This window comes from Eriocheir sinensis, chromosome 51 (genome assembly GCF_024679095.1).
Source record: "Eriocheir sinensis breed Jianghai 21 chromosome 51, ASM2467909v1, whole genome shotgun sequence".
Taxonomy (NCBI): domain Eukaryota; kingdom Metazoa; phylum Arthropoda; class Malacostraca; order Decapoda; family Varunidae; genus Eriocheir; species Eriocheir sinensis.
Window position 1 is genome coordinate 3,928,994 of NC_066559.1, and position 71,306 is coordinate 4,000,299.

Below are 71,306 nucleotides of genomic sequence, written 5' to 3' on the forward strand. Positions count from 1 at the left end.
AGACCACCACACCTCCCCTTCCTCCCTACCGATCAGCATGGCGCCTCCCCGTGCCACGCTGCGTCCCTCCACGGGTTGGTGAGCGCAGCATCCCCCGCCACGGCTCATTAACAGCATCTCGCCGCTGTGGTTAGCTTGACTGGCCTCTCCCGGCGAAGGCAACGGAGAAAACAATAATCACATGGCCGCCGCACACGCCCCGCGCCCGCCACGCAGCAGATGGTAACACTGATTGGCGCCAAGTGGGGTACGGAAAGCGCGCGAATGATTACAATAACCTGTCGATCTACACAATAACGACCTAATAATCATAGAAATGTGAGTCAAAAGCAGGATTACTTTTAATTACATCGTTTACAAGTAACTCCACACTATGAAGACTGCTGTGAAGCTTGTACGGACCAGAAGGTAAAACGCCAAATGAATGTCGGAAAGCGAGGGAGACGAGAGTTATTATAATTCCTTAACAAAACAGCTTAATCATAGGAGATAAAAAAAAAATAATTAGAACATGTCCAAGCAATGCCACACTCTACATACATGAAGTTATGATACATGATGACAAAATTAATAGGGAATGAGTAGGCTATTTCTCGGAGTGCGTGAATAGAGCATATCTAAGTAACAATCTATCTCCATCCATTTATCTATCTCTATCAATCTATTTATTCAATTACATTCGTCTCTCTCTCTCTCTCTCTCTCTCTCTCTCACACACACACACACACACGAGAGAGAGAGAGGGAGAGAGGCCTGCGTACCGGTAGCTTTAGTAATTTGAAGTTCCCGAGGCAATGGTGTTGGTCCCTGGTTTGGGCTGCGGGACGGCGCACAGAGAGGATGTCTTGTTACCGCTTTACCAGGGCTGCGTATCGTTGTCGAGGGCTTATGCCAGACTTTTTAAACGTCGAATTAGTTGCTCTTTCTTAACAGTAATATGGCTGATTTGGCACAGAATTCCATTTGTGTATGTATGGAGTAGTACTATGCATCTCACGTGTGGGGGGGCTACACACACACAGCCCTCTTGGACAGTGTAGAGTCTTTGAAGCTATTGGAATTATCAACTTTCTTCCTGTTGCGCCATGTTGCATATCTTTCTATATTATATCAATACTTTCATGGTGATTGCTCTTCTAAAGTTGCTAATTGCATGCCTCCCCCCTCCCGCGGCCCCACTGCACATGACTTTCCACTGTATCTCATCCCTGTACTGTCCAAATCCTTTATGCAAGAGTGAACCAGCATCTTCATTCTTTCATCCCTTTCACTGGTATACTCTGGAACAGTCTTCTTTCGTCTTTATATCCTCCTGCCTATACGAGATAGAGGAGGTTATCAAGACACCGATATCCACCCGAAATTGACCTCTCTTGGCTACTCCTCTATACTTCCTTTTATAGAAGCAATGATTAGCGGATTGCCTTGTTCTCATTTATTTATGCCCTAGAGCTGCTTCCTTTGCTGTAAGAAAGCAAAAACACGCCTTGAAAAATGGACCAAGACTAAACAACCGCATGCTTGTTGATGAAGACTAATGTGACGTTTAAAAAATCAGGCGATATCTTGGTGTGTCAGGAGGCTTTAACACTCACTACCTGAGACGCGATTAGGGAGGAAGGGAGGAAGAAAGGAAGGGAGGAAGGAAGGGAGGGAGGAAGGAAGGGAGGATGGAGGGAGGAAGGAAGGGGGAGCAAAGAGGTATACGGTCTTTGGTTATGCATCACACCTCACCACCAATATTTATTCCTTTTTCTTTTTGCTTTACAGTTGTCTCTCGTGCATGGAACACCCTGGCACGCACACACACCTGCACACGAGCGGTTACACACACACACACACACACACACACACAGACACACACACAAACGTTATCATTGTCATAAATATGTTGCTGCCGATCTGTATAAATACATTAACAACAACAACAACAACAACAACAATAACAACAACAACAACAACAGCTACTACTACTACTACTACTACTACTACTACTACTACTACTACTACTACTACTACTACTACTACTACTACTACTACTACGACTACTACTACTGTTGCTACTACTACTATCACCACCACCACCACGACCACCACCACCACCAACAACAACAACAAGAACAACAACACTCCAAAAATTCACTATAACTACCCAAACAATAATACAACCGCAGCAGACGCTTATACAAAACCCTTGAACAACGCGGGCTAACTTGAGGTGGCAGGCATAACTACGACAGAATGACTTGCCGAATACCTGGCTGGGGGGAAGGGGGTGGGGCTGGCGTATACCTGGGGGGGGGCTGTTACTTGAGCCAGTTCTCGCTCACCTGGCCGACCGTAGCAAAGGCCGCAGGTAGCCCCAGGTGATCCGTGGTTGCAAGTTGAGAGAGAGAGAGAGAGAGAGAGAGAGAGAGAGAGAGAGAGAGAGAGAGAGAGAGAGAGAGAGAGAGAGAGAGAGAGACAGACAAACAGAGACAGACAGGCAGGTAGAGTTGAGGGGGTGCAAAATGACAGAAAACAAACAGAAAGACATTGGAAAACAGACAAACAGCCAGAGACAATCAGGAGGGAAATAATTATGTGTATATCTAAAAATTGTGATGTTTTTTTTTTTTATCTACCTATACACTTTCCTGCCTGTACACACACACACACACACACACACACACACACACTGCCAACACATTACATAACGTTAACGCACATTACTATAAGCCGTACTACGCATCTCTCACATACGTTGCCCACTACTGCCGCTCATCACTGTACGTATCTGTGTGTGTGTGTGTGTGTGTGTGTGTGTGTGTCGCAACTGTTCACACCCATCTCACAAGAGTTTCACGGCACGATGCTAATTTTCTCCCTAAATAAAACAACAACAACAACAATACAACAAAGCATTTTTTTTATTACCTTGCGTGGTGGTGGCGGTGGTGGTGGTGGTGGTGATGGTGGTGGTAGTGGTGATACCCTCCTCACTGCGGGTTACCTGGTGTTCATTAGTCACCTGGCTAACTCCACCTTGCAGTAATTAATCTCACTCACAAGGAAGTTTTTTTTTTCTATCCTGTTTTTTCTATCTTTTTTTTCTATCTGAAACACAACACTTAATTTGAACACTGACGCGACGACGAGAGAGAACGGTGAGGGTAAAGAACACACACACACACACACACACACACACACACACACACACACACACACACACACATACACACGCACGCAATCATCGCAAATTTCAACAACACCACAATCCATCAACGCACATAATAACCCTCCATAAATATCCTTTAGAAGACTGGAGACGGCAGCGAAGTGGACAGACAGACAGACCACGTTTCCGTCTCTCCGTCTGTGTGCTACCCTTCAGGAGTAGACGGAGACACACTTCGCTTCCCTCCTTCCGTCTGTCACCCTCCCGTCTCCACCAATATCACCAATTTGCTAGAGAGAGAGAGAGCCTCCATCCGTCCCTCTATATTCCAACTGGGTGGAGGAGGACGAGGGAGATGGAGTGATAATCAGACTGTACTTCTACCTGTCAGTCTGTCTGTCTGTCATCCGCAAGTCTACACCGGCGCCACGGAGCACGCGGTAAACAGAGCGAAGTCACAACTCGTCCCCCCGACCGTGTAGTCCGACTTGTTGTGAGGGGAAAGGGAAGGGATAGGCAATTTGAGACAGACAACTCTTAACTCAGTTCGGATGGGATGAAGAGCTTTAGACAGGCCACACTTTCTTCTGTCCTCCTGTCTATATGATACCTCTCCTCACGTCTTCGGTAGCAGCTAAGCCAAGAGGGAGAAAGAGAGAGAGAGAAGCCACTCGTCCGTTCGCTCGTGGTGGAGATGGTGGAAGGAGGAGGTCGGTAAGGAGTCAGTGGAGGAGGAAGGAAGGAGGGAAGGAGGGGAGGGAGGTAACGAGCAACAACAGCTGTATACTACTACAACAACGTCCCGTGTATGTATGTAACGTACACAAGAGTCCGATGCGGTACTTAGCTCCCCGCCAACCCGCCATGCAGCCGCCCAGGTACCGCCAAGTCCAGGATTACAGGTGAGAGGCACTCGCGCACACCTGACGGGGACGCAGAGGGAGGCGCACCTTCGTCTCACCTCACTTAACATCACCCCCCGAGGAAGGACACGCCCAGGTGAGGTGTTGGCGGCCCACAGGTGTTGCAGAGCGGTGGTGAAAGGTGAGCAGAGTGAAAAAAAAAAACAGCGAGCGGCAACGGCAACAGCAGCAGGTAAAAGTGGCGGAGGCGGTGACCTTGTGCGACTGCCGAGGAGCTTCCGGCCGCGGGAGGCACTCTGCGGGGACTCCCTTGGACGGGGCGGGGCGGGGCGGGCGGGGTGGGGCAGGAGTAAGGGGGGCAGGGTGTTGATATTGTTGACTATTGTAAGCAGAGGTCAGGAAACATATGTACGATTAACTATCTGTTTTTATGTATGTTTCTTTTTATCTATATATCTAACTATCTGTCTATCTGTTAATTCATCTTTATATTTATCTATCTTGGGGCAGGGCAAAACAACAGAGGGTAAAAAAGTTGTAAAAGTACTAGATATTGCAAGCTATGGTCAATAAACATATGTCTGTGTCTTTTTATGTATCTCTACCTAGTACTTACCTACCTACCTACCTACCTACCTACTTACCTGTCTATCTATCTATCTATCTATCCATCTATCTATATTTATCTGTCTGTCTGTCTCTATCTATATCAATCTTTTTATCTATCTATCTATCTAGCTATTTATCTCTATCTATCTGTCTGTTTGTCATAATACGTCATATGATGTATATTGTCTTACTCTAGGGAGAATATTAGAAAAAAAAAGAGGTTAGTGTGAGGGTGAAGGTTGTGAAAGTTATTGTAAATTTAAATAAGGTAATAAAATTTGTTTTTGTTTGTATTTATCAACTCCACCGGGACACAGAGTCTCACATAGTCATGATGAAGATGAAGGACATGGGAGTTCCTGCTAATAAAATACACGCATATAAAAGAAAATCTACCCATTGCCTTTATTCACAATCATCCATTTCATCGGAGCACAAAATCTTACATCGTCATTTTAAAAGATACAAGAAGGACATGCGAGTTTTCGAGTGTATAGATTAAGTAAATATACTATGTTCACATTATCGTGGCGCATAAACTCCTCCCCTTCCCTCATTCGGTGCATATGATTGGCCAGTCTACCAGCAAGCCACGCCCCCTCCCAAGCTCTCAGACTTCATGTGATTGGTCGATGCTGGGAAAGGTTAATTCTTATTGGTGGTCACTGGGGTGCCAAGTTGAGGTGAGTTGATTATACTTGTACTCATTTGTGCCCTATTGCCCCTAAGAATGAAAAAAAAAGATCCCACACACGCGAAGATAAAACACAGTAAGTCAAAAGGCTCACTATCTACTGTACCGCCAATGAAACGCGGCACATTGATGTCTCCCTCCCACTCACTCCTTTCATGTAATATTTCTGGGCGGGGTTTTTTTCGCGGGGTGGTTTTAATTTCCATCAAACATTGAAAAGAAATAACATTAGCACTATTCCTTTAATTATTCAACACATCGAACACAGTTTTCCTTTTCTTCTCCGTCCTTATGAATAAATATTATGCCACATTGCTTTTTTTTTTTTTGGTATGAAACAACATAATTTTCAAACCTAAGGAAATATATGAGAAAATGAATAACATAAGAAGTATTCTGACAAGATAAACCTTTACTATTCTCTTCAAAATAAAATACTCATCTCTCATAATACCTTTTTTAGCTTCTTTTTTTTTCGTAAAGAATCTTGGTTCTATATACCGTTTTCTTTTAGTGACCCTGCTGGCCATCCTTCCCATCAATCCCTTCATCTAAATCTGCGTCCCTCCTTTCCTCGTTATTCCTTCCCCTTCTTCTTTCCTCTCAACCTTTCTCCTTCCTTCTCCCGCCAAGAACGAAGGGTTTAGTCTACCTTGCATTCTCGAAGACTGTGAAGGGAAGAAAGGATGAAACTAAACTAGAGTGAAGGAGGAGGTGGAGGGAAAAGAAGGGAAGGAACTGGAGGAAGTGAAGAAGGAGGTGGGAGGAACTGTTAGTGGGGAAGGAAGAGGGAAGAGGGGAGAAGAAACTGATGGAAGTGACAGAGGAGGTGGGAAAACTGATGACGGTGGAGGAAGAGGGGAGAAGAGGAGGAACTGGACGGATGGAAGTGGGATAAGTGCATGGGAGAAAACTTATGATGGTGAAGGAAGAGGGAGGATGAGAAAGAAGTGGACTGATGGAGGTGAAGGTGGTAGGTACATGGGAGGAACTGAGCAGAAGGAAGAACGTGTGTGGATGGTGGGAGTGGAGGAGATTGAAGTGGCAGGAGGTCAGTAAGGGTGGAGTGGGATCAGAGTGGGGGGAGGGGGAGTCCTTGGGTGCGCCTCGCCCTGCTCTCGTCGGGGCTGAGACACACCCGCCAGAGCAGCATCGTCACCACCACGCCCGTCGTGAGGAGCGTCGCCCCCGTCAGCCACTCCTCCACCGTCCAGGGTGTCTCCGCGCCCTTACGACCCATCACGGCGTTCAGCGTGTGCTTGACGGCGGTGGCGAAGCTGTGGAAGTCTTGGCCCTCCTCCTCTGAGTGCTCAGAGTTGTGGATGGCGTAGAAGATGAGGGTGAAGAGGAGGAGGAGCGGCACCACCAGGGGCAGGCTGCGCTTGAGGCCGCCGCGGAGGGCCCTCATGGCTGTGTGGATGGTTTCGTTGTGATGCTGCGGGAACAGGGCGAAGACGGTCAGGTACAGCATCACCTCCGCGTCCAGCAGCGTCCGGCACGTGTCCTCCAGCTTCAGGATGCGGGCCAGAGTGATGCGCCGCACGCTGGTCTTGTACTCTGGGTCCCACTCCAAGCCAGGCCCCGCCACTTGCTCATCTTCCTCGTCCCCTTCATCTCCGGACACGGAATCATGGCGGAGTAATCGCGTGCTGTGTCCCTTGTTGTAATCCTCAGGGTCAAACCTCATGCCAAAGGATAAGTAGTACCTGCTGATTTCTCTGTGGGCCTCCCACCTGGTGGTGAAGTGGAGGTAGAGGACGCCGGCGTGCAGGGCGAGGATGGCCCCGTGCACCGCCGTGGCCAACGTGAGGCAGCTCGCCGCCGCCTCCCCCGGGTTGGTGCGCAGCAAGTCGAGCGACACGTCGGTCTCCAGCCACGTAACAATGAGATGGGCAGCGAAGAACATCGCCAGCAGGGCGCTTGACAGTCGGTTAGGGCGCAGGTCCACGGCTGCCAGGGCGTGTGAGGCCCACCACTTTGCGGGGGAGCCTCCATCCTCACGGCCAGAGTGCCTCGTGTTCTCAAAGATGACGGTGATGGCGGTTGGCGTGGCGGTGCCTGGCTGGGGCGCCAGGAGGGTGAGCAGCAGGGCCACGGTGCGGCCGTCCACCCAGGCGTGCTGCTGCAAGTCATCCAGCATTCCGAGGGCCTCCTTCAGCACCTCGTTAGGGACGGTGCCTTGCCTGGGGGTGCGGGGCGTGCTGGACGCGTCGTGGGTGGCGGTACGGCCCTGCAGGTCTCCCAAGTAGACATTGTACCCCTCGGGAGGGTAGGAGCAGTGCCGGCCCCTGACCCAGCCCACCTGCCGCACGGGGTAGTAGCGCCAGGCTGAGGGCACCTGGCTGGAGTCGGGGGCTGCGCGGGGCTGCTTGGCGAGGCGGGCGGTGTTACAGCTCGGGAAAAAGCTATGCGTCTGTCCCTCGCTGAGCCGGAACTGCCGCAGCGACGCGACGCCCTTGAAGGTGCCGTTGTGGGTGATGTTCTGTGTGAGCAGCGCGGAGGACACCACCCGGCGCGTCACGGCCCACAGCTGCCCAGTGTCGAGGCCGTCGGGGTGGGGCGGCACCAGGGCCAGGTAGTGGTTGGCCACGCCACTTTTGAGGTGGGCCAGCGTCTGGGTGTCCTTCTGGAACATCATGGCCACCAGCAGCAGCATGAGGCCGAGAAGGCTGGGAAGGTGCATCAGCTTTGCCCCCTGCAGGCCCGGCTGGATGCCGTACCGGCCCGGCATCAGTTTCACGACCTGGGTCGGCAGGCGGCCCACCACGGCAGCCACGACACCCCACAACACCATGGCTGGGGGGGGAGGAGGACGGTGAAGGACGCCACTAACAACGGAAGGGGAAGGATCAGAGAAGAGGTATACACACTACAGTTGAAGAAGGGGGGGGGGAGGGGGGGAGGACTATTACCAAACTTATCGCCACGTTAGAAGGTTTTTATCAGTGGATGGCACACCTTATAAATGCACAGAGGGAAGTGGGGAGCTCGAGAACAGGGACCAGAAGCAAACTCATGGAAAAGAGAAGGCATGGAGAGTGATGGAAGACAACACACATGAAGAGATGGGGAGCAATGCAGAACACAAATGCATCCAAAACTAACAGCAACAGAAAACGCCTTTAATACTTTTCTTTCTTTATGTATAAAGAATCCAATATATTTTTTTCTTATTTAACCCAGATTACTTACATGGAGCCTAACCACACCCCTTACCTTGTTTTCTGGATGGGGGAAACGTTAACAGCTACGGAAAAATCGCATTACACACTCTTCAGAAATGTGCCTCTGTGCCCCCTACCCTGTCGACCCCTGCTTCCCCCTGCCAACCCCTCTCTTCCCCTGTGCCTTCTCTCCAATTTTCCCCATCTTCTCCCCTTACTCTGCATCTTACCCTATCTCCACCTTACCTCGTTGATATATAGCCTCATAGATGTCACTAACTTACCTGCTACGTGTATGAGCTGAGAATATTACATGCAGATTATATATACACAACGACACTGTTTGGTATGTAGTTATAATAACCTCATGTGTGTTACAATATATTAACTCGCTTGCCACATCCAACCTCTCCAAAATGATTCGTGGGGGTGGATATTCTTTACAATAATTTATGTTTTTCTTCTCTTCCTCTATTCCACTTTCGTCCTTTCGTTGTCTATTATGTCAGCTTATTTTCTTAGTTGGTGCAGTCCTTTTTGAACGTAAGTGCTTTGTAGAAACGTCCTCTTCTGTTTCCTACGTTCAGTATTGTATCACTTATTTTCTTAATCGGTGCAGTTCCTTTTTTATCGTAATTATTTGGTACCTACATTCTTATTCTGCTTCTTCTGTTTTCCCTTCCTCTCTTCCACTTCGCCCTCCTTCGTGCACTCTCGCCCCATTGTTTACTTTTGGGTCACCTTACATATTGAATCACTGCAGCTCCTTATCAACAGTATTTGTTTTGTATGTAAGTTTTCTCTGATTCCTATGTATTCCCTTAAATAGATATGTCGAGAATGGCTCTGTGCGTTCAAGAAGCATTACTCAAATCTGGCGACTGATGAGAATTTACCATTATAGATTAGATACAATGGTGAGAGAAAGCGCTATATCCAGGTCTCGGTCGTGGCTCGGGAGTAGGCTACGATAGGTTAAGTTAAATATATGAGTGTGCACGGGAATACCTAACTTAACCTATAGCCTGATCTAAAATAACCCATCATCGAACCAAGACCAAGACCCAGATTAAGCGTTTCGTCCACCGAGAGAGAGAGAGAGAGAGAGAGAGAGAGAGAGAGAGAGAGAGAGAGAGAGAGAGAGATCGTAAACTAAGATGAAAATAACTCCAGCTCGCGACACTTATGGCCCAAAGCGTCAAAAAGTCCCTGATGTGTCGCGCCAGTCGGGAACCAGCGGCTCGGGAGACGCGGGGAGGCTGCGCGAAGGTGAAGATGGTGGGCAGGTATGCGTCGGGGAGGCTGCTGTGCTCTCTGCCTCGGCGCTCATCTCCATAACCTTGATTTGTGTTCATGGACTGATAGAACAGAACAGACCGTGATATGAGTTTCTTTTATATGTGTGTGGCAAAAAAGAGCGAAAAGGCTAGAATTATGAAAAAGCTCAATAAAAAGGCTTACAAGATGCTGCTCCTGTTAAAATAGAAAGTAAAGGATGCCTAAAAATAAAAGGATAGTGAACTTTATTATTTTCTGAGCACAGTCCCGAAGTATTATCCACCATGGACCGTAATATCCAGCTTTCTTTTTATATAGCAAAGGAGACAGACCAAAGGCTATTAGAAATGTCCACAAGAAGCTTCTGTTAAAAAGCAGAGGTTGCAGGAACGAAGGGATAATCGACATATTAACTCCTTGGCATTGTCTCGAAGAACAGACCGTAATATCCAGGTTTTTTTTATATATATGTATGGCAAAATAGATAGACCGAAGACTAAAATAATAATAGAAATAAGCAAAAGTACCTTGAAGACTGATCCTGATTAAAGAAAATAAAAAAAAGGATATAACTATTTTTTTTTTTCAATTCCAAGAGTCCCTCGACACACCTCTTGAAAGTGTTTAAGGCGTAGGAAATTTACATCAGTTTTCACTTTCGAAATTTATAAGTAAACTTTCACGAATAAAAATAAATAATAAACTAGGCTATTACAAAAACTAGAAAAGAATCGCACTGATAAACTGTTCTATCAAATAAGGAATAAAAAAGAAAATGAAGTGAATTTACATGTGAACAGTTAGTGCTTTCTTTCATAAGTAAATAAACAAAAAGAATAACAACAACAACATGGTAATTGAATCTTCACTAAAAAAAAACACGAGACAATGAGATGAATTTGCTGATCATGATTTCTATTAATTTACAAGTTATTCGACTAGTTATTATTTGATTAACATACAGCACCGCTCCCCCCAACCCCGCTTCTCATCTGCGAATTCAGTGATGCAGGTCATGAGCGTTTAACATCACTGCCCAATCATATCGTTTCATTCCTGTTCAGCGGTGCAGCAGCTGACACGAGAGATCCGGGAGTGAGGGAGACATACAGGTGTGTGTGTGTGTGTGTGTGTGTGTGTGTGTGTGTTAGGGATATATATGGTTGGATGTATGGATGGAGAAAGAGGTCGAGAAAAAAAAGATTATATTCGCTTCCAAAAAGAAAAATAAATACAGTAAATAAAGAAAGAAAGAAAAAAAAAAGAAAAAAGAAAGAAAGAAAGAAGCAAGGAAGGAAGGAAAGAAGGAAAGAAAGAAAAGAAAAAAGAAAATAAGAAAGAAAGAAAGAATAGAGAAAAGAAAGAAAGAAAGAAAGGAAGGAAAGAAGGAAGGAAGAAAGGAAGGAAAAGACATATGGGCCTTGTATAGGAGAAATAATATTCAGATAAACATGAGAGAGAGAGAGAGAGAGAGAGAGAGAGAGAGAGAGAGAGAGAGAGAGAGAGAGAGAGAGAACCAAGCAGCAAAGCTTTTAGATAAGGCACATTTGGCCTTATATCTTATCGAGCTGAGTGGGCAGATATTTTTTATGTAGTTGTTGCTTACTGGCGTTAGTATTTACTTCAGAATAGATATTAAATTTGTTCTTGAATTTTACTGTTGTTGTTGTTTTGATAATAATTATTCCTCTAGTGATTTCATTTTTATATTGAAACGACGACGAAGACTCTCTCTCTCTCTCTCTCTCTCTCTGCCCACAACAACAACAACAACAACAACGAGAAACAAACAAAAACAAAAACAATAACGACAGCTCAGTTTTCGATGCCAAGGAACACCGCATCTTATAAAGTGCTGTTCACCGCTGACCGTTGGGTGCATGTGTTATGTAAGTGTGTGTGTGTGTGTGTGTGTGTGTGTGTGTGCAGGGGAAGACAAGACACGTTACATAATAATGGAGGATGGAGTGTTGGAATACCCTTACCCTTTACCCCGTTCTCTCCCTGACCTACCCCACCCTCTATTTCTTCTTCTCTTTCTTATGTGTCCAGGCTATTTTATCTTCTTTTCTATCTGTCTATATCTAGGCCTATGTATGTATGTGTATGTCTATCTGTCTATCCATCCATCCTTTCATCCATCCATTCATCTATTTATCTATCTATTTCTCCACTTAGCTATCTATTTTTCAGTACGTCTCTCTCTCTCTCTCTATCTATCTATCTATCTATCTATTCAGCTGTCACATCGTCAGTTATCACACTTAATTGTTTTCCCTGCCTTTGCCTTCCACGATTATTATTATTATTATTATTATTATTATTATTATTATTATTATTATTATTATTATTATTATTATTATTATTATTATTATTATTATTATTATTATTATTATTATTATTATTATTATTATTATTATTATTATTATTATTATTATTATTATTATTATTATTATTATTATTATTATTATTATTATTATTATTATTATTATTGTTGTTGTTGTTGTTGTTGTTGTTGTTGTTGTTATAAGATCAACACAGATCCATAATGGCTCTTCGCACAATTAAAATAACCTATGATAAATAAGAACGATAGCTTAACACAATTGCACTCACTCTCTGCTTATAAGGAGGGAACGAGAAACACGGATGGAAGAAAAAAAATCTCAGAATGAATGAAAAAATGAGGTCGAGAATAAATTTTATTATATTCGCAACCAAAGAGAACAAGAAAGAAAGAAAGAAAGAAAGAAAGAAAGACATCAACTATAGGGAAGGGAGGAATGAAGCTTATAAGGAAGGAATGAGAAACAAAAGAATGGACGGAAAAAAAAAGGGGTAGCGAGCAAGGCCAGCCAAGTAGCTATTTACGTTACGATGGGAATGGCCTACGATGCTATGGCTGGGCAGGGAGCTTATCTTCCTCATGCTGGGCCGTCTAGCTGAGGCCTCGCCGTGTCTAGTCAGCTATTTACTCTCCTATTGCGTCTGTAGCGTGAATAATAGGTGAAAATTGTCGGAGAAGGTAGGACGGCATATTTGACACGTTGCGTAACACAATAGCTTACCTAATTTTTTGGTGACGGGACCCTGATAACCCCCCTCTCTCTCTCTCTCTTTCTTCCTTTTCTTTCCTTCTCTTCCCTTTTCCATTCTCTCTCTCTCTCTCTCTCTCTCTCTCTCTCTCTCTCTCTCTTCTCAACCCTAGCACATGTTACCGTGGCCAGAGGGAGGCTACGTGACTTCCATGTGGCATCTTATAAACACTTGCCAGCCATGAATGAAAGATGTCATCAATTTATCGCAGTCCCTCAGAAAAAAAAAGTGCATGATCTTCCGGCCTTCTTGAGCAGAGAAGTTTGGGTTTTACAATTAATCAATCCTTAATATTTCCGCAAACTTATATAGTCTCACTGGTGTAGTATAATAATAATATATAAGATGCAGAGAGAGTGGCATGACATAGCAACTTCATCTATAAGTATTTCCTATCTGGAACCGCTAGGAGACTGCTCAAGAACACAGCTTGTGGCCTTATATCCACCCACCCCGGCCCTTCTGACCCATAAATGCCACCCAAAATAATAAAATATACTATACAAAACATCTCTATGAAGCTCTTAACCCTCAGTGTTGGCATGGGAAGCGAGAAAAGTCAGAAAACAAAGAATGTTATCACGGACATATTTCGCACACGCCCGGTCTTCTCACTCCCAGGGCCATCTAGATTAGTGAAATACATAATAAAATAACTCCGTGGTGACTTTGATCCTTGCTGTAATCATGGGGGGCGAGAAAACAACAGGGGTTTAAAGTTTCTGTGTGTGGACGCAGGGCGCTCGTCAGGTGTGTGAGTCAGCCATATTTGGAGGCGGCGGGTGTGTGGGGCGCAGCGTTACCAGACCCGGCAAAATTGTCTGCTTTTAACAGTGTAAAAAATCTTCATCATTATCCGAAAAGAGATGACTTTCAGCATGTGAGGTGCATAATTTGGGTGTATGTATAGAAAGGGGTTTTATACATATGCAACTTACCACCTAACTTTACCTATACATACTTCCACGTAAGTAACTCAAAACATAGTATTCTCAACTCATTCCAGCATAATTTAGGTGTATTATAGAGAAAGTAATATTATATACAACGTTTCTCACCCAAATTTACATATCTACACTAACTATGATAACGCAAGCATAATATGTCCAACAAAATCTACCTTGCATTCTTCTGTATAGATCTCTTACCCTATGTATCGCTTTTTAGGTCTTTACACCTTGATCATCCTTTCTCTGTATCTTTAATTATTTTTCTGTCTTTGTTTCTATGTGACTTACTCTTGTATTGCATTAATTGTCAGTCCCAGTACAGTTTTGTCCCCTATCTTCCTTTTCCTTCCCTTTTCCCTACTCTTCTAATGATTTGTGGTACTTGCCTACTAAAAAGATATTGAGAAGAAGGAAAAGAATAAGGAAAGTCAGGTGTTAGGTTTAGTAAGTCAGAGATTCTTGTAATTAGTGATTTCAAGTTATATTTTCAACCCTCCATCGCTTCTTTCATCTTCTTTCTCCCCTTTTATTCATTATCTCCATTTGTTTGTAGTTTCTCTTGTCCCTCCTAATCATTATCCTCAGTTAGTGTGTTAGTGCGGCCTTTAGTAACAGTTAAATGAAGGTAACAGTGAAATGAAGGTATACCAACAGTGAAATGAAGGTAACCAGCAGTGAAATGAAGGTAACAACAGTGAAATGAAGGTTAGTAACAGTAAAATGAAGGTAATAGTGAAATAAAAGTAAGTAACAAAAAAAAATTAAAGTAACTGAAGTAACAACAGTGAAATTAAGGTAACAATAGTGAAATGAAGATAAGTAACGGTGAAATTAAGGTAACAGTGAAATGAAGTATACCTACCTATGCTTTCTTTCTTGTAAATACCTTTTTTGTCCCTTTTGTTTATTTGCCAACTGTTAGTTCTTCTTACTTGTCTTTGTGTTTTATTTTATTAATTTTACTGCGGCCTTTGGTAACAGTACGAAACAACTATAAGGAAAAATAAAGGAGGGAGGAATAGCAGGTTTAAGAGGGTGAATACTGGTAGTAGAGGACTTTTCTTTATTGTAAATACCTTTTTTTTGTCCCTTTTGTTTATTTGCCACACTGTTACACTTGTTCTTTTTACTTGTCTTTTGTGTTTTATTTTATTATTTTACTGCGGCCTTTGGTAACAGTACGAAACAACTATAAGGAAAAATGAAGGAGGGATGAATAGCAGGTTTAAGAGGGTGAATAGTTGTAGTAGAGGACTTTTCTTTCTTGCAAATACCTTTTTTTTGTCCCTTTTGTTTATTTGCCACACTGTTACACTTGTTCTTTTTACTTGTCTTTTGTGTTTTATTTTATTATTTTACTGCGGCCTTTGGTAACAGTGGGGGTGCGCGCGCTTTCCCTCGCCCTCTGCTGCCTCGCCCCGGCAACACACGTGTGAGTCCACCTTCTCCTCAAGCCCTTTTCCTTCCCCCTGCGTCCCCTGTGTGAGTGTCCAATACCTGATTAACGGCAATATCGTATCCAGACGAGGCAGTTATCCTCCTCCTCAGCGCCTCCGTCGGTGTGGAATATACAAAAATTTTAATAGATTGAAAAACACCCCCACAATGACAATACCGGGCGGCGCCATGTTGCGACTTTTTGGCTACTTTTCGGGGCAGTCCGGCCGTGGTGAAGGGTTTGCGGTGCTTTTCCCGGTGGTCTAGGTGGGTTTAGGGCTGGTTCAGGGGCCATGGCGGGGTTTGGAGGAAGGGTTATCTCTGGGATGGCTGCTGCGGGTACGACATCTTTCGCTTTTTTTTTTTTTTACCTGTTCCTCTTTGTACCGCTTCTTAGGTCCTCTTTGTTTCTTCATTTCTTGTTCCTTTTTTTTCCTTGGTTCTTTTTAGTTTTTGTTTTTTCTTCCTCCGTGCACAGCAACACCAGTAATTTATACGCGGTTGCCGGACGCACGAGCATGATAATACACCTCATTTAATCGGTGAAGGAGCTCCTATTTCCGCTACTGTGGCTTTGAGGTGACGGTGGGGGTGCTATGGGGTGAAATGGGGGTGGATATGGGGTGAGGACGGGCAAGCTGGGGCCAACGGGGGGCCTCATGTCAGCTGGCCTCTCACTTCTCTTTGTGCAGCACGTTGGCCAAGCTATTTTTGCTGAGGCTGCCCTGACAAGGTAGTGTGTGCTTCTCCGGGGCTGCCCCAGGGAGAAGGCGCGGAAGGAGGTAATAGGGCATCGTGGGGCAGGTGTGGAAGGTAGTGGAGGGCAGGAATTAAAATGTAAAAGCGGTGAGGTGGTCACCAGGTTATTGACATCAGTAGGGCCTCTCAGGTGAAATTTTCCCGTGTGGCGTGGAGTGCGTGTGCCTCGTGTCCCCCTTGTCCCCCGTCCCTGGCACCTTCTGCTGTGTGGTGACCCCTAGTGGCCCTTGCTTGGGTTTACAGACGGGTGAGGGGCTAGCAGATCAGCTCTCAGGGGTGGAATGGCCTATTTTCATTCCATTACCCTCCCCATACCCATCCTTTTCCTTCCCAAGCCATGCTCGTTGGGTTTGCTTCCTGGTGTAGTGCTTGTTATTAACATGTAATATTTGCCTTTTGTTAGGTGTTGGAGTACATACTCCAAGGATAAGGCTCCCTTGACCCTCCAGCTGGCTAGGTTACCCACCTGGTTGGCCAATACTGATTTAGTATCAATCGGTGTCTTTAATTGAGTTATTTGATCCTAGCCTGATTTTCCTTGGTCTGTGTGTGTGTGGAAGTTAAAGTTAATAAATTTCCAAGGCATACTGTCATGGCCTTCTGGACTGAACAAAAACCTTCCTACATCGGTCAGAAGAAGTTTTACTAAAAGAAACGTGGGCTATTATTTAGCAAATGTGAGCCGTCCATAGCAGAGACAGAGACTTTATTTCTGGGTAAAATGCAACAAATTTCATTCAGTTTTCCCGGTGATAACTATATCCATGTAACAAGAATCTTATTTATCCCAGAAATAAATCTCCAATATCTCAGAAATAGTATGCTCAAGTCTTAAATAATTCCTTAAAATTTTATATGGTGTATTGATTTACCAAGACTGATTGAGTATATATACTTAGCTTTAGTTTATATAGTGATTTTATATAGACAAGGGAACCAGAGCTCATAAGGGTAGCTTCTCATTAAATCTCACAGTATCTAATCAAAAATTTTCCTTAGTTCAGTGTCAGTTCAGTTAATTGGAATGTGTGGCTTTTGCATGTCTGGGTTTGGTGTCATCTGGAAGAATTGGCTGGAGTTCATGTTTACGGACCCCTTGATTATTTGAGACTTCAATTTTTTTCTTCTTAGGAAGAGAGCTGTATAGACCACATGCTAATTTAGTTTCTCATACAGCTTCCATACCACATATAAGATAGTATATATCATACATTGTTGATTACCAGAATGAGATAGTTTTATTTAATTAAATGGAGAATGGCTAGAAAAGTCTTGCTTGGTATATTCAACACATTTATGCACAACTTCCTCTTACAAGTCATCCTATTTTACCTGCCTGTCCTACTCTGTACGTACCTCATAACTGTAAGGATGTCATTTGTTTTGTCAGGGAAAAGGGGTAAAGTACAGAGTTCAGGCATCATATTAATGGTAGTGTGACGTTACTTCATTGTTGATATAGATGATGGATTTCCAAAGCACTCTAGACTTTCTCCCTGTTGATTTTGATAATTTCATGGTTGATATAGATGATGGATTTCCAAAGCACTAGACTTTCTCCCTGTTGATTTTGATAATTCCAGTGAGTGGTTCTGAGGCATGGTTTTGACTTGAGGTATATATTTAAGTTGTTTTCAGTAGTGTCACCGACAACTGAAACGCTAGCATACAGATGCAAACGGGATCAAATGTGCTCCGTGATGTGTTTGCCCAAAAGGCATTCGCGAGCCAACACGAGCAAACGCTTTTCATCGGCCAATCAGCGAGTAGGTATAACCACAGCACACAACAGTCAAGTTCCCGTAGGAATGTTTTGAAGAATAAAATATAGAATAGAATGCTCTTCGAGACCCAGAAAGTTGGTGTAATATAAAGATATATTTATTTTTTTGTCATTTCATATTAAAGAATCAGAAAATGACATAAGGCAAGGGAAAGAAGGGAAGGTGCTGCGTTTTCTGATGACATTTCGCACCTTTTTGACTGCTAGGCAGCGTTGTCAGACTATTTCGTGGCTATAACTTTAATCCCGGAGCAGAGCTGTTTTTCCGTATGTTGGTGCGTTTCTTGCATCTTCTGTTAACATAATCATCTTGTGGAGGTGAGGAAATATATATTTTTGGAAGCGGGGCGTAATTCGTGTTAAGTAAAAATGCTGTGTTGTATGACTTCGTTTGACTTGTCGGTGACACCACTGAAAACGCCTTTAGTGAGGCTGGGTTATTTTCCCATAGCTTACGTAGGGGCTCAGGAATGTTTACTAGAAAAAAAATTGAGTCAGGGCTCTGTCTCGATGATGTGGTTCTATGACTTAGAATTTCCGTGATCCATGTGCTGAGAAGTAGCACCTTAAGTGTGGTGCAGGCAGCCTCTGACCTTATTTATGAGGTTAACCCCTTAGCGACGAATATGACGCTGGCGTTATATAATGTTTTCCAACATAGGCGACAAGCATGATGCCAGCGCTGGAAAACGAGAAGCTCTCTGGAAATTGAACGGCGCGTGTAACAATGTATGTGTCGATCCTAAGTGACTAACTGGCACCTCTTTTGCCCCTTAGACGGCTCTGTGCTAAAAATAGTCTACAGTTCCTGCCTATGCATCATGGCATCTGCAGAGCGATTATATTCCCTCAGCTGTCCTGTTGCGGCGCTCTGCCCAAAAATAAAATTCCTCTCCAATGGAGTTACCAAACGGCGTTGTACCAGCTACAACGTATGCTGCCTCGAAAACACACAAACAGAAATGTTTGGTTTTCACTGTAGCGGCCTAGGCTGCCGCTACAGTGTGCATGCTGAGTCTTGACACTTCCACTGATTTACCTAATGTTCTAGATGAACCAATGTCTTGTTCACATAAGTGTTCAGAGGAGTGGGAAGCAGAAGTTGGATTTTTTGGGAAATCATGGAATTACAGCCAAACGGTCAGTCCAAATGATAATCTGATTTTACAGTTGAATTCTATGGATGATGTTCTACAACTTTTATTCAATGAAATTCATTCTAGAATGCTTCTAAAGGTATTTTTTCGAGTTTCACTGCAAATTTGGCTCTCTCTAGGCAGTAATTTTCCTGGTTAAAAATTATAAACTATATTTTTCAGACTCCACCACGATAAAATTAGCAACTTTTCTTCCGTAACTTATCCTGTACGTCGCACCAATATAAACTTGGAATTTTTCGGAATCATGGAATTTCAGCCAAACGGTCAGACCAAATCATAATCTGATTTCACAGTTGAGTTGTACAGATGATTTTCTACAACTTTTATTCAAGGAGATTATTTCCAGAATGAAAAACAAAAAAAATTTTTTTTTTCAAGTTTCACTGCAACTTTGGCTCTCTGTAGGCAGCAAATTTCCCGGTCAAAGATTATAAACTATATTTTTCAGACTCCATTGTGATAAAATGAGCAACTTTTCTTCAGTATTTTTTTCTGTATGTCGCACAAGTAAAAAGTTGGAATTTATCGGGAATCATGGAATTCCAGCTAAATGCGACAACCTAGAAAGAAATGGATTTCACAGCAAGGTGTGCTAGAAAATTTTCTATAAAACATCTTTTATGACTTTTTCTCGGTTTCTAAGTGTATTTTTCGATGACTTTTGCATCATGGGAGATCAATCAAGAAAAACTTTTGCGTTGCTGAGGGGTTAATGGTTAACTTTCCTCTCTAGTTTCTCCCTACTGTACCTAGGACAGAGAATTGAGATGATAATTTTGACAGCCAGTTATGGTTTAGAATGTAGCTGGTCTCAGTAGGTTCATGTCCTGCATTTAAACAATAATTGAGTTTCAAGGCCACCAAAATTGAGGTGGGGCCTCTTAACCTGTGCACTTCGTTACAGCCATTTGTGTCCAGACATGCTTAGTGTTTTAGGGTTGGTACAGCCTGTGATGCTCATGCCAGACCCCAAATTTGAGTAAATTAGAAGCTGTAGCGAAATGTGGCAGTCTGTAGGTCACTTGGGTCAGTTGACTGCAGGATTCCAGCCGTCACAAATGGGTTTATTTTGTGTCCAAAAACATCTGGTCAGTTTGCTTGCAAAAAAAATCATAGCAGCTGCATGGGTATGAGAGGAGCACACTAATGCACACCCCATGTTGTTTTGCTTCCCTCATTTTCATTCAATATTAAGCGCCTCATTTCTTCAAGCTAGGCTAAGCGGACAGGCTAAAATGAATCGGTAGTTCAGTAGTATGGATGTGGTAGTAGGTTAGCAAGAAGTCTGTCCTTGGATAGTTTTCAAAGGGTGGAAACTAAAAGTGATTCACTTAGATCGTTTTTATTCATTATTGAGTTTTCTGTGTGTGCATCTATTGCAGCACTGGTTGTTGTGTGGGAGGGGTTATGAAAAATCGTAGGTTAGATTTTTAGTGCGTTGCATAATGTTTCTATTAAATTAGGTTCCCTAGATAGGAACCAAATATTTGGGAGATAAAAATTATCATTGGCATAGTAGATTTAAATTCCCCTACTATGCTACTACTAGTCTGTGATGCAGTAGTTAGCACGCCTAGCTACAAATCTGCAGGCCTGGGTTTGAATCCCAGCCTGAGCAGCTGCTACACAGCTCACCCAGGTGTTCATCCTCCCTTTCATGCCAATCGAAACCTGCAGAAACCCAGGGTAACGGGTTACTTTTTACGTGCCACAGGTTCAAGGGCAGATGTGATGAAGATAAGCACCAAGGCCAAGTGCTGCGTTAGAGTATGCCCTCAAACTTTTAAACTACCACTTTAAAAACTAATGCCAGTAGTTTTTGTTACACGTTCTCATTCAGTCACTGCCGAGTGTCCTAAGACTACCCACATGCTGTCCTGAAGACTATCAATCAACTGGACTCTAGATTCTCTCTCTAAAGAGAGGCTTAAAGATGAGCTACGGGGGGCAGGATGAGCTAAGCAAGACGGCGCCACTATTAACACTTGCCTGTGCCACAGTGGGCAGGGGGTGACCATCAGGCCCCACTAAGAAAGCCTACCAGCACCATAGGGCAAAAAAACGTAAAAAAACTCAGTTATAGGTAAAGGAAAACTTCGTTTTTGTTGCTTCATTATGCAGCCTTAGAGAGAAGAATTTTGTTTCAAGTTGTAGAAATCCAAGGCAATATTTTATATAGATGAGAACCAGTCTGCTAAGTCCTAAATTGTTTCTTTAATGATGACTTTTAGCTTGATGTTGTTTCATAACACTAATAGGTGTTGGTTGTTTTTTGGATGTGGTGACGATAAAGTAGGTTCCCCAGGTGTATCTCCAAGGCCCTGGATAAAGATGCAAGTCAGATAAGGTGAGGTGATAAGATGATTGAGAAGGTTTTGGTGTAGTTTGGGGCTGCTGTGTCAACCTTACAGCGTTGTGGCAGGGTCTCGGTTGTCTACATTTGTGTTGCCCTTTACTCACCTTCACCAAATTTGCACTCTCAGAAGGAATGTAACAAGCAAAGATTAGTCCTAGCAGTGGTTGAAATACTACAGGCTGGTTCTTTTTTCCAAGATTTTGTATTTTGGACCTTGAATTTTTTAATACATAATTTCTACACAGATCTTAGTGTTTGGTGCCATATGACAATAGTAGTTGCAGAGCCATGATTGCATACCACAATCAACTAATCAATCAATCAGTCAATTGCCCTCCTTCAAACCGAGGACATTGTTAGATCTCTGGACAATGAGAGCTTGGCCCGGAGTTATGTGGAACCACAAGAGACGAGAACATAAGAACCAAGTTTATCTGTGGGGCATGCTCCCAAGAACTTTTTATTTATTTTAACTATCAGTATATCTTTCCATATTAGGGCAGCTGAAAGAAAAAACCCAACTGTAAAATACTGAAACTTAATTCTTGAAGTGATTGGGGGAAGACAAGATTCATGGTCAAAACCTATCCTTTACAACGGCCCAACCTCAAACTTGTCAGTGACGTTGAAATTTAACTGATGAGTATCAACTGCAAAAGGATTTCTGTGTTTTGTCTGTCACATCACACAGGCACTAGTACATCTTTGTTTACCAACTTTTTTACAGTTTCGGTGTCGTCCACCACAGCACAGTGTGTGTAAAGCACTTATTTCAAGACCAGAAATCAGAATAATCACACCTTCAGTAATAATACCTATCAAAAATCAAATCATACCAGAGGTGCTAGAAAGCATCTGGACTGGACCTCTGGCATTCATGAGGTTGATCTGGGCCCACGGCTACATTCACCACCAAAGGATCATATTTGCCATAAATCGACCCAAACCTTGAAACCTACGAGCAGTAGGTAATATATATATTTTTTTTCAATCAGATACTGTGTTCAGACATTTGTCTCCAAACAATATCTTGTATTCCAGAATCTCAAAATAGAAACAAGAATAGAGTTCACTAGGAAAAGTACCTCATAGACAGATGGTTCTCCTGGTGGCTGAGTGGTGCTGCATGTATTGTCAGTATGGTCTATTTACAAAGACTAATGGAAGTAGGCCCTTGCAATTTATTTACCCATACGGAAACTTACAAATAGAAGTCACAAGGGAAATAAGAAGAATAAGTAACTCGTATGAAATTCTCATGTACACAAACACACACAGGCTTATCAGAGATTCATAATAGTTGAATGGTGATGTCAAAAGATGAAGTAACTCATTTTACCCCCATTATTAATGATGAATCAGACCGTGTGTTTGTTGTCAGTATTTGTAAGATTTAAGCTGAAATAGAATTAGCTTGATTCTGTTTAGCAAAGCATAGATGATTATTTGATAACTTGCTGCATATTTATATGACCGTGGAAAGACCACCTATATCACAACATCTTGTATTGTAATTGAGGACTCTTTTTGTCAGTTTTAGGTTGGTGCAAAGAAATTTCTAAGAATGCTACATAAGCATAATTTTTATATTTTATATTACCATTAACAATTCGGTTGTTACAATGTATTCTTTTGTTCCAGACCTGCCCACCACCACCACAATGTCGGAGGAGCTGCAAACAGATTTTGAGGGTGGTGATGCAGGTGCATCCAAGGTGTATCCAGCTCAGTGCTCCTCCCTTCGCAAAAATGGTCACGTTGTGATTAAGGTGAGCTTCATGAGTTGGGTTACAGTTTCAAATACTAGAAAAATGGGTGTTGTTAATGTTTAGTCAGTATAAGAAGACTTTGCTGGTATAGTTATAGGCAGAGTCCTGGAGTCTCAAGTTGATAGGAAGCAATTATGGTGATGCTGGAGTCAGATCTTGCAACCCATTCTTATGGATTAGATGCATTATTGTTTACTTTTTATCATGCACCTAGCATATTATTATAAAAATGTTTTTATCATAGCATACTGGTGGCTACAAAGTTGTGTTACACTCTACTTTCCTCCTCCAGGGCCGTGCCTGCAAGATTGTGGAAATGTCCACCTCCAAGACTGGCAAACACGGCCACGCCAAAGTTCACCTGGTTGGTATTGACCTGTTCAGCGGCAAGAAGTATGAAGATATCTGTCCCTCCACTCACAACATGGACGTGCCTGTGGTGAAGCGTGCCGACTACCAGGTGGGTGCTGGCCCTTGATCCTCTAATAGCATTATTATTTGGGTTGAGGACAGTAAATATTTAATAGATAGGATGTTTGTCAGTGGCTGCAACTCTGTCCTCTGAGGATGTCCTTAGTTTTTCTTTTCTTTTTATCTTTTTAAGGAGAGGAAACTAAGGTAATAGCAATGTGATGAGTATTATAAAGTATTCTATGTTTAGTGATCCCAAAGCAGGTAAAGATGGGTAAAACCCCCCTGAAAGGAAGATGTACCTTAGGGGCACTGTAAAGACAAGTGAATGTTTTCATTTGTACTCCTAGAAAAAAAGAGAGAAAACATTTCCAACAGGTTTCATGAGGATTTAATGCCATATACATAGAATTTAACATGCCTGCCATGGCAAAGTTGGGAGGATATCACTATGCTAAATTGCAATGTGTGGCAGCAGTGCTCATCTATCCCCTTGCTTGGCCTATTGAGCCTGTGGTGGAAAGAACCCATTAATCTCACACAGGGCCATTGCAACATCTGGGATACCACAGTTTACTTTCCCCAGGTACCCATTTATCAACCATCCTGAAAGGAAGGATGAAGTTGGGTGGGCTGCTTGCCGACTGTCCAGGAAGGGATTCGAACCCAGGCCTGTAGTTAGGGATGCTAACTGCTGCACTGCCATGAGCCAACACTAAAATTTCCCATCCCATGCAGGCTTGTTTTTTGGAAATTAAAAGTTAACTAAGTAGTTGGCATAATCTTGAAGTCTCGGGTGACTTGAGATTTCTCGTAAGTCAGGGCTTTGCAATAGCAGCTCCTGTGACAAAGCAAATAAATCATATAGGAAGACAACATTCTACATGAAACAAGATACTATTGTCTACATCTTGCATGCCACATTCTTTCCAATAACTTTCAATGCTTCAGTTACTTTCCCATTCGTGTCTCCACTCGGTCCCAGCAGAAGCACCATCCACTCTCTTCCAGACCTCAACAAAGACATTCATTTCATGTCCCATCTCAGTCAGAAACACCTTTTATCTTTTTTGTTCTCTCCCTGTTATACTTCTCATATTCTAGCAAGATGTGCTCCAGTCCCATCCACACTCTTGTCACATATCAGACACATTTTTGCTGTGGGACTCATCTATCTGTAGTTCCTTGCATTCACTTCTATACACTGCTCTAGCTTGGAAAAGATAACCTCCCAGGCTTCCCACATATTTTGGGGCCTCTTTCTCCTTGTACCAGCCTAGTGTCCTTTCCATCTCATTTTTCCACTTATTCAGTCCCTCAACTTTCACTGCCTTATCACATTTTTCCACATTCTTACATTCCACTCAAATCCCCCTCTCTTTGTTTGTTATGAATTATTCATTCAACCACCTTTCACTATCCTCAACAGGTCAAAGCATCCACCTAATTAGCATACTATTTATAGAATGGTCATCATTTCTTTGCCCATATCTATTTTCCACAAGTTTACTTTCTATGGTAATCTTGCATCCTCCATTCACTGCAGTCTCACTGTATATCTCAAGGTTGCTTTCATATGCCTTTCCCTAACGGTACTCCAACGGTCCAACCCATGAGAGCTACTGCTGCAACCCTTGGTGCAATCAATGCCTTTCTCACTACGTTATTTTGACCTACTAATTGTTTCTATCTCACTTTCAGTCCATGCAATCACCTCCACTCTGTACATGATGCTCGGGACAGCCCCACACCTCCAAACCTTTCACACATCATATTTACTCATCCTTGCTTCAGTCCACAGACAACCCTCAGTGATTCATTAAACTGATCTTTTTGCTCTTTACCCTATCACACCCATTTGTGTCTATATTCCATATTGGGCCTTTTTTGACTCATTTCCTTCCAGTCTCCAGGTGGTATTTCTCTCATCCTCTGACCTATTTATTGTAAGTCATTTATCGTAGTCAGTCCTTGATCTTCATGCTGCAGTAGGCTAGCAGTGTGTAGGTACTACCTAGCTGTTAGTTAAGTAGAGAAGCTCAATAAGTTTTGTTACTGTAAGCCATCAATGAGTGCTGGTCCAAGAGTGGTGCTGACGCTGCATCAGTCCTTGATAATTATGCTAAGCTTTAAAGCTTTCCAACTGACAGTCAACTGTGACAAAAGCAATACTGCTGCTCTGCTTGCTTACTGGCAGATGTCCCATGAATTACTGTTGGCATTTGGCAAATGTTTGTTTTGAAGCTATTGCAAATTGGAGCACTTCCTAGCCCTCCAAGGCAATATAATAACCAGTCTGCCCTGTCAACAGAGCATGGAGAGTCTAAAAGGCATTACTCATGAAGGGACAATTTCATCCCATTCCATCCATCTCCCCCTTTGTTTCTTTCTCCAAGGCAGCATCTTCTCTTCCATCCACCTGAAGCTCTAAACACTGCCATATGTCTTTTCTGCTGCTATTACCTCACCCCTTGCTAATTCTTGAGTTCCAGCCCTCACACAACCCTTAAAACTGGATAGGTCAGTTAATGTGAGCAGTAAGATTGTGGATTTCTGAACCAAAGATGTATGTTCAGTTATTGATTATTCCTGTTGAGAGAAGTGAGCAGTATTGAAGTGTGTACCAGATTAAGCTGTTTTATTTCAATAAAGGTTGTGTACTCAACTGTATAGGATTTTTTCTACAAACTTAGAATCTTTATGCTCAACAGCTGATTGACATTTCGGATGACGGCTTCCTGTCCCTCATGATGGAATCTGGAGATCTCCGTGACGACATTAAGATCCCGGAAGGCGACATTGGAACTGAAATCAAGACAAAGTTTGAAAACGGTGAAGACCTCTTGGTAAGCTACTTTCCAATATTTTTTATTTTTATAGTTGTAAGTGCCTTCCCCACCCATGTCTACTGGAAAAGGTTGAATAAGGATACAGCTAACCCAGAATATAGTAATTTGCCACTAAACATGTACAGCAGAAACAATTCTTGCCCCCCACCCCCCCCCCCCCTTTTTTTTTCTCTCTCTATGAACGTTTGCTATTTACTATGAGTCCATGCTTTCAATGAACATAGGTGTGTTGAAAGGTCATATAAGCAGAATTTCATATTCCTATGAGCAATAATAGCAGTATAGCAGTTGCATTCTTCTCGTGCTTAACACAAGGTAACAAAGAATTTAGTTACCTAAACATTTTACATGTAAAGTAGAACAAAAGTAACAAGCCTTTTGACTTTTCTGAATTGTGTTAACATTATCATATATGGTGTGTAATGCTCCCACACACCAGTGTCAAATATTCACAGCAGCCGCGTTGTCAGTTCAATCACCGTGCACGAATGCTTCCATTCCCCCCCACCCCTCAGGCTTAGGAGCTGGTGGGCTCTCTATCCTTTGTTGGATGCTTGCTCTTCATCGCAGATGCACCATTTAGTTAAAGACTGACACATTGAACATGATATATGAAGCTGGCAGAGGAAAGACAAGACTGAAGATGCCATAGTAGTAGGAGGCTGCTACTGTAGCTTTCTTACTTTTGTGTTCATCACAGTGGTGTTTCCTCTGCTTGGCCCATACATGCTTGTTGCCCTATTCCTGAGATCCAGTACATGTAAGAGCCAACACCTAATGCATTAAATGATATTCATTATCAACTAGGCATATCAGAGAGCAATGAAATACTTTATGAAAATCCTTGCATATGCACAACACACTGCTGAGGGGGAGATATACTCAAGGCCTCCTGCTCTCACTGTCCCCCTGTGGTGTGCAGTTGACATCTGCCTAAGCATGAATCCACTGGCATGAAATCTATGAAAACGAGAAATAACTTATATTTCCAAAAACTACCTGAAATGCAAACAAACTACTTTCCAACTCTTACAAAGATGTGGCAGAATCACATAATCATGGGTTGGTATGAGTCATAGTTAGGTTCTGTTAAGTTTAAATATTTGTGCAATCAACTGTTGAGGATCAGTAGGTTTATGTTAGATGAAGCTGTGACCATGCTAACTTTCACCTTGCTTGGCATTCCTTCAAAACCTAAGGAAGGATATTGAAACAGAATGAGGTCGTGAGGTCAGAGCAGTCAGAGTGATGTATGTCACTCTTAGTAGCGCGAATCTAGTAGACGTGAATCTTGTATGTCGTAAAAAGCTAGACATGCAGATGCAGACAACTCCTCCCACCCCCCTTTTTTATGATTAAGATGATATGCACTCTCAAACCTCTTTCTTGCTTACAATAAGTTTGAAAGGCAAAATTGGGTGCCAGACTAACCTGTGAATTCCAAGGTTGGCAGCATTATTCCATTGCTTCCAGCCATTTCACCTCACGTACAGAGAAAGAAAGCACTCATTTAAATTAATTAACAGGCTTAATATTTTAACATGTTCATTTTATGGTGAGGGTATTTTTCTTAGGTCGGTTTTATGAGTTAAAAGTCAGTAAAGGTATTATAGTCTGTTTCATTCCATCTGTCCACTCACAAACGTAGATGTGGCACCTGTGCATTGTCACTTCATGATCACGTGAAAATTTTTATTTATTTATTTATTATTATTATTATTATTATTTTTTTTTTTTTTCAGTGATATACTTGAATGTGTGCATATAAAAGAATCCCAAGCCCTCATATATAAGTCATTAACATATCGAACATACAAATATACAAATGTACTTGTAACAGTTACAGATATACTTGAATGATTTTTAGCCTTTTAAATACCTATAATTCATCTCATTTTAGGTACATAAAATGATATCTAGCTCTGCAAGTTCCTATACATACGGAATTAAGTTAAGTTATCGCATGTAAATAACATGGATAATATTCAAAATAGCATAGCATCACCTTCAACAATATTTCATGTTATTTAGAATATTAACCAGGCAGCTTCGGCGGATCCCGTTTGGGGCTCCCGCGAATTGGTCTGCTGAAACGGCGGACCCTGTTTGGGGCTCAGCTCAAAACCCCTAATTCGAGCTAATTGTTGGTGGTGGTGGCATAGAGCAACCCACCATGCATGCCCTGGGTCATTGTGGTGGTTGAATGATCTTCAGGTGGGCTTATATTTCATAGGTGATGCTGTAAGGTCATGGCAGACTGAATTAGCTATCCATACAGTAATCACTTGTAAAATTCTCCAAGGTAGAAGACAAGAGACTCTCGGCTAGATGTCACACATCACGAGACTGTTTATTTTGTAACAAACACCACCCAAAAAGAATGGAGTTTGAGAAAAAGTAAATATTTTTAATGGCTTTATGGTTATGAGAGGAGGACTCTGATATATGTTCCATGGTCTTTTCTTAGTCTCAAAATGCAGGGTAATGTTGACGTTTCTCGGCCACTTCTTGGCTTTCCCATAGCCAAAGCCCACGGGTTAACTGTGATTTAAATGCAATAAATCATTAAAATACCCTTTATTTGCACTTGCAGAGCCAGATGTCTTGTTATGTATGTGAAATGAGATGAATTATTGGCATTTGAAAAGCCATAGGATCATGCGAGTTTAATCTAACTAGGCTGTTGATACAAGCATATCTTTCGTGTGCTTGTATGATATATTATCGATACAAATCGGTGTGTTTGGAATTTAAGAGGAGTGTTTTTTTTTATTTTAATTATTCATAAAAATTCAAATATATTGAAAAATTAGCTTGAATATCTAAACAGTTGATTTTCACGTATTCATTAACTTGAAATGCGTAGGTGCTCGTGTATCAAAATTCCTGCTTTGTTGATGGGCAAATGAAATGAAACCGACTATGGTTATCAATTATTTATGTATATTATTTTTGAGCCAAAAAAAGACGGGTTGAGTATACCCAGCCAGGAGTAAACCACAGGTCTGGTGCACGCCACTACCCTCGCTGTATGGAAGTTTATTTTTGTTAAATATTATATTTTTTAGCTTTTCCTTGAAGGCATTCCAAGATTAAAAGTTTTTAGGAGTCAGTTAATTGTAATGTTCAGTTATGGCATGCCACATATTAATGCTTGTTTTCTTATGTGTTTTTACAGCTGACAGTTCTAGCTGCTATGGGCCAAGAAATGGTAGTTGCCACTAAGCCAAATATGAAATAAATTACTCCTTCCAACCGCAACTACTGCTACTACCATCATCACCACCACCATTACCATCTTCATAACCAGCCATTATCTCGTTAAAAGTATATTTTTTTCATATTAGATCAATCCTGTGACAGTTACAATGTTTACTATCTGTGATCACATTCAACAACGGGGTTCTGGGTGCCCAGAAGTGATTGTGTGATAGATGAAGCCCAAGCTTGACTGTCCAGTAACAACCTTTACCAGCAGGTTGCCTCTCCCCATGTTCTAAAGCTAAATAATGGCCAGGGGAGTGGATAGTGAAAGTCGCCATCACAGTAGCTCCTCCCAGTGTGTTGTTTGTTTTGAAGATCCGCAGCCACTAAAGTGTGTGGTCCTGTTAGTGGAGGGCAACCCCCAGTGTGAGCTGAAATATAACCCATGTGGGTTGGTTTCATAATCTGTGACCAAATGAGGAATAAATGGTGTGTTGTTTATATGGCGTTTGATTGTTCAAATAATCCAAGCTTCAGTGCAGGAAAGCCTATTCCTTTTTTACTATTATCATAGGATATGGGCCCATTATATGGGTTTGAGGAAAGCTTTTATCTAACTTGTTTTTGTACTTCTTTGTGCATAATTAATATGCTAACTGTTAGAATAAATTTACAACCATTCCAGTGTTATGAAGTTCTTTCATTCAGATATCCCCAGGACTGATAAGGTTGGAGAGTTGATATTTTATCTGTTAGATCCTTTTGTTAGTTTGAATATGGGGATTTATAAATTAATTGGGTCAATAGCTGGTAAATCTGCTGCTAGCAAAGTAGTTTTTTACCTTGTTTCAACATATAGGGATGATATTTTGGTAAACTACAGGTACCTTACCCTGGGTTTATGCAGCTTGGCTCAACATGCTTGTCCCTTTGGGGGTGAAAAAAGTAACATGCACTATTTCACAATTTCTTTTGCACAATTTCCAAGTGTATAATTTCCCACGGAACAATTGCAATAATTGTTTATTATTACGGATAGTTTTGTTTGAGGACTCGTGCTGTACAAGCGAGCAATTGTACAATATCTGAAAGTTGTTAGTGCATGGTAAATTTTGTTAATGTACCTGTAGCAATCATGTTTTCCATCAGAAAATTGCTGTGAAATCTGCAAGGAAATAAATATATATTAAAAACGGAGAATACTGTCATCCACCAATCTTTACATCCATGTCTCACCTTTGCTCTTTTACATGTTAAGAAATTTTAAAATTTTGAGGAAGTTGTAGAGCATTCCTGTGCCTCAACAATCATCTTGTTCCAAGCATAGAGATATTTTGTACACTGTCCATGTTCACAGACCTGCAACATACAGCTAGCTCGGTGTGTGCATGTGTGTGTGTATGTGTGTGTGTGTGTGTAGCTGGCTGGCTGGCTGGCTGGCTGGTGCAGCCTGTGAGGGGCTGAAAAAAAAGCTTGGGCAAGAGAGTTAAAAATATAATTGTTATATAGTTTGGGGGTTGCATTATGGTAGCTGAACATGTATGGAATTGTGAAGGTGATGTTGACATGCCTGGGCTTTGTGAAGCCAGAAGCAGAGTGGCAAGATTGTTGTAGTTTTCCACAAATATGCCTTGGCAAAATGTACAGCTCAGGTGTGTTGACATGCCCTTCCGCTAGAGTACCCTGTAGGCAGCAGTTAAGGTAGATATATGGAGGTGTCCGGGAATGTAAAGAAAGGAATGGTGTTGTGTGTAATATGGAGTTGTTAGGAATGAGATTAATAATGGTGCAGCAAGCCTGTTGTGTTGTGAGGAAGTGTGGGGAATGTGAAGTGTGGTGATGAGGTGTGCCTGTGTTTTGTGAAGTGGGGAAAGTCTATCAGTTATGCGGTGTTGGGGAATGTAGAGGAATGGTGTAGCTAACCTGTGTGATGTGTGGGGGAATGTATAGTAAGACTTAGTGTGTGTGTGTGAGTATGGGAGTGGTGTCACAAGCCTATGTTATGTGGTGTGGGGGAATGTGTAGTGTACGAATGGTGTAGCACGCATGTTCTGGGGTGTATGAGTGGTGTAGCAAGTCTGATCAGGGGTGTGGGAGCATGTGTGGTGTATGAATGATGTAGCAAATCTAATGCAGTGTGGTATATGGTGTAACAAGCCTATTATAGGAGGAGCAGTAGGAATGTTGAAAAAAGTGTAGCGAGACTGTTATGTGGTATGAGGGAGACGTGTAGAGCATGAATGGTGTAGCAGGGTCGTGTTGCATTTGGGTGACAGACAAGTGAGGGAGGGAGGGAGGGGCAGGTGGTATGGGGCTGGGCAGACAGTGGCAGGTCATCAGTGACGTACGTGTGTTCTGCGCTGCTGGACAATTGGTGATGGGGCTTGTCTGTTGCATGCCGGAGTTGTTTTGACTAATCCGAGGTGAAGTTTTCCTTGTAATACATTTTTTAAGTTGATATTTTGTAGGTAGTAAAGCCATTGCTCACCATGACAATAGGAATAATTACTTTGTGGTGCTTTTCGCTGCTAATTTCACGAGTGGCTCAAGTGGTAATGACACGCCTGTATGTGAGTTTTAATGTGGAGATGCCCAGTTTTGAAGGCTTTTGGTTTTATAATTATTCACATTTGGTATTTGTTTTTATCTTTACCTGCAAAACTCAGTTGCACCTGCCTTGCATTAAGTGGCAGTAACCTTTGGCATTCTGATCATGTTCACAGACTATAAGCTGATAACACATTTGCATAACACTGTATCTATCAAATGAAGATTGTCCTTGGCTGCAGATTTTGTTATGCCCTTGGTCTGTGGTGGTGGTGGTGGTGGTAGTTTACTTATGCCCAGGAAGAGATGAATTTGGGGTGTACTGCAAAAGCTGGAATGAAAAAAAAAAAAAAAAAAAGATAATAACATCTTGGGTTTTATTAATAAGAGTTCTTTTCTTTACTGTGCCTCAGTTAACTGAAGAAATAAAACCTGCACAAAGGTCCAAGAGAAGAAAGTAAGTAGTTGTGGCCTGCGAGGTGTCGAGATTTAAAGCTTTGTATATTTGGTCTGTCTGGAAGGTTACTAGAGTCCCCTACTCAAGAGAGCTCATTGGTGGGAGGCACTCGGATACCCTCGCCATACCCTCACTTATGTAATATAATCGTGGGGTTACCCAACACATTTGTATAAATTGAGAGAGAAACCAAGGCTGCAAAATATTAAGTGGTGATAGGTTACCCAGTCATGCATTTTTTATCTATCAGTATCCACTTATCTACAACCGATGCATTATTCCCTTCCAAAGAGGTAGTTGTGGAAGTGTCCTAATTCTTTGCACAGACTTGGAAGTTATCTTTCGTTTCCTTTATTTATAATCAACTATTCTTCATAACTAATCATTTCCCAGACACCAAATATTTATAACTGCCTTTCATACATCTTTTAAAGGTGTTCAAACCGCATGAACACACCATGCATCACACGGTCAAGGGATTCTACCCTCAAAACCATGTCTATTGTGCTACTGTGGAGCCATGGAGACTGGAAACAAGTAAAATATGAAAATTCACTTGTAGCCAGAGACCCCTTTCTTAAGCTCTACACCTTTTACTCTTTATTACTTTATTTTCCACTCCTTTTCCTTATTTTCATATACTACCTGAACCTGTTATAGCTTTTAACACTTTGTATCACTAATAGTCTAATACCAACACATCATTTTCTATACTACTTGAACTCATAACATCTTTAACACCATGTATCACTTACATTTTTTATCACTAACACAATATTCCTTATCTTTATTAACTACCTTAATCCATTCCAGTTTCATATGTGGTACGGAAGGACATGGTCTTTGCCGCCCATAATAGTACGTAGCTTCAGTCCAACTCTATCAAGAAATTATTGTACCCATAGACGACATTGCTCTCATAATCCCGTGCTCAAGTAACTCACAGTATAACTTAGACTATCCTTCCCCATTCAAAACCATACCACAAGCAATCCAGGAGAGTAGTGAAATTGAAATCAAATTATTCCTTGGTTCACTTTTACTACTTCTCACTGATTCTTATGTGACAACAGTTTTACTACCCATATACTCTTGCCTATCCCCCACCCTCACTGCTAAGAATTGTTAAATCTAGTGTAACGGCTACATATGTTGACTCCTGGTTCATACTTCCACACTCTAGTACTTTGTAGCGAGACAACTCCGTGTTTTTATGAAGTTTCGTATTGGAGTTTATAATCTCGTTAGCTGGCAACCTTACCAGCTAGGAAAGTGTTAGATTATGGAAAGTATGTCTACAGGGGTATCTATTACGCTGATTAATATTTCTCGGCGCTGAACGTAGAGAATAAGCAAGAATACAAATTACACTCTTTTAAAGTCTTAGGTTTGGGCAAGGTTCATACAGTGTGGGAGAACGTAATCAGTAAATCTTCTTATGCTGACAAATCATTATAGTGAAATAAGTGTCAAAGGCCAGATGTATTCCTCTTGATCTGACCAGAGAATAAGGGCATTAACTGCTGATGTTCATAACCTCTGGGCGAAAGTAGAAGACACACATGAATGGGAAAATATCAACTATATGTGGTGAAATGAAGGAAGGAATCATACAGTATGCTACAGAGGTTTTTTTTGTACTGTGTTGTAGTAGAGGTATTACCCGACCCTGCACAACACCAGCCAGTGCATCAGGCCTAAAGAAGAGTAATAAATAAGCCAAAAATCAGATAGAGAACATCAAAAGGGAAAATAAACTACTGGAGGAGGAATGATGCAAAATGAAGGGGCTACTTGAATTAATTTGCATGACAGCAGAGAAACACAGAAAACATTGGAAAGAAAAAAAAAAAAAAAAAAACTGGAAAGAAAAAAAATAGCTGGAAATGTTGGGAAACGAGCAAAAGGATAGAAAAACAAAATTCAATAAGAAAAGACCAAAGTAGGCCTATAAAGTAAGGAAAAAAGAGGAGAGTGGAGGAGGGCGAGGAAGGAGACAAGTTTGTATTTCGCGGCGTCACGGTTGCCAAGTAACAAGGCGACTCAGGCTGCGGGTCACACACATTAATAAAAATAACTACAAACCCAAGGGACAACCAATACATGACAAATAAGAGTAGAAAAATGGAAAACGAATTATGATGGAAACAAGTAATAAGTGAAAATGGTGCAGATATTTTTTTGTGTATGAGCATTTGTGCCTCTCGTACCGAAGTGTGGGAGTCCCATAGCTTAGTTTAACTGATTATGGTTCGTTGCTAATTCCACGGCTCATATTCTAAGTAGGAGAGCATATACTTAATGGCTTTAAATGCAGAATTAGTCCTACGGTAGAGAGTACTATGCTCGTCCCCTCTCCCCCCCTCCCCCCATACTCACAAAAACATAAACAAGAAAAATACTCTTACATACAAAGCCTCGTCAAATGGGTCAGGTTTATGCTATTTTTACGCACTATAATATGCATTACACGAGCCTGCCCCACGCCGGCCACGGCTCGGCCCGGAAATAAGTCCGGCGCCGAGACGGGCCAGCGCCAGACGGGCCGCCGAGGGAAACGTCAAAGGAATGGCCTCGTAGCGGCGCCCCGCCTCGCCGCCCCGCGATGCTGCAGGCAAGTGTGGGGACGGGGCTAAGGGGCCTGGGGCGGGGCGGGGCGGTGTTTCTTGGGGGCGCAGGGGCGGGGGCGAGGCGTCCAGGAGCCCCCGCCTGGGAAGGGGAGCACGGCCGTCAGTGTTTGGTGTAAACTGTCAGGCCCCGCGGCGGCCAGGGCAGGCCCGGGCACCCCCGCCCCAGGCACTGTGCACGGAGGCCCTGGGGTGGGCGTGAGGGGGCAGCGCACCTCCCCCAGGGCCATGGGCAGGGCGGGGGGTAAAGGGCGGCAGGGGGCTGTGTGCGGGGTGTCCCAGGGCATGCCTACCCTTGAGCCCGGGGTGTTGCTCCAGGAGTTACACCTTACCCACTCCGCTTGAGGAAAAGGGAAAGTTGAGGGCACACGATTCTATAGCTGGCCATGGCCTCGGTACTCACCTCCATCCCATTGGCCCTTGAGTGGGTGGTAGCCCGTCACCCCAGGATACAGACTCACTTTGGTCATTGATGCTTTGTGTGATAGTGTGATAGTGATGCTGAGGATCACTAATAAGTGTTTGTTACAAATTTGCTTCTGAGATTTTTATAACAATTTAAGTGGTTATAGGTTATTGTTTTATCGCTATATTGGTTAGTATTTTAAGCTCTTCATTAGGTGTAATACCCAAATTCCCCTTCACTACACCTTCATACTACTACTGCGTGTCACAAAACACTCGAGAAATTTATCCAGACCAGGAAAGGTTTTTACCGGCGCCAGGGATCAAACCCGCAACTGCTGAGATGGGAAAGCCACTCCATAACCAGTTGGCCAAAGAGGTAGCCCACTTGCAGAGTGAGTTTGTGAGACTTTCCCCTCAGGTGTATCAGGCACTACATAGGATGACATACCTTTTGATGTCACAACTCAGCCGAATATTCAATACTATGTCTTATTTAACCTTTATTATTATTATCATGTAGGAATATGAGAATATTTGTATGTACTAGAGCAGGGCTACTCAACTGGCAGCCCATGGTCCAAATCCAGACCTTCTGAGTGTTGTAACTGGACACCAGGCTCCAGTAGAAAAATATAATTGAATAACATGGTCCTGGCAATGGATTCTTGCAAGTGTATTTCCTCGATTGACTGTAGGCCCCACAGTCAGTCCAGGAAATACACTTGCAAGAATCCATCACCAGGACCTTCATATTATTTAATTACATGTTTCTACTGGAGTCTGGGGTCCAACTGCCATACTCATCTGGACCTTTGCATACATTTGAACTTGTCTAACTGGACCTTTGCTCATAGTGGTTGAGTAGCCTTGCTCTAGAGTGTGTATTAGCAGACAGTTTTTATCAGGAAATAACAAAGAAAAAAAAAGGATCAATTGAAGAATCGCCCCCCCAGAGTTCCCAATTGAAGATTCGCCCCACCAACTCTGCTCAACTGAAGAATCGCCCCCCCAACTAGAAATATCGGAAATTATATATTATATTTGGTTTATGCCATTTATTATGCATAATCTTATATTCTATATATCGCATTATTTATAACTAATAGTTTTATTGTTATGTAAATGTATACTAAATGTGGAACACTTTATATTTTGCATTTTTCACATAGGGAATTGGGTGGAAAAATTAATACACTGATTTTCAAAAGCATTGGCAAAAAATCGGTTGTGCCACATAAATTCCTGCAGATATGAGTGAAGAAAGTCGATGTTGTTTAAGCCAATTGATCACTGGCAAAGGATCCTCAGTCAGCAGAAGGAGCACAACAGGCTTGAATGTGTCACGGGCCATGTCGAACAATAGACAGAATACATGAACCCAGTGGTGCTAAAATTGATCACAAGTTGTGTCAGGTTAGTCAAAAATGTTTGGGTGAGGTTTTGATCCTCTGATGTCAGGTCCACCATTGAGGTGTTAAGGTAAGGTCAGGTCAACTGCTGAGGGTTTGATCCCCTGATGTCAGGTCTACCGGTGAGGTTTTGGCTGCCCGCTGTAGTCCTGTCATCAACTGAAGAATTGCCCCCCCAACTCTGCCCAACTGAAGAATCGCCCCACCAGAGCGGTCTGGGGGGGCAGTTGTTCAATTGATCCAAAAAAAATAGCATTGTTATGATTGGAATGTCTTGCCTTGAGAGTTCAAGGTCACAAATGTCATCTACCACCTCCACTCCTAACCCTATCCCTTCCCTCCCTCTTACCTCCTATTCCTTCTTCCTCTTTCCTTCCTTCATCTTTCCCTCCCACTGTCCCATTTCTTCTCCAGGTTTTTTGCTGTCCGTCTCATGAGTCCTGTTAGCTACTGCCATGCCCTTCTCTGTCCCTCTAACCACCTCATATCTGTTCACTCTCTATTGAGCCATGCTGATTTGCCCTTGAAATTCTGCTCTGCTTCATTCTATCTACTGTGATACCTAGGTATACCCAAACCTCATCTTTTGCTCAGGTTAAACGAAGTTGACCCGCCCAATGCAGATAGTCCCAATGTAGATGTACCTTGTAACTCTAAAAGGGTATTGGTAAGAATACAAAGTCAATTAACTGCACGTTAGAACAAGTTAACAACAGGCCAATGAGTGTGTGAGACCATCACCCAAGCAATGACGCCAAGTTCGTGAATCCCTCTCTAAAAGATTTTCCGTGCCAGGTTACGTGACACTGACTATAGTAATGAATTCATGTGCAATATTGCCCACAACATGTGATATCTCAGGTGAAAATATCCATGCCACTGCTTTGAGCTTGGTTAGATTAATTAGTGATCAGAGTATAACTACCCAGGAAATGTGTGCTGCTATCCTCTTGAACATGTACCCTGTCCCTGAGCACCTTAATCACTTCTTTATCCACCTCTTGCTGGATTTCTTTCCTCTGCTGTTGTATAATCTCTCATAGGAGAAACATCATACCACACACTGCAGTAATGCTTTCAATCACATCATGAAGTAGCAATACCCCAAATCCTAGTTTTTATAATTTCCTGTCTCTTATAGATAGGTCTAAGTATTTTACAATAGATATTCAGAGAAAAAATACAGTGTCCTTGTGGTGTAGTTGATCCTACACCATCAATTACTGAAGTACTGAGATACTGAGGCTGCATCTCAATCATCACAATACACAGCACCAATAGTCTAGTGCAGCACAAACTCACCAAGGCTTTTTGTAAAGTCATTTTTACTCTCCAGTAGTTATACCTTGAGTACTTAGGTTGTTGAGTCGCACTGCAGCCACTTAATGAACCGTTATAGGCAGCAGGATTGACCCTTGCCTCCCCCTTTCTTAGCAGATCCTCGCGTGGTAAGCAATGTACGACTCCCTGGGGCCCCGAGGTGGAGGAGAGATGGACCCCCACAACAAATGCATGGGTGGGCGTGTGTGGTGTGTCTCAGACATTTGTGGCATCATCTGTGCAGTGATGACATGGTTGCTGGTGACATACGCTGAGTTTGTGGTAGTGACAGTGGTGGTGGGCACGGCGAACTACCCCATCTACACTACACTCAATCTGCTGCTGTTCAATGTGTTTGCGGTGCTCGCCCTCTCCTCACACACCCGTGCCATGTTTACCGATCCGGTGAGTGTTTTTAAACTATAATGAGAAGGTTACAGACCACGGAGAATATAGTAAATTATGAAATTAAGAAAAACACCTGAACAATGAGCTCACAAAAAGGTTTGGGACTCCAGAGACTTGTCCAATTCAGTTTCAGATGTGTCTTGTATGTGTTATTTGTAGTTATATAATCATGTCAACGTTATGTTTATTCAGCTATCATCTTAACTTGAAAGTGTAGTGTTGATATGATAATATGAGGAAGAGGCAGTGTATTCTCCATTTTGATACACCTCAGCAACAGGACCACTGACTATGCAGCAAAGAATTGTGGTTGAAGTAGATGAGGAAGTAAAAGAATTTGACTCCAATTTGAGATTATGAAGTTAGATAATGGAAGATATGCATCTTGTAAATGGGTTATTCATTAGAAATAATGTATAATCTTTTATTAAGTAAAGCAAAAACTAGTCATTTTACCAAAGTGTACTGGGTTCCTCCACTAGGGGGCAGTACCCAAGGGCAATGCCACACGTGAGAATATCCAGCGTATGGGCCTGAGGGAGGGCCAGGTGATCTTCAAGTGCCCTAAGTGCTGCAGTATCAAGCCTGAGCGTGCTCACCACTGCTCTGTGTGTCAGCGCTGCATCCGCAAGATGGACCACCACTGCCCCTGGGTCAACAACTGTGTTGGGGAGAACAATCAGAAGTTCTTTGTTCTTTTTACAGTATGTTCACTTCTTTGGTTTTCATTTATTAGTATTATTGTACCCACCACCACCACAGCCATCATTATTATCTCTGTGTAACTCAGTTTCCCATGTACGGGGGGTGGGGGTGAAGAAAAGTCTCTAAAAAGAAAGTGAGAAAAAATGACACAAAAGAGATTGCTGAATAAAGTTAAACTTTTTCATTATGCAGGCTAAACTTTTATCTGAGACACGAGGGGGAAGAAAGCATGTTTTCCATGGTAGTGAGAGGGAAATAACAGGGATGCAGCTCCTGAATTAACCCCCAAACTCCGTCAGCCGTGATTGTGACGTGTCAGACTCCGGCATGCCACAATTGTGGTGCTTTTCAAATCTCGTGCTCCTATGATCTAAAGTTTCCTTTGGTTTGAGGCTATGCATCACACATCAAGCTTTATGATTATCCCATTGTTTTCATGCTCATTGATGCCTATCCAATCAAATCCCAGCATATATAATGATCTATTTACAAGCTTAGCCGAGTGACATATTTTCCCCAGCATGGGCACAGATCGTGATACATGCTATATATTATAATTTTTTACCAGTTAACAAGTGAAGTGGCTACTATATTACTATTTCCATAGGTTGATAAGTATTTCAGGCATACAGTAAGGCAGATGACAATGTGTGATAGTAGTGTTTTGTGCTCTTTTTTAACACAGACAAATGAGCAGTCTCCGCTGTGTTGACGATGGCTGTACCAGTTGACATTCATCCCCCCCCCTCCAAATTTTCACATTTTATTTTATTATGTTTACATATGTCCCTTTTCTTCAATTATGATTTAACCATGGTTCAGAAAAAACTTTAAGCTTTCAAATGATATGTAATTGTCCCAAGTTTTATTAAATAACAGTGAACAATATTGGAAACAAAGGAACACCTGTTTACATGCGTCCTCACCTATTTTGTCATGGAGTATGGGTGATAAGGAAGGTCGAGAGTAGGATGTTTAGTTCAACTGGTTTTGCTTTAGATAAGGTTATAAAGGGTTGCCCTGTCGATATGTGTTAAGGCTCCTATGTAAGTGTATTAATTTTCCTATGCATTGTCAGCTCTACATTGCCCTGTTGAGTCTACACGGCCTGTTCCTCGGCATCTACCAGTTCATCATCTGTGTCAAAAATGAGTGGCGGGAGTGTTCCTCCTTCTCCCCTCCAGCCACAGTCGTCCTTCTTCTCTTCCTCATCTTCGAAAGTCTGCTTTTTGCCATATTCACAGCAGTCATGTTTTTCACTCAAGTCAATGCAATCTGGAATGATGAGACGGTATGTTGTGGTGCAGTGTACTTGAACGTTTATTATTTCTTGATATTGGACAGTATCAGTCATTGCCGTGCTGCACATTGTAGTTGTATGTGTTGTCATGAGTGGAGGCACTCACTCAAAAGCAAAATCCACCTGCATCCTGCTCATGGTGGAGCCTAAAATAGGCAGCCCTGGCTTGAGGCACCATTTGCTGTAAGTTGTCACCCTATATTTCATGGTGCGGAGTCCTGTCAGGGTTAACAATCAGTTCAATTCTTTTGCTCAGCCTTGTGTTTTTTTGGAGGAGGCATGACAAATATTTGCTGAAATTCTCCTCATGAGGGTCTGTGTCCCCTAACCCCCACAAATAAGGGGGGGACAGGTGTACTTTTATACCTCATTTTCCTACCACATTACCAATTTGGTGCACCACATTCCCTTCTAGTCATACCACCTGTCAATATATTTCTCCTTTTACAATTCCTTTTCAGACATCCATTTAATTTCCCCACAAATAATCCTAATTAACGCTCACCTTTCCTTCATTTACTTTCAGTGGGGTGCACACATCCATCCATGCATATTTAAGTACCCCTGTTTTCCCTATTACCTATACTATTCTTGCGCTCTGACTGCCTTGCCCATCTACACTTTTCCACACTGAGCCACACTAATATAGTTTGTCTCCAATGCTTCTCATCCACTCCTGCCTGACTTAAACCCTCATCCATACCTTCCTATAACTTTTACATCCCCAGCACTACACTTTTCCTCCGCTGATCATTTCAGCTGTATCTGTTAGAGCCTAAACATCCAACTTCCCGCTTTGAACCTTTTAGTTATCTCCTCTCTTGCGTTATTCTAGTATTCCTTATACATTCAGGCAGTCTACCTTCAACACATTACACTTTCCACCCCAAGGTTTCCCTGTAGACTCCCTGCCACCACTAGCTGGCCTAGTACCATTCCCTTGCAGAGCTATGCTCGTTGCAAGGCTAATATTTTCATAATTTCTTGCCTGTGAGGGCGTTCCAGATTATAGTATCATGCCTTAAAAAATTCGACCATTGTAATTTTCTGACCAGAAGAATTCAGATTAACGTACTTTTCCTGTATTATTTAGTTTGTTATTGTTGGAGGTGGTCTGGCATTGTATGATTCTTTTGTTGTGCCAAGAAAAGATGACTCAGTCCAGGTCAGCTTTTTTTTTTTTTTTTTTTTTTTTTCCCATCTGTCTCGCCCTTTATGGAATAATATTTGATAATTTTTTTGACTATAGTTACTACTTTAATTTGGGTCTTAAGAGAAAAATGGTTTAGAATATGGATGAAAATGTTTAAAACACCAATTAGTGACTCCTTTAGTAGTAAGTTGTGCTGTCTTTCCCGTTATCAGGGTCACCTCGTTTTCTCCTCCACTGAACCATCATAATAATTATGTTGCAGGGTATTGAGCAGCTGAAGAAGGAGCAAGCAAGCTGGGAGAAAAAGTCACGGTGGCGGAGCATTCAAGCTGTGTTTGGCCGCTTTTCCCTCACCTGGTTCAGCCCATTCACGTCACCGCCACTTCCCACAAAGACTCATTCATACATGTATGCCGTATAGTTCTGTAGGATAGTGCAAAAATTACCATTGAGATGTAAAGAGTAAATGTGAAACATATTTATATTCCAAGAGTCAGGGGCACTTAATTACTAGAACTGAAGTGTTTTGTATCTTATGACATTTGTTACCACTGAGAACAACTTGTTTAGTGTTTGACACAAAAATATTATGTCCTGTTAAGAACCCTTCAGCCCATGAAGTCGATTCCTATGCTGAAACAGTATAGTTTTTGCAATATTAAGTATTCAATCAATATCCCAGAAAGGCAGCATGAAAGTCGTGATTAAGTGTGAATTTAGTCCTATCACAATCATTTGATGTGTCTGATAATAATTTAATTGTTTTATTTTATATAGTTCTTTACATACTTCGCTGTTGGCTGCATAATTTACTTATAGAATTATTAGCTATTTTAGCTGTGATTTGTAATGAATTTTCACTTACTTGACACGGGTCAAAATTGTTTAGTGCCGGTAACTTACCAATCAATTCCTCCCTGAACACTGTTAGGCCTAGCACACCCAGGCAGTGCCAAGCACCAAGAGATAGCAGTAGTACACAGTCCTATGATTTCTGACCATCCAGGATGCAATATATATATATATATATATATATATATATATATATATATATATATATATATATATATATATATATATATATATATATATATATATATATATATATATATATATATATATTGTGTATATTGTCTGCACATTGTCTGTATAGCTGCATAGCACACTTGGTGACGGACTGCGAGGCACTGCGTCTGCCAGGTTGGCAGTGGGGCCCTGCGGGGTATCCGTATTGTTTCCAGTATGGGTAAAATTTTACAAATGTGACAATGTCGCACTGGCAGACGAAACATTTTTTGGGGGGTAGTTTTCTGGGTGTTATAATATAATCTGATAACTGTTTCTGTCACAAACCATTAACCCTTTCCATCCGTGACGCAGATGTCAGCGTCACAGTATGGAGAGGGTCAAGAGGAAATGGAAGAGGATTAATCCTCTTCTAAACCTCTCAATCCTCCTCTAAATTCCTCTTAATCCTTTTTCATTTCCTCTTAAGAGGTTTAGAAGAGGATTAGGAAGAAATGGAAGAGGATTGAGAGGTTTAGAAGAGGACTAACCCTTTCCCTACGGTGACGCTGTCAGACGCTGACGTCGGCGTCGCCGGAGTGAAGGGGTTAAATGACTGACTTTGCGTTGCCTGTTGTGCAGCTGCAGCCACAAAATAATTCGCAGAGAGATGTTCAACTTGATTACAATTTCTACATTTCATCTCGCTGCTCACAAAGATCACAAGTGGACAAACTTGAACAAAACCAGGCAAGTTAATGTTTTTCCTGACGTCTATTCCCCCACTGCGCATGCGTGATGGACAGCAGAGCGACTTATTTCTGCAAGGAGGTATTTCTTGCAACACCGGCCTGCGAATTGGACCACACACGCCGCCGCTATGTCCCGTCCTGCTCTGCGTATTTCCGCACTCCACACCGAGTGCTGAATAAAATTACTAACCAAACATAACATAACTTACCTAAATGGGGTCTTAGCCCCCCTCGACCTCCATAAGCTGTGTCAGTAATGACACTCAAACACATGGCCATTTTACAATACATTTACATCCTGGATTGATGCATAAGACTTTCTTGTGGTATTGATACGTTCTTCATTTATATGCAAACCACAAGGAGGAAAATATTTCTTCAGGTGGGTTCAAAAAGACTATAGTAACCCAAGGATGGGGCAGCAAATAAAGGGAGGAGGGCGAGATGGCTAGCAGGTGCTATTGCAGTTACTGGAAACGGGTAGCTAAAAAACTATTCTTGGTCGGTCCCCGTGAATTTCTAACCATCTGACCTTGTCCGTTATATCCAAAATCCATTTTAAGCGGGTCCGTTATATCAAGGGTTTACTATATATATATATATATATATATATATATATATATATATATATATATATATATATATATATATATATATATATATATATATATATATATATATATATATATATATATATATATATATATATATATATATATAAACACATGCACACACACAGAAATATATGATAAAATGTTGTGTGCTTCTGACTGATGTAGTAGATTGTTTTAATGGCTAGGTCAGTTTTCATGGGAGCTGTCATGGAAGGGTTTGGCCCTGCAGTGGCCCCCACCAGCACTAACCGAGTGTTGCTAATTTTTTTATGGGTCGCGGGTGTGGTGCTCAATTCAGTGGTGGTTGTCCCTGTGGTCACTGGGCTTGGTCACTCCACTGGCCTGCTGCACCAGTGGCTTCATAGATCAGTGTTTAAATTCTCCTTGATCTTTGTCTTATAAGTATTATTTAAAAACAATAGATATACATTTTTTTTAAGTGCAGTATGGGAACCCATATCTGGGTTCAGGGGGTTGTCAGATATATATATTTTTATGGGTGTTTGAATACTAGGCTAGAAGTGTAGGTAGATATAGATCCATAAGCAAAGAAACGAACAATTTTTCAAGCTTTACTTCCAAGTGAAAGGATACTGAAAGCTTGTACTGGTCATTATCATGCTTATTGCAAGGGTCCAAAGAAAGACATTCATATTTTTCCAAGGGCATACCATGTGTTCTTTGAGCAAAGTATGCTCACATTGATGAATATTGCAGTCTTCATCAATGGTACGTGTTTCCCTATTTTCATAGTTCTGGTGTTTCAGACATTGGCTGTAGGGGTCAGGGAATTGAGACCTCCGTCGTCACAACTAGCTCAAATATTTCCCTTTACTCAAAAGATTAGTGAGTGTAATGTAGGGAGGGAAGCTGGGTATGGGATCCCTTACTGTACTCTACAGAGATGTGAATTTTCCATCCAGTAGCTTCAAGATTCTTAATTATGTATATTAGATTGTCTGCACATAATTTTATGTAAAGTTGAACTGTTTTTTGTTAAATACGATGTATATATTTCAATCATCATTGTAGTTTAAAACTGATGAGTTTTACAGCATAATAATTTGCTGAAGATAAAAAGGAAATTACATAAGAGATCTGACTTGGCTTGGTACATAGATTACATCATTTTTTCTTATGGCTGACACTGACAGTTTGCCACAATAGTAATACAAGCATTACAAAAAATACGAATGCTCTTGCAATGTGACTATGATAATTTTGGGGGATTTTATGACCTTATAAATGTAATGTTGGTTGCTTCATAGAATTTGATGCAGTGAGTCTTAAAGCTATTTTTAGCTTTGATCACAAGCATTGTACTAACTTAGTTTTCATGAATTTGCTCATTATTAACACTGAATTAGTCATGACATATCAATCAGGGAGATAGGAGGATATGGAGAAAACTTTTAATTTATTTAATTTTTTATATATTTTCCCTCCCCACCAAGAATCACCTCAGTACAGTTGGTAGATGTGCACAGGAGGCCAACGAACCCCACGAGTGAGGGGAGGAAGACTTGGCTCGATGTTCTTGAGTCTTGTGATTTCACTTGGGGAAGACAAACTGGCTTGAATTTCCCCGACTGAATAATCCCGAAGTATGTTGAAATCCCATCTTTTTTGACTACATGATTGGTTAAACCTCAAGTTATTGCTATTGTGGAGGTTTTGCTTGATGAGTGAATGAACAGGTTGTTAGGGTGGGTGGAGACTTGATGCCCATAGAATGAGATATTTTATCTGTCAAGTATATCTTATTCTTTTATACAATTTGTATCTGCCTGTTTGTCATCAGTGTCATAATCATCATCACAATCATCATCATCATTATCATGCATCTTCAGTTTTGTGATCATCATTATCATCCTAATTATTTGTGTTAAATAGAATTTTTGGTATCAGGCAGGTAGTAGGGAAGTGTAGAAAAGTAGCAAACTATTTATGGTAGCAATGGAATTTGAGAAGGTGTATGATATGGGTACCGAGAATGGACTCAGAAGGGTTAATGGCATGAGAGTTACAGTATAACTTGTATATCAGTCATTTTTTCACCGAGACTGAAGCTGGGCAGTGATATGTAATGTCACAAGCCATTTAATGTTAACATTCACACATTAATGAAGTTATGTAAATGGTAATATCTTTGGTGCTGGAGAGGATTCTAGAGCTAGTTAGTAGTGAAATGGAAGGCAATGGAACATTGTAAGGGGTGTAAAGGATGTTAATTGAGTCAGGGTAGGATTTTATCTGTGTTGAAAGCACTGTAGGTGTGTAAGTGAAGAGTAATGAAACTTGCTGTGCAGGATATAGTGGTGAAGAAGGAGGGGACTGCACACTGCATTGTTTAAATAAATATTAATAAGTTGCAATTGTGAATGAGTTTGATTATCTCTGTAAGAGAAATGCATAAGCACCGAAAAGGGAAATACCATTTTTAAGGTATGAAAGTAAATAAAATTCTAACATCTTATATATTTAAGAGAGGCTTGTAGGAATAGAGCCTGAATGGTGTTGACAGTATAATGTTTACTTGGTCTGTATACAGACACACACACAAAAAAAGGGTAAAGGGTGTACAAATAACAAGTGTAGGAGTAGAGCATTTTGGGGTGGTCAGTTAGGAGCTTCTGTCAAGTTGTGCAAATTTTTTTTAAGTAATGTTGAGGGAAATGAATAAAAACAATAACTTGAGGATAAAAATAAAGTAAAAGTATTATTTTAAAATATGAAAAGTGAATGGTTCTTGCTTAATTAACCCGGTAGCAGCGATGGGCCAAATTTGTGGCTTTATCGTGTAGCGGCGACGGGCCAAATTTATGCCATGATATAAATCCCCCAAAATTGATAATACATAATCTGATCACAAATGCTATGATATACATTATGAAATGGTTTGTGTGAGGGGTGATTTTTCTCATTTTTCTCGCTTTGAGGGAGTAGGGTGTGGCAGTAACAGAACCAACCATCCTGCATTCAATACTCCCAAGCCCATGATGTTTCACAGCTTACATGGGTTTGGCTTGAGTGCATGTTTTTGCCTCTTGGGAGTGGAAGTCCCATAATAATATCTCACAGTTTGTGTAGGCTGGTAAAGGGAGTCTAATGATTACATTGCATAGTCTGTCAGTTTGGCTCTTATGTACATTCTTGACAGAAGGTAAAAGGGAGTCCAATTCCACCTGTCACTCAGTTATCAGTAGACAGTTGGTCTGGCTTTCATATTATTATCATTATTATTATTATTATTATTATTATTATTATTATTATTATTATTATTATAAAAGTAATCAGGTAGAGAGGTGGTAGTGCAGACACCATAAGCTGCCTCTTCAGCAGCCCCCAAACACCTGAGACGGCGAGAAAGAAGATGGAAGTGAGAGCAATGAGAGAAGTATGGAATGATGTAGAAGTTTATGAAATATAGAATGAATAGACTGAGACTAGAAATGGTTCTGCAGCATCATGGTTACAATTTACCATGAGCTGAAATCAACTCCTACATCAATATGGTGCCGCAAATCATGCTGTACAATATTAGGATCTCTTAAAGTCATTAATACATAGTACAAGTTTAATGAAGTTTGGGATATCTCTTGGATATATCAGTCAATCATTCAATGAGGGCATACGCCGACGCCAAGTCCGGTTACCTGGTTACCTTTAAAAACAGTTAACCAAAAACTAGGAAAAAAAATGAATCAAGTATGTGGATTCATTGCCGGTGTTAAGGGGTACAAGGCTCAAAAAAATCCCTCTAGTGACTGATAATTTTAAAGAATCGTTGAACATGACTATTTTTTTTTAATAATCTTGGGGTATATCCCTAACGAACCCCCCCCCCCCCCAAAAAAAAAAAAAAAAACCGGCCCCACTTATCCCACCTCTCTCTCTCTCTCTCTCTCTCTCTCTCTCTCTCTCTCTCTCTCTCGGGCTGGATGGGTAGGGTACCTGGGGACACATGAAAAGGGTAAACTGGTAATATAGAGGTCACACTTGCTCTGTTCCCGAGGTAATTAATGGGTTTCGATCCACCTCAGGCTCAAATTAATTGCCAATTAACGAGACGGAGATGGGCACTGAGGCCACACGAGCTTGTCGATGGAGTCAAGGAGGTAGATGAAGATCGGTTGTGAGGGTCACGGAGAATGTTATGTGGGTCTAGGAGGAGGTGGTGGGTGAGGAGGAAGTTGTGAAGGTCAAAAAGGAGGTTGGGAGGGTTGAGGAGAGAGGAAATAGTGTAACAACTAACAAGTGCCTGAAGCTCCGATCGAAGCACCTTGAAAGCTTGCATACTGTTGTCTGGGTTACTTAACTCTGTATCTACGGAACTCTGTGATTATTTTTGTGAATAACTTGCAGATAATTAACACACATCCAACTGATAGGATGTTCAAGATATGTTTGATATTTTCATGTATTGATATTAAATTAGAAATCTCTACAGCTGACGTAGTTACCTATGAACCACCAGCACAACCAGACATGCAAGACTCTCTAGGAAAATGTAAAACTGCCAGTTAAAAAAAAAGTGTTCGGAGCAACAGGTTATATATAGCAGCCTTTTCATAGCAGCCAAGGCGAAGGTCAGGCCGGGCGCCGCTGCCTCGTTGATCCTGCGGGGAGTCTGTTGTGCCGCGCCCTTGCCCAGCTTCCACCTCCCACATCAACCATTTTCAAAGGCCGAAAAGGAGATTATAATCGGGTTTTCATGAGTTTTTTTTCACGTTTTCATGGTTACAACAGAAGGGGTAAATTACCACAATAAGGTCATTAAGCTACCCCTGGGAAACCCCAAAACGCCTACGAAAGCCTTGTCAAATATGTGTAGCTACTCAATTAGGATGGCAAGTTTATGAAAGAATTAAAGGAAAAGGGAAAACGGATTAATTGTATGTAGCCTTTATTTTAACATTCTGTCGTGAGGTCACGTTAACACGTTACTGCTCATATGGAAGACTTTCATTTCCATTTCATTCTTATGTAACGGTCCGAATGTGAGTGAGCGAGAGGGTATGCAAGTCAGTGAGTAACAGAGTGAGTAAGTGGGAGCGAGTGGGAGCGTGAATGAGTGAAAGAGTGAATGAGTGAGGGAGTGAATGGGTGGCTAAGGAATGTAAGTGCGTAAAAGGTTATGAGAAGATAACACGGCGAGCGAATGAGTAAATATCATGAACAAGAGTTACTGAAATCCCTCATCTCAAAGCCTCGAACCCCCCAAGAAACCAATAACTAGTTAGTTAGGTAGGTAGGGTTTGATTGTAATGCTGAGAGGGAGTCACGCGATGGGGGGAAGGAGGAGGAGCTTAGCGAGGAGCAGAGGCGAGATGGCGAGGGCAAGGAGACCCACGGGCCAGTGAGGAGAAGAGCACCAAGCTTGGGAGACGTGAGGAGACGAACACCACTACAGCAAGGAGCGGCAGCGAGAAACCACAGAGAAGCGGGCTGGTCAGAGAGGTGTCCATCTCTCCACTCAGCCCCCGACCGACACACCACCCACGGCCTGCTGTGTGAGGCGGGCTAGTCAGGAGACGAGTAGCAGGAAGCAAGAAAGGCAGCGAGTTTGAGTTGAGTGAGAGAGGTGTCCATCTCTCCACTCAGCCCCCCCGAAAACCACCATAAACCAACAAAAAGCGGGAAGAGGTCGGGCCCCCAAAACACTGCCCCAAGCTGCTCCCTACATCACGACGAGCGCCCGCCTCTCCACACCAAGCGACGCCCGCCTCCCCACACCAACCGGCGCCCGTCTGTCCATCACCAGGACCGCCCATTTCCATCATGGACGTCCCGTGCCGAGCCCGACGCTCACGCCAGCTCCTGCCTCTCCTCCTCCAGCAATCAGAGCTAAGCATTATGAATATTCCCCAAATCTCCCTTGTGCCGGTAGCTAGTTAGGTTAGAGGCATACAGCCTGTCAGTCATTCATTTTTAGTACTCCGCTAACCTTTAAAAGTGAATCTAAATACATGTTTATATAAAACCTTACTGTGAGTCATTTGGAGCCTGTTTTCCCGCTCATTTGAGATTACTGAACCCTTACACACTCCCCCCCATGGTAAGTTACCACCATCAAGTTTCTTAATATTTTCTCAAAAGTGGTTCACACGGAAATCCTCCAACCTTCCATAATTAATCACGCTACAAATAAATAACGCCCTTCAGGTCACCAACCTCGTAATGAGTGGTCGTCAAAAAGGGGATGTAGCGACACCCATAAACAAGACAATAGAGATATAAGGAGAACGTTACTCTTATATTACGTAATAATTGCTTGAATAGGTCACCGACAATCTGGTGCAAACAGTCACTAGAAAGATGATAAAAAGGTGACTCTCTGGCGGCGCAAACTCGTAGCTATATAGAAGCCCTCAATGTACGTAGTGCTGTACATCTTAAAACGGATTGATTGATTGATAGTTTATTGTTGCAGGTAAACAACAAGGGAGAAGGGAGGAACATGCCATCCCAACCCCCAGGCAGGACAGAGTGATTATACAACTATTAATACATGTGTAGGTAGCACCATGAAATTAAAAAGATACAATGGTAGGAAGGAAAGCACAACAAGGGAGGGGTTCGGATGTAAATGCATGGATATAGGGCCTGAAACCTCAATTGTAAACGGTAAACCTTATTTGCTCTCACTAATTTCTTGTTGCTTGATCCATGCAGCTCGAATCGACAGACTTACCTTATTTAGCTCATTGTCCAGCTTTGACTTTATTTCCTTTATTATTATTGTGTGGGGTTACATACTTTAATTGTAGCTTATGATATATGTACAAGCTCTTCCAGCTCTACCACTGCACGCTGTTTAGTAATGACAATGATAGTGGTATTAGTAATGATAATAATATAGACGATAATAACGATAATAGCGGTGCCCGGAAATTAGCCAACTGTATCTTAAAGGGAAAGATGTTTATGTACTAACACCAGCCAGACGAGTCAAATAGGTATTCATCATGTATTAGCATTAGTAACGATGATAATGAAAGAGCTGGTAACAAGGATAATAACGATGACAATGCCAGCCCGGCGAGGCGCGGCACCCGGCCCACGTGTCAGGGTGATGAATGGCCGCCGCAAATGTAAACAAATGTAAACAAGTAAGTGGTTCTGGGGTCACAGAGGCCCCCATGGTGGACCCAGTGCCACCAGGCCGGGCCAGCAGGCGGGCAGGGGCGGGAGGCAGGCCCTGGGGGGTGTGCAGGCCACCGGGAGCCTCGCCGCCGGCAGGAACAAAGGCCGCAGCGGGGAGCAGCGGCCAGCCTCCCGGGGCGTGCAGTCATGGCCCGCCTCGCCCCGCCTCGCGCCCTGCCCCTGGCCGCCTGACTAGAGGTACATGCCTGCCTGGCCCGCTGCTCCCGTGCCTGTGGTTACGCTTTAGTCATAAGATGATGCCACAGCCCCCTGCTCGTGCCTCCCTAGCCAAGGAGGGAGAGCAGGGCGGCGGCCACCCTCCCCGCCGCGCAGGGCACGGAGGCAGGCTGGGGCAGGTGCCTCGGCCTGGCCCTGGCCCTGCCGTGTGGGGTGTAGGCCTGGCATGGGTGGGGTGGGGTGGGGGGTAGTAGTTACCAATGTTTAGAAGTGGGATTGTTATGACCGTGGTTGTTAGGTGTCTCCCCCACCTGTGTCAGCTGATTGGGAGTGGAGGTCAAAGATATGGTCCTGAGCAAAGCTGAGAGGCCTGAATGCTTCATTGACCTGTCACTGAGCTTTGAATAAGTACTGTGCATTCTTGGATTTGTGTATTGTTAAGCTAAGCACTTTTGATGCAGACATGGTGATATTTAAGGCATTTTTTACACCCTGGAGAAGACACTTGACTGGGGAAAGAATTAGTTATGTATTGAGTATGCATCATTTTTCATCAAAGTTTTTTTATGAAAAAAAACTATCTTCCTTCTGAAATTGAGATATATTTTGTGGGGAAATCAAGTTATTGCAGGAAATGGTAAAGATACAATTTATCCACCCTTTCACTTCTAATTTCCTAACTAACTGCTCTTCTGTTATATATACAGTTTACTGTCGATGAGGTTTTAAGCCCCATTCCACTGCCAGCACAGCACTCCACGGGCTCTTCAACATTATGACTTAAGTTACCGCTGAAAGTTGTCCTCGATGATCATGTTTGTAACGTTGTAGGATTTAGTGAATAAGTGAGTCTTCTGTGCTTTCTTGAAGGTCGCTGGATTACCACTATTCTTAACATCCTCGCGTAACTCATTGTAGAGCCATGGGGCACTCTTCTCAAATCCTCTGAAGCCCAGTTCCAGATTGACTCTGGGCTCATAGTCTAAACTGTTTCGCACTATAGTGACATGGCAGTGTCCAGATAAAAGTCCTGTAGTAAATTTCTCATATATCCAGGTTAACAAAGTCGTGTTACTTGACAAGTTGACGTATTTCGTTGATTATATGCACCTTAACTGGAGAACGTCGGCAGACCCTTTTCAGGGCTTTCATGAGTCGTGGCTGTGGTACGGTGGACCCTAAAAAGGGCTCACTATAAAACTCCTAATTTGAGCTAATTGTAGGCAGTGGTGGCATAGAGCAACCCACCATACATGCCCTGGGTCAGTGGTGGGTGAGTGATCTTGAGATTGGTTTTTTTGTCATAGGTGGTGCTGTAAGGTCATGGCAAACTGAATTGGCAATCCACACAGTAATCTTTTGTCAAATGGCTGTAATTACTGCATTGTGTTTTATGATTCTAATTTTGTTAGGGTATGACTCAGGTGTCTATATCATTTTAGGAGGGTGTGGCACCATGGTGTGTGGTGGCTGGTGTGGCAGCTGGGATGGGGAGCAGCATAACCTGCAGGAGAGGGAGGCCTCGCCGCGGGGCACGTCCTCCTGCAAGTCCAGCCAGAACACTCCCTTGACCTCCTGGGATCAGGATGTCCCTGCACCGGGTAAGTGATGCCAGCTCTGTCCTTGCTCTTTTGAAACAACCTTAGCTTTATCTATTCTTATTTTATTATGATTTATATATTTTGATGTATTTGAACAAATATAAACCAGTGGGTCTTTATATGGTGTAGCTAAAGTGAGGTGGTGTGGAGAGGTTTTTGAAAATGCCCCCTGGGCCCCAAGCAACACCAGAATGTAGATATTGAGAGTGGGAGGGAGGGAAAGTAAAAGTACTGCATTTATTTGCTCAAGCTTATGGTAGCATAGATCACTTAAATATGATTATATAATTCCAGACAAGCTAATTTAGGTGAATAAAAATCAATGATGTCATTTCAGAGCTGCCCTACCTGGTAGCTGCCCTGCTGGTAGGCTTGTGTGCCAGCATCTGCTTTGTAAACTCCCTATTTGGAGACTTTGTTTTTGATGACTCTGAAGCAATTGTCAACAACAACGACATTCGAGGGGACACGCCTCTCGGCAACCTGTTTCACAATGACTTTTGGGGCACTCGCCTCACCCACCCCTCCAGCCACAAGTCCTACCGTCCCCTCACTGTGCTCTCCTTCAGGTGGGTAGTCATTTCAAGGCTTTGCACAACAGAACTATAATTGATTTTTCTCCTATATTACCATTCATTTTAACATATGCCTTGTCCTCTCTAAAATGCTTTTGCTTAATCTTCTAACCCCAGTTGTTCTCTAGGTCATTCAATTTGTTTAGCTCTTGCTCTTTTTAACATTTTGTGTCTGAGAGTCCTGACATTGTTGAATGCAGCCACTCCATGTAATTTTTTCTTTTAAGTTTAATTTTCTGGAGATTTTTTATTGTTGTTAGTTGCATATGTTTACCTTTTAATGGAAACCCTGAACCCTGTTTTTATATGGGCAGCTCTGCTTCTATGATCATGAATGCAATTTTGAGATGCCTTCAGGGAAAGCACAACATAATGAGCAAGGTAATCCGTTTCACTTGTTGTACAGTTGCTTGGTTCCTACTGGTGGTGGCCTACCATGTGTTGTGCCTTTCAGTAATAGCCTGCCTGGCTGTTGTTGCTCAGTGAAGTGGAAATTTGTTGAAAATAGATGGCTAAAAATTTCATGAATTTATATTTTTGCAATTTGAAAAATAAACTCCTTTATTTCACACATCCCTTATATTCATTTTACTGTAAAGTGAAAACTAGGAAGGAAATGGTTTCTGAAAATATTGTCTATGAAAACAGTTATCTCATAGCTGCCTCGTATAAAAGGAGCTGCCTCGTACAGGCGTACCGACCTCTTGTAGACTCCTGCGTTCTTATGTTCTTATATATATGAAGACATGAACGACTAAGTGTAAATACTATGAATAAATATTTTTGATTGACAACTAATTAATCTTTATATCCTGTACTTTTTGACACAAAGCCATCATAGGGAAGCTACACTCATTAACATGTATTGTTTATTTAAAACTTATGACCATGCTATAAATGGGAAATCTGAAATTTGTGTTTTGCAGGGTAATGTGCTATTGATGTATCTCCTCACCATTTTCACCTTCCTGAAAAAGTCAACAACCATGTTTCCTCTTTACAGAATTAACTACTCCTGGGGAGCCCTGGACCCCTTCAGCTACCATGCCGTCAACATTTTGCTGCACTGCCTCGTCAGCATCATGAGTTTACGTGTCTTCTATGTGGTGTTTGGGAACCGGGCGCCACGTGCTGCTGTGCTCTCTGCTATCCTCTTTGCCACACATCCTATTCACACAGAGGCAGTGAGTGGAAAGCAGAAATTGGGGGAAGGAGCCAGTGGCAGATCTAGAAAATAATTTTTTTGGGGGTGAGGGGGGCCACTAGGCACTCAGCTCGCAACCGAAGTTTTTCGGTTCAATAGAGATTTTTGGTTCTATTCCCGGGCAGAGTGAGAGTTCAAATGGGCATTCTCTCTTTACACCCCAGCCCCTGCGCCTCCGTAGCTGAATGGTTTCAGTAACCGCCTACCACTCCTCGGGCCACCAGTTAGAGTCCGATTAGGTGCCTTCGGCACACAGCCCACCCAGCTATTGCTCCTGTTCATCCTTCTTTTTGGGTTGGTCAATAAACTGGTACCTGGGGAAACTTGGAAGGTGAATTGTGGGAATCCAGACAGCATAGGGCCATGTCTCCTCGGGCTAGTGGATATGAGTCCACCACAGGCTCAAAAGGTCAAGGAGGTGGAAATTAGCACAGATTCAACTTCCTCAGTCACTTTTGCTGCAGGTTTGCAATAACTTTTTAGGGCTTCTGTAGAAGGGCATTGCAGTTTTAGTCTCACCTCACATGCACTATGTAAATTGAGAGAGGAGCTTTACCAGCATGTGTACTACATAGTTGACTTCTTTCCAGGTTTCAGGAATTGTGGGAAGAGCAGACCTGCTGTGTGCCCTGTTTGTGTTTGTAGCTTTTCTAAGCTACGTGAGGGCTGTCAAACAGTCATCTGAGGAGTTTGTCATCAGAAAGCAGATGTGCCATAGGTATGTTTCTATTTATAATCTTTTATCTTTCAATAAGGAGGCAGTGGCTGAGGGGTGATCATGCGAGTGTGGTGTCCTGGAGGACCCGGGTTCAAGTACTGCCCGCTGCTACAAGCTGAAAATTTTCAAACTTCTCGTAGGTTAAAACTACCTAGCTGCTGTCCTGAAGAGCTATCAGCCCAGACTAGCGACACTCTACAGTGGGGCAAAGATGAGTTCCCGGTGGCAGCATGAACCAAACAAGATGGTGCCTCTATAAACACTTGCCTACACCTTGAATGGGCTGCATCTAGATAGTCTACCAGTGCAATAAGTGGAACATTAAAAGAAAAAAGTAATATCATAATAGTGAAGCAGGGGGCTATTAGCTATAAACTGAAGGTTAGAACAGATGTTGTTCGGTGTTGCTTATAGTACAATACAGGAGGTCTTTGGTGTTTGTTGGGCAAGTCATAAACCTGAAACCTTTTTCATGAAGGATGATTATCATACATGAACACTCACACTTTTCTCCTTTTCAGAGTTTAAAAATCATTATATATTTGTTTGTTCCCTTTCTTTTGTGGACTACTTTTGTTCCTAATTTCTTTATATCCAAGTTTCCTTTGAGGTGCCTCTTACCATGGCCAAGTCATTAAGTGCTGGATGAGGCAGGAAGCATTAGTCTTTCTTTGACTAGTACTCTTCTCTTTGTCCCCAGGCTGGGAAAGTGTGGCCAGAGTACTGTATATCTGGTACTGACAGCTGCTGCCACTGCCATTGCCATGCTGTGTAAGGAGGTTGGCATTACAGCTTTGGTGAGTGTCTTCACCGTTTCCTCTCAATCAGTCACCCTGTCAAAGCGTGGCTACTAGAGGCTTTACTGTCACATTCTTTGAGGTGTGTCCATTTATAGAGTACAGAATTAAAGAAGTAGACTACTTAGGAACTTTTAAGTTTGGCATGGTTTCTAAAGGTTATCCAGACTTTTTTTTTCCCTATTATGAACTGGTAGCTATTAATCACAAGAACAAATTGAGTCTATGAAGCTGGAAGGCCTATACTAGGCAGCTCCTGTAAACCTAACCCCACCTAACCTTACTGTCCATTGGTTTAGCTAACCTTTTCTTGAATGTGTCTATTGTATTGGCACTCACAAACATGACTGCCAAGCCTGTTTCATTCATGTACCACTCTATTGGTAAACCAGTTCCTGCCTATGTCATTGCTAAATCTGAATGTATCCAACTTACACCCATTGCTGTGTCCTGCCTGACTCTTACCACCAAAGTCTTATTAACATAACTCATTAAAGTCATTCATTCATTTATAAACTTTGATTTAGTCTCCTTGCACCCTCTTCTTTTCTAGAGAATGCAGATTTAAATGTTTAGTCTGCCCTCATGTGGCACATTTTTCAACCCTTGAATAATTTTCTATTACATAACTATCTGTTGTGAATTTTTAGCTTCCAGTTGTTGCAGTATCACTGTTGATTTTTTTTTACTTACATCAATTTCTTACTCTCTTAAAAAGATACTGTATTCCTATTTTTTTTTTTTAACATGTTCGCCTATAGTGCTGGTAGGCTTTCTTTGGAGGCCTGGTGGGCGGCCCAAGCCCGTCATGGCGCAGGCAGTTTTTATAGTGGCGCCATTTATTCTTGGCTCATGCTGCCCCCTGGAACTCATTCTTGATTCACTTGGATGGTTTCCTCTAGAGTCCGGGTTGATGGGTGGTCTGCTGTCAACCCGTGGTCTGCAGGACAGCATGTGGGTAGTCTTGGCCACTCGGCGGTGACTGAAAAATCCCAGGTGGTAGCATGGGGATTCGAACCTGTGTCGTCCAGCACGTGGTGAATGCAGGGCCTGCACGCCAACCACTCTGCCACCACCAACCCATTTTGACATTTTTCAGCATTTGCCTACCCTATGCTCACTGTAGAATTGCAGTTTATCTTACATAATTTTTAAGTTAGCCTTATTGCATGGGGACTTACTGCATACATTTTGTTTCTATGAGGGAGGCTTTAAGCAAAATGGTTGTTTACCCCTTCACTACAGTCAGGCCAAATCAGCACTCCATGCCATATCCGGGATCACTGCGCTCACCAAATTTCAAATGTCTCTATTAAGTATAACAAGTTTTCAGCCATAAACTCCACATAATCATGTATTATACAGTCGTCCCTCAAATAGCATGGGGGTTAGGGACTCGGGACCCCCGTACTATTCGAAAATCCGTATAAAATTAGTGCCCCCCCTAGAAACACTCCTGGGCAGCGTTTGAGAGTGGGAATTGGGACTCTCGGTAGTCAGTACGTCCCCAGAGATCTCAAACGCGTGACGTGGCAGCGTGAGTTGCCAACCCGGCCTCTTTGCTGTGATGACGTCATTAGCAAATATGGCAGCCCAAACAAACACATAAGTGCTTTCACTGCATCAGGAATATCGGTGTACCCCATTTTGCTGCAAGTGAGACGCAGTTACCATAGCAATGATGAGGCTTAGTAAAAGGACAGCCTTTATCTTTACTCCTGCAGCACTCTTGAAGCATTGGCAGTTACTGCAGCAAGAATTTATTTTGCACTATGATAGCTACAGCGTACACTGCCGTGCTCTCCCTACCGCAATGTAACGCGTCCCAAAACGTAACCTCTCCTAAATCTGAATTCTTCGATCTGCAAAGTGAACACCTTTCTCGAATGCTTTTGGGTGCTTTCAGCAGGTGTTTTGGTAGAACAGTGTTGCCACTCACGTCATGGCTACTTGGTGCGATGAGCGGGAAATTTAAAAATCCTAAAAAAATTCTTCCATGACAATCCGTATAAAACCAAAACCGTATTGTTGGAAACTGTACTATTTGAGGGACGACTGTATATGAAAACATGCAGAATTAAATGGTGCACATAAAGAAACTTAAATTAATTGATAATTTTGAGATGTAAGAATAAATAGAGATAGAATAACTCTTATATTGGCTAAAGCGAGCCAGGACGCAGTATGCGCGTCCTCGGATATGGTATGGGGCATGCAAGGACGCAGTATACGCGTCCTCGTGTTGAAGGGGTTAAGAGGGATCAGTATTTTTCTGGGTATGAAAATATGCCACAAGCAGATTTTTCTGCCATGGTCAGAATAAACAGGATGTTATGATGTAGAATAAAAAAGAATAAAAAAGGGATAAAAATAGTTTATTGTAATGTGTCCCATGTGTGTCGGCCAGGGTGTGTGCAGCGCCTATGACATCATACTCGCACATGGTGGAGTGATCGGACGCACACTCATCCTTGTGGTGATTGGCCACAGTACTAGAGCCGTGGCCTCATGGAGGAGCATCCCAGGTACTGTGCCTTTTTTGTGTGTGGGATTTGATTGATGTTGAATCATTGGGTGAGGCTATGGGAATGACATGTGAAGTTGCAGGTGTGTCATGGCTGGGTTTGGAAATTTTGAGAGCATCAAGGAACATCTGAGTGAATCTCTTAATAGTTCTGGCAAATGGTGTTATAAATTAGTATGTTATTCATGGTGTCTGCCTGTCTAGCGTAATTGTGAATTGAGGCGTCCCCTGCTGGAGGCGTCTCATCACCATAACCACATATGTCAGAAAACGGATGACAACGATTGGTGATGCATCAGCAGTTCCATGAGTAAGATGATTCAGGTACTGGTCAGGAGGTGGGAGTGTTTCTGTCTAGACAGACATTTATTTTTATGTCATGAGAAGGGAGTGTTGCCATCTTAACAGACCCTTATCTTACTGCACTGACGGACGCATCATCCACAGCTTGTTCTTCAGCTATTATCCAGCCTCTTCCATAACCACTGCCCAGCCTCTTTGTAAACCAATACCTATTTTCCCCAAACATTCCTCAGTATTTGGTTATAAATTCTACTGTACGTTGGGTGAAGTTGTCCGTGAATAATGACCAGTGACAGATGAGATTGACCTCATGTTCTAATACTGCTGAAAATTTGTCTGCCAACTGTATGGTGACTTCCAGACTTGCCCCGTAAGTCAGGCAGGGTACACCCGTACTTGATTTTTGAAAATTTGGTGGCAGTATCTACACACCTGCTTGATACAAAAACGTTTAGGAATGCATTTTTGCATACAGCCATAAGTATATTGTTAACAGCAATCATGAAATGTTTCTAATCATTTCTCTTTACTTGAGGATCCTGTGTTCAACACCTTCTTGTGTCACACATCAACTAACCTCTCTATGAATGCATGCCAGTGATAACTTTTAATATAAACAGATTAATTCACAATATATTTTAAAGATGACTTTACGTGTGCATTCCTTTTTATAGCTGATAAATAAGAATGGAAAAAGTTAGTGTGAATGACCAGCTTTGTAGCCTAATACATAGTATAATAAATAGTAACTATTGTGTTTTCCCTTTTAGAGGGTGTAGTGCGCCGGATGGTATGGCGGCATCTGGTGCTGGCAGTGACGGGCATAGGGCTGCTGGCAGCGCGCTGGGTGGTCATGGGCTCCACTGTGCCAAGGTTCATGAAAGTGGACAACCCAGCCTCTTTCCTGGACAGTGTCCTGTTTAGGGTGAGTGTGTTGCCCTAGATGCTCCTGGTTAGTGGAAGTGGCTCATTCTGGTGAGTGGGAGTGGCTCATTCTGGTGAGTGGGAGTGCTTCTCCTTGTGAGTAGCAGTGGCTCCTCCTAGTGAGTGGCAGAGCCTTGCAAAACATCTTGGCCTGTCACACAGGTACTTTTGTGATGTCTGGCCAGGAATGGGTTTACTGTGTATGCATTCAGACAGCTTGAGTTAAGGGGAATGACCATCTCTTAAGGTACAAATGAGGGGAAAATCTCTTGATGGTGAGGATGATATTGGTAATGATGAGAGTTATTATGATGTTTAAATTTGAAACGGCTGAGACTATGAAATATGAAGTGCAATTTGAGATGTTTTTTAAAGCTTTGCATTTTGATCTTGCATGTTACATAAGAGCATAACCTATTTTTTCACTCAAGGGTTGTTCAGTAATGTTTAGTGACAACACTGAACAATTTACCATCCTTAATATGATGAATGAGCAGCATGCAGTCATGTTAATTCAATTAAGAAAAACTTTTACAAATTTTGGTGATGAGTCATCTTTGTTACTGTATGGCTCAAATATAGGACATTGCACATAATGATGTAGTTGTACAAAAAGTTTTGTAGTACATGCAATCAAGCAAATGCTGTAACATGTGTAGTTCACTTTAAATGCTTGTCACTGGTAATGTTTGGTTGTTGCAGTAGCTCATCTTTGTAATGCAACGTCCTTTTTATGTGGAGGATCTCTATCTTTAGTTGAGATTTCCACCAGAATGCTTTGACCTCATCAGTAATGATTGCATCATCACGTACAATGTATGAAAGTTCCTGGGTGCATACCAATGGTTCCATGACCACAGTTTGGGAACATCCTGAAATCCATAGATCTGGTATTGGGGGAGCAACGTTTGTGCCATATGGCATTTGTCTTATTTATATATTTTTACTTTCTCAATAACACTGCTACTTCTGTACTATTATGATGCTGTTAAATTGAGAAAATTTTCAGGCACACTGTCAGTAGACAGTGCCGTTTGACAAATCATGAAACAGAACAACCCTTGTGTGCATGAATTTTGGCGCAAAATAATGATAATTATAAAGTTCTTGGCCCCAGAATGCACTGAACATTATTTTTGTTCCCACTAAAGCTTGAGTGAGAAGTAGACTCACTATGCAATGTGCAAATATCTATTGGCTCAAAACTGTGATTAATGGAAACTCCTTGACACCGGAATGTACTGAATCCTGTCTCCATCCCCCTACAGAGCTTGAATTATCAGTACACCTACAGTATGAATGCTCTTCTGCTGGTCCTCCCAATCTGGCTGTGCTTTGACTGGTCAATGGGCTGTGTGCCAGTCATTGTAAACTTCAGTGATCCAAGACTGCTGACTCTTCCTGTTCTCTGGGTTTCATTTGTAATGTTGCTGAGGCGAGGAATGGCACAGGGCAGAGGAAGTCAGACGTCTAGGTAGGAACTGGCGGCAGCCATCAAGTTGCTGTTACATTCAGTTTCTACATTGAGTTGCCAATAACTCTGCTTAGTCATTGTGCATCATTTTAGACAGGGAGATTTATATTTAATATGTTCTAAGTAATTTTAAATCATAAAATTTTGTAGTGGTGATTAGAATGTATCAAACTATAGTTTGGGTCTCAAACGTTGTAGTCAGAAATTTCCTTTCATTAAGCAGTTTAAATGTGTGTGTGTGTGTGTGTGTGTGTGTGTGGTTTGAGGTAGAATTTTACACTGCTATTGCTGCTGCTTTGATTGAGTAATGATTTTAGCATTTTGAGGGGAATTCACTCATTTACAAGAATAATTAATTTCACTGTCTGTACAGATATAGTTTCAGCAGTTTATGTTACAGATTTGTGCTGATGGGTCTGGCCATGGGCATTGTCCCTTTCCTGCCTGCCACAAACCTCTTCTTCCGAGTGGGGTTTGTCATTGCCGAGCGTGTGCTATACCTTCCAGTGGCAGGCTTCTGCATCCTGGTGGTAACTGGCATGAGGGAATTGTGCCTGGCAGGCCACCTTGGCAGGGTGAGGTTCATGTGCTTGGTGTCTTCCATGTCGTATGAAAAAGGCATGGAAAAACTTCATGGTCTACTACTTGTTTTGAGTTCAGCAGCCTTGTATGTCTGTGATATGTATGTTTTTTAGGGGCTATAGAACTTCACTTTATTCCTGGTTAGGGTCCATTATATTTAGACATGTTACAAAGGAGATGCTCATAGTATTAAAGGAGATTCTGGGAGTATTAAAGGAGTCAATGAGGAACAGGCAATGAAAGTTGTCAGTTTGTTTAGGGATGGCAGATCAGGTAGGTTTGTTTGATTTTAGATAATACATAATGCAGAGGCTAAGGAGGATAATATGGAGTGATATGTGTATGTAAAGAATAGATACTAAGCATGCAAGGGACGAAAAGTGTGTGTATCAATAAGAAAATGGCTTGGAATGAAGAAAAGATAATTGTGAAAATAAGTTGGGGCTGTGATGAGTATATTTCATTGCTCACCGTGTAATAAAGCCAAAAGACAGGAGGTGCAAGGAACATAAGATTTCAGAGGTTGAAGGAATTAATATGAGGGAAGTATCAAGACATCACTTGACTAAAATTTCATTCTTTGGAATCATCTTGTTGAGTAAATCCTATTTCCTTTGTTATTGTTTTGACTAGCTTTTAAGATTCATCAATATCTTGAAAAAAGTATTCATAAATTAGTGTCCATTATATCCGTATCACTGAGGGGATGCCACCAGACTCAAAGTGCTGCGACCCAAAACAAAAAAAATGCATGTTTGAATTTTGTTCTAGGGCTGATTCAGATAGTTGCCCACAGAACTCTCTCCTCTCAGCACACCAACAGCTGAAAACTTGCTTAGTGGAGTGATGCAGTGATGGTGGCCCTCCGTGACCATGGTAGATGAGTGTGCAGACAATTTTGTGTTGAATACAGCTGCAATCAGCCACACTGAAAAACTTTTGGTCTGCTGTTGTTTCCTCATGTTTACAAATGCTGAGGGTTCCTGTGCAGAATTACAGTTCATCTCCTTCAGCTCCGGCTTGGGCCATTTGAGTGTTTGAGTGGCGTGTACTCTGAACTGTCAGTTATTGTGTTTTGCTACAAGTACTCAGTTGAATACAATTCACCCCTACTTTGATAACCATATGAAACAATCAATACATAACCCACTGTGCTGACCAGAGATAGAACTTTCACTGTTTTTGAATTTGAAAATCACAGTATTTTCTGTAAAAGTATGAAGAAATGTATTTAATTTCTTTTTCCAAAAAAAGTCAAACTAGGATACCTCATTCTTTTCACCAACATTGTTGTATGAGAATGGAATGAACTCCCATCTTCACTGGTTCAATGCAACATTATCAATTCATTTAAAGACAAGCTCAACCACCACTTCCTCCACCTCAATATTCACTAAGGAAGAAATGCAATGTTTTGGTGACTTTTTTTTTCTTTAACATCAGAGGACATGGCTCAAGGGCAATGAAAAGAGTACAAAAAAAAAAAAAAGCCCGCTACCCGCTGCTCTTATAAAAGATAAAAGTAAAGAGAGGTCAATTCCAGGTGGAGAGGTGTCTTGATACACTTCTTGAAAGAAGTAAAGTCATAGGCAGGAGGAAATACAGATGAAGGAAGGGTGTTCCAGAGTTTACCAGGGAAGGGGATGAAAGAATGGAGATGTTGGTTAACTCTTGCATAAGGGATTTGGACAGTATAGGGATGAGCATGAGTAGAAAGTCGTGTGCAGCGGGGCTGTGGGAGGGGGGGAGGCATGCAGTTAGCAAGTTCAGAAGAGCAGTCAGCATGAAAATATTGATAGAAGATAGAGAGGCAACATGGCGGCAGAATTTAAGAGGTAGAAGACTATCAGTAAGAGGAGGAGAGCTGATGAGACAAAGCCTTAGACTCCACTCTGTCTAGGAAAGCTGTGTGAGTGGAGCCCCCCCCCCACATGTGAGATGCATACTCCATACTTTTCTTTCACTTGGATTTTAGGACAGACCACATAGTCTGGACCATAAGGTCTGTTTGGTCTTAAAATTTATGTAACTCTGTGTAAATCATATGAACTGATGTGTCTCATAGGACACTGCATCTTATAGACTGGCAAATGTGGCAGATACATGTTTCATCCTTCTGAGTTACTTCCTTCCTCCCCTCAGAGGGTCATCCAGGCTGGCTACCTTCTTCTGGTGGTGGTGTTCATCCTGCGCTGCCAACAAAGGAGTCGTGAATGGCTCACTGAGAAGCAGTTGTTTAGCTCTGGCCTCAACGTGTGTCCACTCAATGCCAAGGTCAGTGTCATGTACTTGGTTGGTTGAAGAGAGGAGTGAGGAATGAAGGGAATATGTGACAAAGATCCACAAACAATTTAGAATATAAGTGGGGGAATAAAGGCATGAGTGTTTCAATCATTACCCCAGCTCTCAACACCTGTGACTTGCCCTCAAGGACTATTATCCCCCAAAGTTGTCTTCTGTGAAGTACATGGAGCAGGCTTTCTATCAAGCTTGCTCTGACAGTGGACAGAGAGAGAGAGAACATCCTCACCTACTGCTGCCATCACTATCACAACCCCATCCTCCTCCCCTCGCAGGTTCACTACAACATAGGAAAGGTGGCAGCTGATGCTGGGGATGTGATGGAGGCAGTGAGGCGGTACAGAGAGGCACTCAGGCTCAACCCAGACTATGACCAGGCCATGAACAACCTGGCAAACATTCTCAAGGTGTGTGTGTGTGTGTGTTTATGTGTGCATGCATGAATGCATGCTAGCATGTGTGTTTGTATTTACCTAATTGTATTGATTTGCTTCTATCTGGTGATGGTGACAAAATTTACAAATTGCCATCATTTAATATACCATTATGAAAAAGAATAGGTCCAGAAGGATCTATAATTTTGCTTCAATAATTTTAATTTCAGTCTTTGATAATTATTGATAGAATTGAATAAAATTGAATGAATTTGCTAGAAATTGCATCACTTGATTATTGCTGTTTGAGTTGTAGTTGCAAAAGGAATCCAAAATGTTATTACAGAAACTTTGTATCTTTACCAGCTGGTTGTCATTGTTGACATTATTTTGGAAGTCGTTGTTGGTGAGATGCTAGTGTACATTGATTGGGTATATTCTCCCTGACCAGGACCAAGGTCACTTGGATGAGGCCCTCCACCTCCTGCAGCAGGCCACAACCCTTCGTCCGGACTTTGCTGCCGCCTGGATGAACTTAGGCATCGTTCAGGCATCACTGGGGGATCATTCTTCTGCCGAGAGCAGTTACCTCACTGCCCTCTCCCACAGATCAGTGAGTGGTTTCTAGAATCGTGAGAAAAGAGGTAGGAGAGGGAGAGGCTAGCATTTAGGTGCTGTATTATGGGAAGTGGTGTGTGCTTAGAGAAAAGTGCAAAGGTGTAGTGTGTTTTCCTTTGCATGTGTTTCCTTCTTCATGTGACAACTCTTTTACCCTTAAAGGACAAGGATGTACAAGAATGGGATCATATGTAGGATGAGAAAGAGGGTACACATAAACTTAAAAACTAGGTACTGTGGATTTAACCTGCAGATTTACTATATGTCTGAGACTCTGACAAGTAAAAAACATTGGGTCTGAACAAACTTTTTTATCTTTTATAGGTGTACCCAGACTGTCTGTATAACCTGGGGAACTTGTACCTGGAGAAGGGGGACCACCAGGCAGCGCTGGCCACCTGGACCAACGCCACCACCATCAAGCCCTCCCTGGCCGTGGCCTGGACCAACATGCTCATCCTCCTTGACTCCCAGGGACAGTACCAGCCAGCCATTGATATAGCTGATCAGGCACTGAAGTGAGTGTATTGGGCAAGTTTTGTGGACTTAGCAGAGTGGAGGTTGTAGTGGTTTTGTACGTACAAAGGATGTAGTTATGCAGGTATAGGAAGGAATGATATGCATGATTGTGTATTGTGTGTATATGTGTCGCATTGTAGCCAGTGAGGTCAAGTGTTTATCTGAGGGCTATGATACTGCACAAAGCTAAGGGTTGGGTTGTTGGGAAACAATCTACATCTCAAGGGCTACCATAAACATTGCTTATGGTAGCCAGTTCTTACCCTTTTTTCATTTTTAGGCCCATGCCAATACACCATGTCTTTTTATATTCTTTAAGTTTGCTTTTTTGCATATATACAGCTGGTCTGCCTTATCTGCTGGTATATCATTCCAGGAGTTCTGTAGATGTACAGAAGCTGTGGATGTTTAGGACATTCGTATAAAATGATGTGATTTTACCCTATATTCTTCAACTTGATGAATAAGTTGATAATATACAGAAGTTTAGTCACACAAAATCAAAATGCAATGAGACTGCAGCAGGTTGGTCCATGTCAAGTCTGAGAGCACTTAAAGGGTATGAGAAATATCTTTATCCTCCCAACTCTGTCACATGCACCAGAGACAAGAATATGGAGAGAATAATGGAAATGAACTGTGTAAGAGGAGCATGTTGTGTGCCAAGGTGAAATAGAAAATATAATGGGGAAGAATTTATTTCTCAAACCCTTTTTGGTACGAGGAAGCAGTGGGTGAGTGGTCAGCGTCTGGCGCGGAGTTCAGGAAGACACAGGTTTGCGTCCTGCCCTTCACTAGAAATACGCTGGCAAGTTTTCAGTCATTGCTGAGTGGCCTAAGACTACCCAAATGCTATCCTGAAAATTGCCTATCAACCTGGACTCTAGATTCTCTTTGAAAGAGAATCAAAGATGAGCTCCGGGGGCAGTATGAGCTAAGCAAGATGGTGCTACTTTGAATAGCTACCTGTGCTATAACAGGCTGGGGCCGACCATCAGGCCTCACCAAGAAAGCCTGCTTGTGAAATAGGTGAAACATAAAATAAAAATTAAAAAAAGGGTATAAAAGAAAGGGGATTAGATTATGGTACTCTGATAGGGTTTGGATAAGAAATAAGAATGAAGGAGTATGACTTTGTTAAGAGTGTATAAGGGCAGGAGTGAGGGAAATGATGTCAGGGAGAGTCTACCAGTAGAATAGATGAGTATTGGAGTGAGTTGGCAGGTAAGGGTTTAAATGTGTGGAGAGGAAGTGCTGTAATGGGGATAACTGGGAACTTCTGCCATGGCCATCCCCTGGGGGGGATTTCTCATGAGGGGACAGGGTGGCAGAAATATAGATAGATACATAGATAGAAAATATATTTTTATAGTAGGAAGCAAAAATGTATAGATTGATCCTATTATGTTCCAGACACTTACCCAATGAGCCAGCACTTCACTTCAACCTGGCCAACACACTGGGCAAGCTGAACCGCTACCAGGAGTCTGAGTCTCACTTCCTTATGGCCACCAACCTTGACCCCACAAATGCCAACTACTGGGCCAACTTGGGTGTGCTGTACCACCGCTGGCGCAAGTACGAGAGGGCTCAGCAGTCGTACGTGCATGCCCTACGCCTCAACCCTTCCCTACGCAGTGCCCAGGACAACCTGAGCATGCTGCTCAAGGCCACTGGCAAGATAACCAGATAGCAGCAGCAGGAGGCAGTGGTGATGGCTGCTGAGAGAGGCAGTGAGGGATGAGTCTGTCCTTTCTTATTAAGTCTCTTGCTTCTTAGTTTTCTGATGAAATCTCTTTATTGCTTTAAGTGGAATTATTTTCTTGTTTTTATGAGTACTAGCAGGTATTTCTCTCATTTTGTTGTTGTTGTTGTTGATTTTTTTATTTAAGTTTTGTGGAATTATATTTAACTGAGATTATTATGTTGGCATTATCTCTGATGTTTTGAATGTTTTTACTTGAGTCTCAGCCTTGCACTTCAGTAATTATTTTGTTGGTTACATTCTTTGAGCACTTTTTAGGAGGGGCTGGCTGATCCATAGTGTCGCTTCAGCTTTTCATGTGGTCAATGTGGTGAATTGTCAAAGTACCAGTAATTATGTGCAATGGACAACCCTTAATTATATCACAGAAGCAGGTATAAAGACAACTAAAAGCTTGGATTTATTGTTGGCAGAGAAAATAGGAAAAATAATTTAATGTTGGAAAGATTGCTTTGTACCCTATGTAGGAAAGAATGTTTGAATTTGAGAGGGTTTTGTACTTCATAAATTGATAGATTTATATTTTGCATGCTATATATTTTTTATTAATTTTCTAACAAACCTTTATATGATAGTTTATTTATTGGCAGCTCCACATTGTTTGCAGGCATTTCTGTTCTTCGTGAGGAACAACTATTTCAGGGTAACCAGCAGTGTTTGTGGGTGCTGCTGGTGAGGTGAGAGATCTCATCAACCTGCAGCTTAAATGATTCAGCAGCTCACTGGCATGAGCTGCTGCGAGGAATGTGTGGGATGAGGGGGCATGGGGACGGTGCTTTCTGTGGTGAATGGAGTTCACCTCTGCCATACCTCAGGAGGACCCTCAAGCAAGATGCAATATTTTGAAGTACCTGTGCCAAGGTCGTAAGTCACCTGCAAGATTCAGTGGCCATATCTTACTTAGTTTTACTCTTAGTCTTGAATGCATTATGGCAGCAAAACTCCTGTGCTGGGGCCTGCTGTGGGGATTTCTTTTTGGAGTGTTATAATACTGTTGGTGATATTATAGTAAAATTCTTGAGGATGAATTTCAGTGCGGTGATTGTAAAGGATCGTGTAATTTAAGGCTCTGTTATATGTGCTTAAAATCTTTAAGCTTGAGGTGTTGCTGGACCATAAAAATTGTTGAACTCGGTGGGCAATGAAAAAGCCATGTTCAGTAACCAGCTGTAATATGAAAATGTTTCTTATTTCAGTTGGTAAAATGCATATGAAGGGATATTCAAATATTTCTCTCATAAATACAGCAGGATCCTAATAGACAATAAATACAGTGAAATTAGCTTAAATATAGTATACTTTGATGCCTTTCTTCATGCACATTTAGTTTGCTTCCTTTCCTTGAGATAAACTGAATCACAGTATTAAGCATAGCTGGGCACGATAACAGTAAACCTTATTCCCGATAACCGATAAGTGATAATGAAAAACCTTATCGGTGATAACCGATATTCGTTAACTGGACACAAATATAGGCGATAACCGATACCCGATATAAATCCACAATTCCGATACTAGCTAGCAATAAGCCCAATAGGCAAAAAGGATACTATATTGATATTTCAGATAGAAAAACATAGAGGAATTCAAATTTTCATTATCTGTTTTTTTAGAAAACTTCAAAACCTGAAAACCACACGTTGACTTGCACACATGGATGGTAATACTAGAAATGCCTGAACCGGTGTTGTGTTATTTGGCTTCCCCACCGTCAAAAGCTGGTGCTTTTGTTTACAAACGCTGGTCTCTCGTGAACTGCGCATGCTCAGACCAGCAAGCGTAGACCTGTACAGTCTCACAAAGCTTTTTAACCATAATTAAGAGTTGCTGGAAGGCTGAATCAGACATACAGTACCTCTACCACCATCCCCGCTGTTTCTAGAACGACACTCTGTACGAGTTGTATTTATATGTACAGAGTGTCGTTCTAGAAACAGCGAGGATGGTGGTACTGTATGTCTGATTCAGCTTTCCAGTAAATCGTAATGTGTTAAAAAGCTTTGTGAAACTGTACAGGTCTACGCTTACTGGTCTGAGCATGCGCAGTTCACGAGAGACTAGTGTTTGTAAACAAAAGCGCCAGCTTTTGACGATGGGACACCAAATAACACAACACCGGGTGCCTTCAATACCATGGCATGCTCACAAACGAATATGGAATATCAAATTTGAGGCAGTGAATAATAATTTTTTGGGCAAAGTTAAATGATTTTTTCTTTGATATATTGATTTTTGAGTAACAAAGAAAATAACCTAGTGTTTTAATGTTGATCTAAGTATGAAATCTTTTCACCGAAGATATTTCATACCCTGAAGTTTTTTCATACAACACCGGGTCATGCATGCGCAGTAGGGAGACGACGTTTTTTTTTTCTGAGGCGAAAAAAATTAGCGATTATCGCTAGTTTGGTTACAAAAGTAACGAAGATACCGATATATATTTAAATAAGTAGCGGATGGCCGATAACCCGATTTTGTTATCAGCGATAAAGTATCGCGATAACTTATTGTGATAACGCCCAGCTATGGTATTAAGATACCTTTCTTTCAGTGTGTTTAGTTGGTGTGACTCCCAATGATAATGCGTTAGTGTTTTCACAAAATCAGTTTAGATAAAGAACCTCGTAAGAAAAATACAATTACTGTCTTGGGCTCCTGGAACCCAACTTGTATTAGCTACTAAATCGAGAAAACTGTAACATAACATAAATGACAGAGGCCAAGTTCTTTACCAAATTAATGAGGAGTTTCCTAATAAATCATGTTATAATTGAATCCATGTCACATAGACTAAATTTTTCATTGATTAATAATTGAACTGAAAAAAAAAGTCATGAATGGAGGCACAAGATATATAGGGAAAATTTTTTGATACCTCAAAACCACAGAAAATGTGGTAAGGATGCTGTTAGAATCAACCTTATGCATCTTTATCACACCACCTGCATTGCCATGGCATTCCAAAGTGTCAAAAAAATAATATTCACCATTAGCTTATGATTTTATGCTATGAACTTGCATTCTTGTTTCCTTAGTGTCACTGATTCTTTCTCAACAATTGTACTTAAAAACAAGTATCCAAATGCTCAAGATTTTACTCATAATTGATTAATTCTCATGTCGGAAGCCTTGTCCTTTTTGAGTTATGAAATGGCATGTATAACAAAGGGTTTTTCCTATCTGTTCAGAAATCCTGGATACATGGCTGACAAGACACACTCTAGGTGACTATTCCCATTTTTTCCTCACTGTGAAACCTTATCTTGAGTGTGGTGTCTTATAACAATTAATTGTTTATATAGATATAATTTTGACATGAATTTGTTAAATATTTTGAAGGTAGTGCCAATTTTAGGTTATACTAACATCTATTTATGTGAGTGGGTGCCAATTTTTAGGGTAAGTCTGAGTGTATGTTGGAGGTGCAGGCCAGCAGGGTGGGAGGGTGGCGTGGCACTGC

At 42.0% G+C, this 71,306-nt stretch overlaps 4 protein-coding genes across 7 annotated transcripts in view; 3 read left to right on the forward strand and 1 right to left on the reverse strand.

The window, feature by feature from the left end:
- Positions 1-188, reverse strand: part of LOC126982569 (uncharacterized) — a 78,506-nt gene extending 78,318 nt beyond the window's left edge. The window contains exon 1 of the mRNA XM_050834721.1: positions 30-188. Within this exon, the coding sequence (XP_050690678.1) occupies positions 30-91 (62 nt within the window). The 5' untranslated portion in view covers positions 92-188. The remainder of the gene's footprint in view (positions 1-29) is intronic.
- Positions 189-15,094: 14,906 nt separating this feature from the next.
- On the forward strand, positions 15,095-32,323 carry LOC126982570 (eukaryotic translation initiation factor 5A-like). 2 transcript variants are annotated; one of them, XM_050834722.1, is made up of 5 exons: positions 15,095-15,243; positions 22,948-23,075; positions 23,368-23,535; positions 26,198-26,332; positions 29,514-32,323. In XM_050834722.1, exons 2-5 carry the CDS (start codon positions 22,968-22,970, stop codon positions 29,574-29,576), a joined length of 474 nt encoding a protein of 157 aa, XP_050690679.1. In that variant the 5' UTR covers positions 15,095-15,243; positions 22,948-22,967; the 3' UTR covers positions 29,577-32,323. The 2 variants fall into 2 exon arrangements, with proteins under 2 accessions (XP_050690679.1, XP_050690680.1); XM_050834723.1 differs by having other exon boundaries at positions 15,183-15,293.
- Positions 32,324-34,945: 2,622 nt separating this feature from the next.
- Positions 34,946-46,619, forward strand: LOC126982571 (palmitoyltransferase ZDHHC3-like). Of its 2 annotated transcripts, none has more exons than XM_050834725.1 (5): positions 34,946-35,157; positions 38,422-38,712; positions 39,198-39,419; positions 40,499-40,711; positions 42,136-46,619. In XM_050834725.1, exons 2-5 carry the CDS (start codon positions 38,443-38,445, stop codon positions 42,292-42,294), a joined length of 864 nt encoding a protein of 287 aa, XP_050690682.1. In that variant the 5' UTR covers positions 34,946-35,157; positions 38,422-38,442; the 3' UTR covers positions 42,295-46,619. The 2 variants fall into 2 exon arrangements, with proteins under 2 accessions (XP_050690682.1, XP_050690681.1); XM_050834724.1 differs by having other exon boundaries at positions 34,948-35,157; positions 38,425-38,712.
- A 4,174-nt stretch (positions 46,620-50,793) lies between these two features.
- The window catches only part of LOC126982572 (protein O-mannosyl-transferase TMTC4-like), a 22,728-nt gene continuing 2,215 nt past the window's right edge, over positions 50,794-71,306 (forward strand). Inside the window, exons 1-15 of one of the 2 annotated variants that reach the window (XM_050834726.1) lie at positions 50,794-51,588; positions 53,010-53,168; positions 53,506-53,737; positions 54,747-54,927; positions 55,538-55,665; positions 56,366-56,462; positions 58,870-58,987; positions 60,060-60,214; positions 61,482-61,687; positions 62,088-62,262; positions 64,412-64,543; positions 64,846-64,977; positions 65,396-65,557; positions 65,887-66,080; positions 67,495-71,306. The exon at positions 67,495-71,306 is cut by the window's right edge and continues 2,215 nt beyond it. In XM_050834726.1, the coding sequence (XP_050690683.1) occupies positions 51,324-51,588; positions 53,010-53,168; positions 53,506-53,737; positions 54,747-54,927; positions 55,538-55,665; positions 56,366-56,462; positions 58,870-58,987; positions 60,060-60,214; positions 61,482-61,687; positions 62,088-62,262; positions 64,412-64,543; positions 64,846-64,977; positions 65,396-65,557; positions 65,887-66,080; positions 67,495-67,774 (2,616 nt within the window). In that variant the 5' untranslated portion in view covers positions 50,794-51,323 and the 3' untranslated portion in view covers positions 67,775-71,306. The remainder of the gene's footprint in view (positions 51,589-53,009; positions 53,169-53,505; positions 53,738-54,746; positions 54,928-55,537; positions 55,666-56,365; positions 56,463-58,869; positions 58,988-60,059; positions 60,215-61,481; positions 61,688-62,087; positions 62,263-64,411; positions 64,544-64,845; positions 64,978-65,395; positions 65,558-65,886; positions 66,081-67,494) is intronic. The other variant, XM_050834727.1, reaches the window with a different exon arrangement.

What these genes read in the sequence shown, in the direction of transcription:
- LOC126982570 (XM_050834722.1), top strand. Translation starts at nt 22,968, where the DNA reads ATGTCGGAGGAGCTGCAAACAGATTTTGAGGGTGGTGATGCAGGTGCA. An exon ending in TGAAGCGTGCCGACTACCAG is followed by an intron (nt 23,536 to 26,197) that starts GTGGGTGCTGGC and finishes TATGCTCAACAG; the next exon opens with CTGATTGACATTTCGGATGA. An exon ending in AAAACGGTGAAGACCTCTTG is followed by an intron (nt 26,333 to 29,513) that starts GTAAGCTACTTT and finishes GTGTTTTTACAG; the next exon opens with CTGACAGTTCTAGCTGCTAT.
- LOC126982571 (XM_050834725.1), top strand. Translation starts at nt 38,443, where the DNA reads ATGTACGACTCCCTGGGGCCCCGAGGTGGAGGAGAGATGGACCCCCAC. An exon ending in AGTTCTTTGTTCTTTTTACA is followed by an intron (nt 39,420 to 40,498) that starts GTATGTTCACTT and finishes ATGCATTGTCAG; the next exon opens with CTCTACATTGCCCTGTTGAG. An exon ending in CAATCTGGAATGATGAGACG is followed by an intron (nt 40,712 to 42,135) that starts GTATGTTGTGGT and finishes ATTATGTTGCAG; the next exon opens with GGTATTGAGCAGCTGAAGAA.